Here is a 72,089-nt window from a genome sequence, read left to right as displayed (position 1 = left end):
CTCTACTTAAAGCGGGAAAACAAAAGAATTTGATGGATGAATTATATAAACAGAAAATTTTAGTAGCATGATTCCAGGAAATGAGAAACACTACAGAAGAAGCATTCGAATCACAAGGATACAGAATTTACCATTGGAAACTAGGAATAAGGGTTATGAAAGAATGTCCCCAATTTGTAACGGGGTTTACAGACAATGTGAAAATAATATATACGATTAATGAATTTCAAGCCATCTCCCCTAGAATTGCAACTCTGAGTTTAACAGCATCCAACAAGCATTAACGTCAATGCTTATACTAACGAAAAGAATTTTCTAACAAAGACTAGGAAAGAAGTGAAGAGGTTTTGGGATCTCCTTCACCAAACAATAAACCTAGTAAATATTGACAATGTTAAGATCCTGTTAGAGGACTTCAATGCACAACTTGGAAGAGAAAAGGAATACTGGGATATGGGCTCCTTAAAACAAACAAATAACAATGGTCAAAGACTTGTTCAACTCTGTGGGGAACACAAACTGATCTCAAAGTCCACATACTTCGAAAGAAGGCCAAACGAACTCAAAACTTGGAAACATCCTGATTGGAGAAAAGGAGAATGGCAGCTGGATCATGAATTTATGGACAAATTCTTCCACAGATAAATATAGAATGTTAAAGTATTAAGAGGGGTAGATACAGGTTCAGATAATTAGATTGTCAAAATCAAAATTAAGTTCTTGCCATTAAAAAAAACCAAACTGAAATAAACGAAAGAGGAAATTCGATCCCCGCCAATTAATTAGAAATGATAAATACAGAGAAGGCACACAAAACATAAAACTGGCAGATAATTTAGAAGAACTGGTTACAATTCACAGGGAATTAGCAGAAAATTTAGGCCCATTGATCCCGCTTAAAACACATGTCTGGTGGAACTAAGAATGTGACAAAATTCATAAGGAAAGACATCATGCTTGGTTAAAATTTCAAACACACAAGACAGAAGAAAATTCAACCAACCTCAAAAATATCAAAGAAAAGTTGGCACAAATTGTTATGTCAAGCAACAGACAACCACAGAAATATCTAATCGACTCAGTGGAATAAAATTACCATAAAACCAATCCCAGAGACTTTTACAAAATGTTTGGAAGACAATTACAAAACTTTGGCCCTCCTACGTTAGTGATGAGAAGGGAAGATGGAAAAATTGCACACAATGACAAGGAAAATGCCGAAATCATGGCAAAAGCATTTGGTAAAATTTTGAATTGTGGGAACCCCACGAAGTTTTAGTCATTAACACAGACACACCCATCAAGACTCCACCTGATCTCATAAATCCTCCAACAATCCAATCGGTGAAAATGGCACTGAGAGAGAGGAAAAATTATAAGGAATGCGAAGAAGAATAAGTTTTTGCAGAAACGTAGAAATATGTCAGTTACGATGTTCGAGCAACCTTACGCATAGCCATAATAAAAATCTGGATAACAGAAAAGTTTCCCAAACATTGGACCACAGCCATAATCCACCCACTCCACAAAAAGAAGATAAAAGTAACCCAGATAATTACAGAGTTACCTGTCTCTTAGACTGCACATACAAGATTTTCTCCAGAATCCTACACAAGAGGCTCAAAGAGCAACTAGATGAAGAATTAGGTGAACACCAAGGAGGTTTCAGATCTTGGAGAAGCTGTGCAGAACCGATCATCATTTTAAAATTAGTCATATTACAAGAAACGAAATAATCCTCTTGTAATAACCTTCGTGGACTTTAAAAAACCATATGACTGTATCCGTAGCCATTCAATGTTATAAATTTCGTGCTCCATACAAAATTAATCAAATTGATAGACCTTACCTAAACCATCAATGCATCAAAAGTCAAGTTTATGGCCGTACTCTCTGAGACTTTCATCATATAACAGGTTTAAGACAAGGAGACTGCTTGGCACCCCTGCTGTTCAACTGTGCTTTAGAATACATGATGAGGGATGGTACATGATTGATCCAAAGAACATCCAGCTTGGAGGACCCAGAGACAAAATAAGTTTAAATTGTCTAGGATTTTCTGATGACCTTGCTCTCTTGTCCAACAGTATTCATGAAACCAAACAATAAGTTATCACACTGCAGGAAATAGCACAGAAAATTGGTCCTGGTATATCCTTTGGGAAAACAGTCATCATATTAACACACCCACCATTCATAAACAAAATTGCCATAGGAAACCAAGCAATCAGAATTGTAGATAAATTTAAATATCTGGAAGAAATCATAACATATAACGTCAATGAAAAGCCAACATGGCATAACAGAATAAACAATTTGACTAGAGCACAATATATCACCCAGAACACCTACAACAAAAAGAGCCTGTCAGTAGCAACAAAATTGGAACACTACAAAACAGTCACTCAACCATAAATAACATATGCAAGTGAAACCATCTTCAAAACAACCAACACTGCACAAATAGACAATATACTCAAAATATAGAGAAGAATCACCAGAACGTGTATCAACAAATCGTACCAGAAAGATGGACACTGGAGAGTAGCTGCAAATGAAACTGTCTACAAGGAAATAGAACCGGTAGTGAGACAATCAGGAAGAAACGCATTTCATTTTTCGGACACTTAATCAGGACACAAGAGAACAGTATCATAAGAAGAAACATAGAAAAATTGTGGAATAGTAAGTACAACTTTAAATGGATGACAGAAATCAAGGAAGATATGGATGAGCTACAGATTACATTGGAAGACCTAAGAAACAAAACTGACAAAACCAGGAAACTGACAGACAAACAAACCAGACTGAACGAGAATCAACAAACAGACAACAGCAAAGGTGATTTCCGATGAAATAAGAAGGATAAGATCCGAAAGAATGAAGAAGTACTGGGTTGACAGAAAACTGGAAAATTCTTTGTATAAAGTTGATTAGAGTGGTCCAATCAAGGCCACAAAATGTAGATAATAATAATAATTGACGTGTGACTGATATAGTGGAGAGTCTAATGTTGTGCAGTATGGCTTAAATTTTAGTATCGCATAGCTTATTGCATTATAATCAGGAGCTAAGGCATCGATGTTCACATGAAGATCGTTTTCTCATCTCTCATTGGGTGGTCTCATGTGGTACGGCTTCAAGCACATACCTCAACTTTCTGCAACTAGCCAGCGCAGCATTTAAAAAGAAGAAAGATGGTGGTGGACGGTATACTGAAGGTGGCGGTCTTGCCCAGATGTGCTTTGTACACCAGTCTCAAGCCAATTTCAGCATGATATTCAAACTTAGTAGTCATGTAGCTGAACTGCACGAAAATTGCACCGAAAAAATGTATAGTTTTGGAAAAAAAATTACGTAAACTTCACTCGAAATGACGTAATGCCCAAACATTTTTGCTTCTGAGTGGCATAAGATAACGCTATGTTCAGTGTCATTTATCTATGAATTGCGTAAATTGGCACGCACACACACACACACACACACACATACACACACACACACTTACACATACACACCCGTGCGCGCCCGCACCCTCTCTCTCTCTCTCTCTCTCTGTCACCGTATGATTTTTTTCAGTTAGATATTTGGATGGAGAGTTCCTTTTTTTTGTAATTCGGTGCCGTCCTAACCTCCTACTACAGACTGTGACCTGTAATCTTCCAGCAGATATATACTTCGGTTGGTCTTGGTTCAAATGGCTCTGAGCACTATGGGACTTAACATCTGAGGTCATCAGTACCCTAGAACTTAGAACTACTTAAACCTAACTAATCTAAGGACATCACAATCCCGAGGCAGGATTCGAACCTGCGACAGTAGCCGTCGCGCAGTTCCAGACTGTAGCGCCTAGAACTGCTCTGCCACTCCGGCCGGTTCGGTTGGTCTCCTGAACTTCTAGAGGTTTGAATATCTCTGTAGACTAGTTGGGGATGTAGCCTTTCCCGACTGCTGCCATATATTTAATAATTATAATAAAATTATCATCATTGGATTTAATTTTTCATGGAGCTTTGAATTTATTTTGTCATGAAGCTCTCTCTCAGTGTCTCTTCACCTGGTCGTCAACTATCTATGATGTTTGAGGCGATTCTGGAACTCTATGTGAGTCATGAGGGGATTTCTCTAGTCCTCTCTCTCCATCATACACCAACTGAAACTGCAGTACATTTAATACGCTTACACGGTATTCTTTCTGCTAAAGTTAACAGAATTGTTTCCTACGGTGTATTTGGATGAATTCAGATGTTCCTATTTTACCTATTGAAACGAATATGCAGCAGTCTCTGGCGATCAGATTTCTATTGTCCGAAAAACTAAAATAACGTCTATAGCTGTTTCGAACGATGTACTGAATTCAGCTTGCTACGTCCATTTACCATCTACATCTACATCTACATTCATACTCCGCAAGCCACCCAACGGTGTGTGGCGGAGGGCACTTTACGTGCCACTGTCATTACCTCCCTTTCCTGTTCCAGTCGCGTATGGTTCGCGGGAAGAACGACTGTCTGAAAGCCTCCGTGCGCGCTCTAATCTCTCTAATTTTACATTCGTGATCTCCTCGGGAGGTATAAGTAGGGGGAAGCAATATACTCGATACCTCATCCAGAAACGCACCCTCTCGAAACCTGGCGAGCAAGCTACACCGCGATGCAGAGCGCCTCTCTTCCAGAGTCTGCCACTTGAGTTTGCTAAACATCTCCGTAACGCTATCACGGTTACCAAATAACCCTGTGACGAAACGCGCCGCTCTTCTTTGGATCTTCTCTATCTCCTCCGTCAACCCGATCTGGTACGGATCCCACACTGATGAGCAATACTCAAGTATAGGTCGAACGAGTGTTTTGTAAGCCACCTCCTTTGTTGATGGACTACATTTTCTAAGCACTCTCCCAATGAATCTCAACCTGGCACCCGCCTTACCAACAATTAATTTTATATGATCATTCCACTTCAAATCGTTCCGCACGCATACTCCCAGATATTTTACAGAAGTAACTGCTACCAGTGTTTGTTCCGCTATCATATAATCATACAATAAAGGATCCTTCTTTCTATGTATTCGCAATACATTACATTTGTCTATGTTAAGGGACAGTTGCCACTCCCTGCACCAAGTGCCTATCCGCTGCAGATCTTCCTGCATTTCGCTACAACTTTCTAATGCTGCAACTTCTCTGTATACTACAGCATCATCCGCGAAAAGCCGCATGGAACTTCCGACACTATCTACTAGGTCATTTATATATATTGTGAAAAGCAATGGTCCCATAACACTCCCCTGTGGCACGCCAGAGGTTATTTTAACGTCTGTAGATGTCTCTCCATTGATAACAACATGCTGTGTTCTGTTTGCTAAAAACTCTTCAATCCAGCCACATAGCTGGTCTGATATTCCGTAGGCTCTTACTTTGTTTATCAGGCGACAGTGCGGAACTGTATCGAACGCCTTCCGGAAGTCAAGAAAAATAACATCTACCTGGGAGCCTGTATCTAATATTTTCTGGGTCTCATGAACAAATAACGCGAGTTGGGTCTCACACGATCGCTGTTTCCGGAATCCATGTTGATTCCTACATAGTAGATTCTGGGTTTCCAAAAACGACATGATACTCGAGCAAAAAACATGTTCTAAAATTCTACAACAGATCGACGTCAGAGATATAGGTCTATAGTTTTGCGCATCTGCTAGACGACCCTTCTTGAAGACTGGGACTACCTGTGCTCTTTTCCAATCATTTGGAACCCTCCGTTCCTCTAGAGACTTGCGGTACACGGCTGTTAGAAGGGGGGCAAGTTCTTTCGCGTACTCTGTGTAGAATCGAATTGGTATCCCGTCAGGTCCAGTGGACTTTCCTCTGTTGAGTGATTTCAGTTGCTTTTCTATTCCTTGGACACTTATTTCGATGTCAGCCATTTTTTCGTTCGTGCGAGGATTTAGAGAAGGAACTGCATTGCGGTCTTCCTCTGTGAAACAGCTTTGGAAAAAGGTGTTTAGTATTTCAGCTTTACGCGTGTCGTCCTCTGTTTCAATGCCATCATCATCCCGGAGTGTCTGGATATGCTGTTTCGAGCCACTTACTGATTTAACGTAAGACCAGAACTTCCTAGGATTTTCTGTCAAGTCGGTACATAGAATTTTACTTTCGAATTCACTGAACGCTTCTCGCATAGCCCTCCTTACGCTAACTTTGACATCGCTTAGCTTCTGTTTGTCTGAGAGGTTTTGGCTGCGTTTAAACTTGGAGTGAAGCTCTCTTTGCTTTCGCAGTAGTTTCATAACTTTGTTGTTGTACCACGGTGGGTTTTTCCCGTCCCTCACAGTTTTACTCGGCACGTACCTGTCTAAAACGCATTTTACGACTGCCTTGAACTTTTTCCATAAACACTCAACATTGTCAGTGTCGGAACAGAAATTTTCGTTTTGATCTGTTAGGTAGTCTGAAATCTGCCTTCTATTACTCTTGCTAAACAGATAAACCTTCCTCCCTTTTTTTATATTCCTATTAACTTCCATATTCAGGGATGCTACAACGGCCTTATGATCACTGATTCCCTGTTCTGCACTTACGGAGTCGAAAAGTTCGGGTCTATTTGTTATCAGTAGGTCCAAGATGTTATCTCCACGAGTCGGTTCTCTGTTTAATTGCTCGAGGTAATTTTCGGATAGTGCACTCAGTATAATGTCACTCGATGCTCTGTCCCTACCACCTGTCCTAAACATCTGAGTGTCCCAGTCTATATCTGGTAAATTGAAATCTCCACCTAAGACTATAAGATGCTGAGGAAATTTATGTGAAATGTATTCCAAGTTTTCTCTCAGTTGTTCTGCCACTAACGCTGCTGAGTCGGGAAGTCGGTAAAAGGAGCCAATTATTAACCCAGCTCGGTTGTTGAGTGTAACCTCCACCCATAATAATTCACAGGAACTATCCACTTCTACTTCACTACAGGATAAACTACTACTAACAGCGACGAACACTCCACCACCGGTTGCATGCAATCTATCCTTCCTAAACACCGTCTGTACCTTTGTAAAAATTTCGGCAGAATTTATCTCTGGCTTAAGCCAGCTCTCTGTACCTATAACGATTTCAGCTTCGGTGCTTTCTATCAGCGCTTGAAGTTCCGGCACTTTACCAACGCAGCTTCGACAGTTTACAATTAGAATACCGATTGCTGCTTGGTCCCCGCATGTCCTGACTTTGCTCCGCACCCTTTGAGGCTGTTGCCCTTTCTGTACTTGCCCGAGGCCATCTAACCTAAAAAACCGCCCAGTCCACGCCACACAACCCCTGCTACCCGTGTAGCCGCTTGCTGCGTGTAGTGGACTCCTGACCTATCCAGCGGAACCCGAAACCCCACCACCCTATGGCGCAAGTCGAGGAATCTGCAGCCCACATGGTCGCAGAACCGTCTCAGCCTCTGATTCAGACCCTCCACTCGGCTCTGTACCAAAGGTCCGCAGTCAGTCCTGTCGACGATGCTGCAGATGGTGAGCTCTGCTTTCATCCCGCTAGCGAGACTGGCAGTCTTCACCAAATCAGATAGCCGCCGGAAGCCAGAGAGGATTTCCTCCGATCCATAGCGACACACATCATTGGTGCCGACATGAGCGACCACCTGCAGATGGGTGCACCCTGTACCCTTCATGGCATCCGGAAGGACCCTTTCCACATCTGGAATGACTCCCCCCGGTATGCACACGGAGTGCACATTGGTTTTCTTCCCCTCTCTTGCTGCCATTTCCCTAAGGGGCCCCATTACGCGCCTGACGTTGGAGCTCCCAACTACCAGTAAGCCCACCCTCTGCGACCGCCCGGATCTTGCAGACTGAGGGGCAACCTCTGGAACAGGACAAGCAGCCATGTCAGGCCGAAGATCAGTATCAGCCTGAGACAGAGCCTGAAACCGGTTCGTCAGACAAACTGGAGAGGCCTTCCGTTCAGCCCTCCGGAATGTCTTTCGCCCCCTGCCACACCTTGAGACGACCTCCCACTCTACCACAGGTGAGGGATCAGCCTCAATGCGGGCAGTATCCCGGGCAACCACAGTCTTAGTCCGATCGGGGGATGCGAGGGACGAGCTGGCCGTCCCCGACAAACCCCCATCCGGACCCCCACAGTGATGCCCATTGGCAACAGCCTCAAGCTGTGTGACCGAAGCCAACACTGCCTGAAGCTGGGAGCGAAGGGATGCCAACTCAGCCTGCATCCGAACACAGCAGTTGCAGTCCCTATCCATGCTAAAAACTGTTTTGCAAAGAACGTCTGAACTAATCTACAGAGACCGCAAACAAATCGACAAAATTTAAACGGTTATTAAAATAGAAGATTGCCTAGTAAATGCAGTAATGCTGCTACTTGCGCACTGCTGACACACTGCTCGGCAGCGGAAGGAGACTACGCGATTTTACACTATTCAGGTACTAAAACGCGATGCTACAACTCTCAAATACTATAATACGCCCGAAATTTATGTATCAAACAATGCAAGTACCAAAAACACGCAAAGAAATTTAGAATTAAACTATGTAAGAAATGAGTGAGCTAGGAGTATACGACTTGCTGCTGCAGCTGCTTATCCAACGGCGGCAGGGAGCACACTGACTGTGACCAACCGACACTGGCCGTTCAAAACAAAAACAAAAGACAAACGACTACGCGAATTTACACTATTCAGGTACTAAAACGCGATGCTACAACTCTCAAATACTATAATACGCCCGAAATTTATGTATCAAACAATGCAAGTACCAAAAACACGCAAAGAAATTTAGAATTAAACTATGTAAGAAATGAGTGAGCTAGGAGTATACGACTTGCTGCTGCAGCTGCTTATCCAACGGCGGCAGGGAGCAATTTCTGGTGCGACACGCTGGTTTAGAATCAGTAAAACTTCTTGACGACATCAATCTTACCGTAATCTTCTGCAGGCCAAGCTATCGTTCTGCATATCTAATACAGTTCATTCGTAAGGTGGGAGTACGGATTCTAGTTAAATCTACCAGTACGAACGCTAGTTAAATCTACGTAACACTTACTTGATAGGGTAGTACTAGAACAGAAATGTGGCAACACAATAATAAATATCCAAAAGTATTTAACAATAGTTATGATAAATAACTGTACTTAACTTTGGTAACAGTTTGAAACATGACACCTGATGTTCTATACCTAAGAAAGGAAACTCCACGATCAGGCACTGAAGACAAAGCTATGTGGAATAACCCCCGTGTCATCTTCTTCCATGTGGCGTCATAGAGATGCAGTATGGAGGGGCATGGTGTCAGCGCACCTATCTTCCAGCCGTTGTCGACGTTCACACGTTGAAATCGCTGCCTCTCAATCTGGTGTCTTCTCAGTTGGCATATCGAGGTTGAGAACACGCTGGTCCAATCCTCCCACCAAGGAAAAATCCTTGGCAGTACTGTCTAACATGTGTCCTGCACAAAGTAGCTATCTACACTAACTACTCAGCAACACAGGTGGATTGTCCTGTGTCCGATACAACGAAATGAAAAACAAGTTGATATCTCCAAGCAATCAACGATAATGTCACTACTACTGAATGTATTATGGAGACACTAATCCTTGGCTCTTAGTTTTATTCTGGAAATAGTGAATACAAAGTCGGATCTGTCACCTTCTGACTGCAACTGACGTAACTATGTGCTATAGAGTAATTGTAGGAAATTATGACGCTTAGGAACTATGTACACTGGAGGAAATTAGTTTTTGGCAGGCGCCTCCTTTCGTGCCTTTTTGGGGATGGATCATCGCCTGTGTCAGAACAAGGGGAAACTGAAGTGTCCACGGTTCACAACGCTCTCTCTGATCACTGGCGACATTATAGGCAGAAAAATATGACGCGCTAATGGACGTGGCGGTGGAGGTAGAAGGTAATCTCCAAATTGGGGAGCATCATCTGAACTTGGCTATTCGGAACGGCGAAGGCACCTAGCGATCGATGTGCCTATGTGGTGGTAGCGTCTCATGGTATTGCTAGGTACAGCTTGATTCCTGGTCACGAAGGTTGTTTCAAAACCATCCTGACCACTGATATGGCACATTCCACTAAAACTTTACGGAAGATGGATGGAGCGACTGGCTTTCAGTGTCTATTACAACATCACGAGTGAGACGCGCAGAGTTTAAGCTCGTATACACCATTGTCCAACACTGCGTATAACATTTTAGAAGAGATTACTATCATTAAACGGCGTGTGTGTAGTAAGATATATCTGCGATTGCATCAACCACTGCAACACATAAAAATGTCTAGTACTCCTTAAAAACTACGTACTCCTGAAAACTAGACGCACACATCCCTCGTGACAGATTTTCGGAACCAAATCATCACGAGAACCACGACTATGAAAGATCTTCTGCGAGAGATACGCAATTCTAGAAGGTGCAACGTGAGGAAACGGAACTCGAGCGACGTGCGACTGATGTATACATGTCTAGCCCTAAGTTACTCCCGCGAAGTACATATGTACTTAATTGTCGTTCTAAACCTTATTTTATTATTGTTGGCAAGAGTGGAGGAGCTAAGTTTCTCAAGGTCTGGCGTTCTTTTTCTAACCTGTGCCTTCAGTAAGTGGCGTGCGCCGTCCTGCACGGATCTTCTCATAGGAGAGACTTGAGTATTCCCTGTCGTGTTTGGCGGACACGTGTACTCCATGCGAGTATCGAAGTACCAGCATATATTTTACATGGTAAGTAAAAATTTTAATTTCCATTATATTTCAAATATGGTTGGATTGCTATTGTAGTATTGATTTATTGTTATTATTTAGGTATAATGGCAGATCGCACTTCTGGTGAAAGGAATTGGATGCAATGGCTAGAGGAAGAACTGCAAACCGATGAGCCTTCCGATTGTGATTCTCATCTGTGCGATGGATATACAAGCGAGGATGATGATCGACCAGACGAGCAAACTGGAAACAATGTCGTGGAAGAATCGGAAGAAGACAATGTGGACTTGGAAGTGAGTTTCAACAAGGCAAGTGAAGAAAAATCGGAAGTAGGTAATGTCGACAAGGAAGAGAACTTCAAGAAAGCAAGTGAAGTATCTGATTTTTATTTTGGAGAATATAAAATAAAATGGAATAAACTACCGCCTCGTCCTAATGTTAAAACAAATTCCAGTAATATCGTTCTTCGTGTTCCTGGTCCTAACAGAGAGAAAAAAAATGCAAAATCTGAAAACGGTTGCATTAACTTGATTATTGATGACAGAAAAATACAGTTGATCATGAAAAGTTCCAATATTTATATAGAAACAATCAGGCGCAAATTTTCTAGAGAACGAGATGCAAAATGTACAGATCAATGTGAAATGCGTGCCCATCTTGGTATACTTTTTTTCACTGGTATGCTAAGGTCTTCCAAGTTGAATACTTGCAAAATATGGGTCAATGAGAAAGGCAGTGGTTTTGAAAGAGTCTATTTGACTATGTCGCGAATAGATTTCATTTCTTGCTTCGTTGCCTCAGATTTGAGACGTAAGCACCAGAAATGAGAGAAAAAAACTCGACAAATTGGCACCAATACGAAAATTTATGGATTTTGTGTTGGAGAGTACTATACTGCTGGGGAGTACCTCACAATTGATGCGCAGCTGGTTAGTTTTTGTGGAAGATGTCCATTCAGACAGTTTAAACGTAGTAAAACTGCTCGTTATGGCCTGAAGGTGTTTGAATTAGTCGATTGTAGAATAATGTATACTGTGAATATGGAAATTTATTGCGAAAAACAGCCGGCGGGGCCTTTTGATGTAAGCAGTGCAGGAAAGGATGTCGCCATGAGAATTGTGAAACCAATTTTAGGCACAGGACGTAACATCACGGGCGATAATTGGTTTACCAGCTAGCCTGTGCTTCAAGAACTGCTTGAGAAAAAGTAGACTTACGTTGCAACAATCAGACACAACAAAAAACAAAAATTTCAGGAATTCTTATCCAGCAAATATAGAAGAATAAACACTTCTGTTTTCGGCTTTAGACATAATGCAACCCTTGTACCCTACTGCGAAATGAAAAAGAAAGCAGTAATTTTACTCTCAAGTATGCACAATGATGCAGCGATTGATCAGTCCACCAGTTCAAAAAAACAAACGAGAGATTGTTACATTCTACAACAGCACAAAAGTTGGAGTTGACGTACTCGACTAACTTTGTTCAAATTATGATACAGGAAGAACTACTAAAAGATTTACAACAGCAATTTTTTACACTATTTTAAATATCGCCTCTATCAATGCTTTATGCATTTATTCTGCAAACTAAAACTATGTCAAAGTGAAACGAGCGGATTTACGTGACGAAATTAGTTGTGAAGTGGTGAAACCGCTGATTCATGAAAACATGATACACTCATTGCTACCCAGACACGTAAAAATCGAGCACTGATGTTGTTAGGAGAGGAATCAGAAGAAGAAGTGGAAATAGCTAAACTAAAAAACGAGGGCAAAGGACTCGTAAAATATGTGGGAAATCAAGAAACAAATCAACACTAACACTGTGTGCAAAGTGTAAGGAATGTGTGTGTATTGAACATTCGACAACTAGCGTTGTTTGCAAGAATTGCACGTGATTTCTTGTTGTACATATCTAATGTGATTACTTTGTTGTGTATTTATGAGATTCTTCATTAAAGGTATTGTGAATAGTTTAAATACTTCTTGTGCAATGTAACACTTAGTGAGTAATAAATGGGTGGAGAGAGAAAAACTTATTTTGCGTTTAAAAAATTAAATCTTTAATTCCTTCCCTCATTTGAAAAGTATTAGTAACGAATGTACTCATGCATTGCAAAGGATGTACAAAAAATAATTAAATAGAGAAGAAAAGTATTTTTAACAAAAAAATGGCGCAGTACATTTGTACTCCACACGAGTATCTGTGTCCTCAATACCCACGCGAGTAGCGGAGGGCTAGCTAACTACAACTCTCAACTGAACGGTTAGGTTATTACAACCAACCACTCCCTCACGTTGTTGAGAAGTTACGTCCTACCTCCCGAAATTGCAACCTACATCCTGAAACCTACGAAGAACTTGGCGAATTCCTATCATGCAGAATCGCTACTGCATTGCTTTCTAAGGTTGTAACCAACACACTATTAAGCAAGTGGTCAAAGTATTTTCGTTTATCACTGGGGTGCAGCAGAGATACATGTAGGATGTATACTGAGGTAAACATATCAGCACATTACTGGAAACTGAGATAATCAGCATTTAGCCAGTTAGGAAACAGATAACGCAATGAACAGAGAGACATCATGCAAGTGTATTCACCGTTACTCTTCAAATTCGGGTTGAAAAATCTCAGTAATAGGAGTACGGTGGGAGAAGGACTATCCACACTGGTCCCAAGCTGTTAGTGACCTCCCGTTATAGTCGACATCCCAGTAGTAACGCCGCACCTCTTGAATGCGTTATGTGGACGTGTTCGGTGCGTGAGATCTTAAGCAGATAAAGTGGGGAGAGGTTTAAGCTGGGACGTTTAGCTGTATCATCTCTGGAGAATTAGTTAGGTGTTTCGATTGTACTACTGTCATATTTACTTGTATTGTACACAGTAATACGTGCTGAAATAGGTCTCGAGGAGATGAAGTGGACTGCTGAATCAACGTACAAAATTAATTTAAGAAAGGTGTACAGCTGTTCATGTCTTCGTAACGAAAAATGTTACGAGGAAGTTAACCATGCCGAAAGACTTCCTCTGACAGCTAAACGACGGTTACTTCATAATTAAAAAGTTTTTATTTTTCTTAAGACCATCACAAATATGTTTTCAGATTACCAGTTTCAACTGTCTCAAGTGGTCATCTTCAGACCAAAAACTAAGAATTCGAAGCTCAGTTTAATCCAAAACGTCATATTTGAAGTACATTTAGCATTATAAAATAATGAAGTAAGATGCTCCTCATGAACGTTTCTGTATAGTAGGTCATGTGCAGACACTAACGTCAAACTATTGCGCTACTTTAATATTTTTTTTTTAATAGAAGAATCGAAAATGAAATCCATCCATTGTCGACATGTAGTGGTGGTTACAAAAGTTGTAAAAACTTATTACGTGTGTTAAACTGTTCCCTTAATTTAGGAATATGAATATTCTGTTTACAGCATGATTGATCTGTTATTTCACATACGACTCATTTCCTTTCATAATGTAAATTTTATGGAATTCGTAATCCATAATATTATAGTTTTACCTAATTCCCACTGGAGGTCGCTTCCACTCTGATTGTTGATTCATTTACATCATAATCAATCGTTTTTGCAGGCGTCAGCAGCAAGACAGGCATGTCGGAGAAACAGGTATGGACAGCTTGTAAAGTAGCATGTGATACGAGGAAACTTGCAAAATACGGCGAATTTAGCGTTACTGTGAATGCAAAAAAAATAATAATTCTTGAGGGTTGACATAAGCTAAGGACAACACACACACCCATGCCCGAGGGAGGACTCGAACCTCGACGGGGGAAGCCGCTCGAACCGTGGCAAGGCGCCCTATACCATGTGACTACCCTGCGCGGCCCAAACGATACAAAAGTTAAATAAAAAGCTTCAAGACAAGAATGTATTACAAAAATACACGAAAGAAGGAAAACGAAGATCGAACTAGATAATTTCAAGGCAGTTTCAAGAAAAAAGATTACAGACCAAAACTTTTATTTTAAAAACGGATAAAACATTCTTGAAACTGGTGAATCCAAGCCCCCCAAATATACGTTCACAACTTAATGTACACAAAGTGTTGAAACAATCAGGCCAGTAGTTAGTAACTTAAACTGTCATATAAATATAATTGATCGTGAATTGAGCAAAAAGTGGAATGACAATTTCATTTGAAAACTTCTTACAATATTATAAGTAGTGCCGCTTCCTCCCATAAAATAAGGGAATATAAAAATTGCAAATAACATTGTTTATAACTCCTCTTATAAAGAAAGTATATAAAACATAGGTATCAACACCCTATGAAATAATTTGCAGGAATTATTAAGGACGATCTACTAAAACATATAAGCATGTTCATAGGTGAAGTTCTGTAATTAGTGGAAATAATTGAATTTAGGCCTTTAATATTTTCAGCAACAAGTATTACTATCAGATCTACGATTTATCTATGAGCCTGGCAGCCACAATAGCAGACATACAAAGTAATAATTTAGAATCGAAATTTTTGAAGGCACCATTAACAACCATGTTTTACTTTAGATGTGTCAATTCGTTTGTCCTTTGTCAACACAACAAAGATGCTACTGGTTCTGTCGTGCGAACCACTTGTTTCTGTATTGGGTTAAATGGCCGAGTGCGTAGCCTCAAACAGTGGACGGTTGAATTAATTTGTGTATTAGAGTGGGATGTTTCGTTGTTGCGACAGCGTCGGATTTAGAGTATTGTACGTTCGATGTCTGGTGTTGTTTCGTAAACATTAGTCTGTGACGCAGAAACAACGTGACTTTCGCATCCATTGTAACACTTCAGTGCTGCGAACTTTTCCATACCACAACACCATTTTGAGATTAGTTGAAAATATCAACATAAGTAGCTATATAATGAAGAAGAAACCATCTGCCCGAAAACATCGAGCAAGTTAGGTCATCTGCAATACAGACCTCTAAGCGGTTGGTTCACTTGAGTGTTGTGAATTTACGAATGAACGAGTCAGTAATGAGAAGGATTGTGTAGTAATATCCTCGTTATCACCAGGTCAGAATATCGGCGTGTCAACAACTTAGTAAGGGGATTTTCAACAGCATCGTATCTTTTGTGAAACTATGCTCAGTGAGGAGAACGTGATTTTCCTCTTACATGATGAAGCTCATTTTCATTTAAATGAAAAAATGTAAGAGATTAGATTACATTAGATTAGATTCAGTTTTCGTTCTGTAGATCCAAAAAATGAGATTATTCTCGTGGATATGGAACATGTCAGAAAGTATAACATAAACTGAAATCTGACACACATTTTTACTTCAGGTGGCTTAACAGTCTCTGTTAAGATATTCATCTATAGAGTAGAAGGAGTTGCCTATCATAAAGTTTTTCAAACTCGGTTTAAGAAGTGTTTTATCTGAAACCAAATATCTAATGGTTGCTGGCAACCCCTCTTTCGACCAAGATAAGTTATTTTAGGTCTTTATGTAGATTGTTCTTATTCCTAGTATTGAGATGGTTCTTAATCCTAGTATTGATACTATGTATTGAGAGCTATTGGTTGGAAACAGAGATGAATTACTTGCAACAAATTTCATTAAGAGATAAATATACTGAGAAGCAGTGGTTAGAATACAAAGCTTCTTGAACAGGTTTCTACATGATTTTCTTGAATTTACAACACAAACGATTCTTATTACATGCTTTGGCACCCTAAAATCATTGCTCAGTTTGATGGGTCGCCCCAGGATATGACCCCATACGACATAATAGAATGAAAGTAACAAAAGTATGCAAGTGTTTTTGTATTTATATCTCCTACACCTGACATCTTTCTCACTACAAATACAGACTTGTTTAGGCACTTAAGCAATTCTATGGGATACCCTTCCCAATTTAATTTATTATTGAGCTTTAATCCCAGAAATTTAACACTGTCATCCTCTTCGATCTTCATGTCTTCATGTATTATAGACATGCTGGAATAAATCTCTTACAAGTTCTGATCTGCATATAGCGGGTCTTCTCAAAGTTTACTGACTGTGAATTACCTTTAAATCAGTTATTAATGTCAGCAAAAATTTCATTAGCTGCTGTTTCTAAATCTGTACTTGACTTGCTACTTATTGCAATGTTTGTATCACTTGCAAGCAAACAAACTTAACATCTGGCAATGTAGCAGATGAGAAGTCATTAATATACACAAAATTAAGCAATGGACCCAAGATGGAACCTTGAGGAACACCACATGTAATTAATTCCCAGTCAGATGAAGACTGACAGCTTACCGCACAGGTATTTCTCGACGACCCACTTTGTTTCCTGTTAGATGGATAAGACTCAAACCATTTCACAGCAATGCCGGTGTACCATAATATTCTAATTTACTTAAGAGAATGTTGTGGTTCACACAGTCAAAGGCTTCTGACAGGTCACAGTGAATGCCAGTAGCTTCTAGTTTATTATCTAATGTATTAAGTACATTCTAACTGTAGGTGTAAATAGCTTTCTCGAGATGACTGGGTGTTTGTGTTGCACCCATCACTTCATCATCATTCCTGAAAGTGGCGAGTTTGGACTGAGCAAAAGGTTGGAAATTTGTATGGGCATTGATAACAGTGCAGTTGAGCGCCCCACAAACAAAACATTATCATCATCATCATCATCAAATATCTTTCTCGATAACAGAACCTTTAAGAAAACCAAATTTTGAGTTGGACAATATATAATTTGTCATCATATGCTTAAGGAGGCACTTGAACATAACCTTTTAAAATATTTTTTAGGAAGCTGGCAAAAGTGAAATTGGTCGATAGTTTGATGGTACCTCTTTATCCCCCTTCTTGTAGAGAGGCTTAACTTCAGCATATTTTAGCCAGTCTGGAAAGGCTCTGCTGATAAGAGATTGATTAAACAAATAACTTAAGATAGAACTCCACTGTCATAAGCGCACTTTGATTAACTTCGTTAATATTTTATCGTACCCACTGGAATACTTAGATTTTCATGTCTGTATGATGGATGCTACTTCTTTGGGCGACGTGAGTGTCATTTACATGTTACTGAAGTTTCTTTTAAAGACTGGTCTCAGATACTCCATTGTACTGTCCGTCAAACCTGATAACCCCAAGCTGACTGTTACAGAAAAGAAGTTCTTGTTTAAGAGGTTTGCAACACTTTCTTCACTGTGTCCCATCCAGTTATCATTTTGTTGTCTGATGTAATTATCTATTTCTCATAATAAAGCTGCTTTGATTTCTGGGTTATTAGCTTCAATATTTTGTTGTATTCTTAGTAATGCATTACAATTCTAACATCTGAGCTGTTCGTAGATAGTAGATAAAGTCTCATTTTTATCCCACATGTTATCTTTATTCCTTGTGTAATCCACAGTTTATTTTTTTACTTCTTTGTGATTTGAGTTACCTTTATGGGAGAATAATTTCCAAAGTAAAGGTAACTTTATTAAGGAATGCCCTGTATTTTCCATTCCAGTCATAAGTATTGTAAACATCTATCTAGTTCATGTCTTTGAGCAATTTCCTAAATTTCTCAATTTTTGACTTATTTATTATCCTCCTGTACTCAGATTGTTAGATTTTTTATCATGACAAGTTTCAACATTTAAGACAAGATGATGCATGTCATGATCTGATATCCCATTTACTATTGGTTTTGTGATATGACTTTTTCCATAGATTTGTCTACAAAAATATTATCAATGGCAGTGCGAGAGCATTTACATATCCTAGTAGCAATGTTCACAGTAGGAGCTAAACTGAATGATTGTGTTACTGACTTCAATAATTGTTCACTGACAGAGCATTTCAATAAATACATATTAAAATCACCAGCAACCACTATTTCCTTGTTTTTTACTATGGGATGGGACAGCAGAGCTTCCAGATTTTTACGAAGAGATTAAAATTTCCTGAAGGTGACCTGTATATACCTACTATTATAAAGGACTTATTATGAAATACTACTTTTGTGGCACAGGCTTCTAAGTGCTGCACAGACCAAAATTTATTAATATCAGTATTATTGAAATGAAAACAGTTTGTGACAAATGTGGCAACTCCTCCTTTCTCCATACTTTCTCTGAATCCTGTAACATTTATATTTTGAAGTCATTTTGACTATTTTTTCGGCCGTCACTGTATCAAGAAATATGTAAAGATTTTTAACTACCACTATCAGTCACCACATTTCTTAACTAATGTGTTATTTATTTATTGTGCGACATGTTTCGAGGGAATATCTTATCATCAGGCTATATGACATTACAAAAATAATTTCACAATAAGATCATACAGATGTTAAACAGTCTTTTCATAAATGCTGTGGTTATGCTGTGGAAGAAGAGAAAACCTAGTAAGAGGCGATTTCTCTTTGTAAGCTGGAAAGATGTCTGCATGAAAATATTTTGTAACAGTCACTCACTTTGTTCTTATGGCGTGGCAGTCTCGTTGTGATGAGCTGAGGTGTTTGCATTTTTGTTGCTCTCAATGACTTTCTTAATCACTGTTCACATATTTTCACAAACGTACTAGTAACTTGGAAATACGATCACAAAAACAATTTTGTGATGCCATACAGCCTGATGATGAGGTAATCCCTCGAACCATGTCACCCAATAAATGAGTAATGCGGTACTTTACAAATTTTGTGACTGGTAGCGGTAGTTAAAAACCTTTACATAAACATTTAACATATCTGTACTAGTGGTCACATGATGTTCAGAGAGGCAGGTTTTTTCAGCTGGTTGTCTCAAGCCTAATTCTTCAACACAAATAAGCAACTCATTAATCTTACCCCTTAGTACTCGAATATTCTGATGCAATAACGATAACTGATATGTGCACTGGCTAAATTACAACTCGTTGAACCTAATTTTCCTGCCAATTTTTGAGTATCTCTAGTTTCAATCAGAGGCTGTCTGCATTTACATTAAAATTTGCTTTCTGGAAGCCTGTTTCATCAATGTGAATCTCATTTTCGGTCTCCCTCTGAACATCTTTTGTTTCTGCCCTCCCTACCTTAAAAAAACTACTGATCTGTCACTTGTAGCGACTGGTACTTTACCACTTGTGACAATGCCCCCCCCCCCCTTCTCCTGATGTTATTTGCTATTAGCCAGGCAGTTTTCTCTTCCTTTTCCTGTTGAGGTGAACGCTATGCCTAGTGTAGTCCCAACTGCAGATAGAGTCAACAGGAACCACACTGACTGATATGAGACTCCATATCTGATCCATCAGCCGTTCCACCCCTAAATTAAATCTCATAACAGAAGAGTTAAATGAGGCCAGTCAAGACGCCTCAAAACAGACGCAAGCCCAACACCAGCAGGTCGCGTTGCTGAAGCTATCTTTACCAGGTAACTACGCTGTTGCCCGCCTAACACACTATTGCGAAGGTGTCTTCCTTTGTGAAGTCTTTGCAAAGTGAACCTACATCCTCTATCACCTGACCCAGACTTGCAGTAAGTTTAAAAAAACTTGTGACTTGGTAACCTGACCCTAGTTCATCTTGTAACACTGGGCCAACACCTCTACCATGTGAATTACTTAACAACAAAAGTTTCTTCTTCACAGATTTTCTGACTTCCTGCTTTTCAAACACTTTTTGAAAGTCAGTTATGTCCTGTCTACTCCTACCTCTATCTGTGGCTAATCAGTTTCCAACTGTGACAACAGATCAAATCTGTTTTCCATATTTACAACTACATTATCTGAGAGTGTCCTATTCCTGTTTCTTCTAGAACCTGTTGTCACTTCCCACCTTTCTTTTCCCTTCTCCCCCCTTAACGTATCCAAATCTTTTTTCGCTTTACCTAGTTCCGCCTGAAGGACAGCAGCCTTCTCCTCCTGTTACACTATCTTCCTATCTCTACAGCAAATCCTACACAATCAATGAGCCTTGTTTATTTCCCCAGTTCCCACGCCGCTACAGTCACCCACGTGAAAGAAACTGCAACAGCCCTCGCAGTACACCCCAGAACTAACAATCCCAGGACAAGTTATACTTTTCTCACTCATGGCAAACAAGTTTTAGCTTTAGTCTTAAGTTAAAATAAGAATAACTTTGTAGACTACTCAGTTAATATATTAAATTTCTTAGAAAGTTTAGGCCTCAAGTTCGGATACTAATTCAGAACTTCTGGATAAACAAAAACGATGTAACCTGTACTGTTCACCAGACGAAACAAAACGTAAACAAAGAACTGAGCCTACACTATAGAAACTTTTCACTTATTTCGTAAATTTCACTTCGTCTACTTACTTAAGAATGAAATGGATGGCCTATAAGAATATACTAACAGCACAAACTTTACTTTATTGAAATAATCACGTAAGTTACAGTATATCACAACGTAAACAAATCCTAGTCGAAAATTCGCGCCTATGAAATGTTCTCCTTTTTTCTGAAAATATGCAAAAAATGTGAAACCCTCAACTGATAACTTACAATAGGTATTAATCTACTTAATTATGATGCACTATTGCTTTAGTTAATAATTATTCAATTCAACATATACCTTTACGAGAGCTGTGAATGTTCACGACTCCTCAACCAAAGATACTGATCTAATGGTGTAACGAAAATCCAGGACACGAGTTCCTTCGACGTCAACTAAACGTAAGAGTACGATGGGAAATTGGACAGACGGGTAGTACTGGCAAGTATATTTTTGAGGAAACCAGTATTCTTGCCTCTGTTAATTCACATTACTACATTATGGAGCTACAATCCTTCCAAGGACTTTGACTTGCAGGTGGCCTAAGAGGAAAGTATGTTTACAACAGTAAGGCGCAACTGCAGACACGGCTCCCAATTCTAAAAGGAAATAATAATCATAATCGTAAATTACAAAACAGAGCGACACAAGTGATATATTTGTATGGCTTCTGCAGCCAACACTAGATGTGGACGATGGAGGAACGCTCAATGCATTTACATTTTTAGGTTCTATTATATCAAATGTAGCAGGATACTTTTACGTTAGTGAGATCTTAATAAACATTCAATTTGTGTTATTAACAGTCATAATCATTCGATTTAGACTCAAATTTTGTTAATAATTTATGATCTTGTGTCCTATGTTTGACACAAAAACTCCTCGTTTGCTCCAGCATTTAGCGGTAACTGTTGTGAAGCAATTATGTGATTTGAAGGAAACAGCATTAGATCTCAGTTTTTCCTCTAATTAGCGGTATGAGCTTACATTTGTTCTATTATGAGGATGTTTAAGTCGACATGACATTAAACTTTATACAAACTGTTAACCGTCTGATGGTGACATATTACTCTAAATGTAATTCTTTCAGAATCGTGGACACCACTGCACATTACATATAGTTACCAGAGTGAAAAATTCACGTCTACATCAAATCATTTAGATATATCACATAATACAGCCGCTTGAGAACTGACTATGCACAAATGTTGGTGCTTACCCTATCTTGAACTTAGCCAGGGAACTTCCCAATTGCAGTAGTTCGGGACTGCTATTCTGTGACAGATTAATTTTCTGTTGCGTTAACAAAAATTGTGATTCAACTTGTAAACTGTTAAAGCAAGTTAAACGATAAAATTTAAAGTTGCTCTAAGGCCCCTAACCTAGCGGAGCTTAAGCAGTGAGAGAAGGGAGACCCGAACTATACAGGCATTGCACTCCACCTAACCTGAAATGAGCATCACCAGCAGACAGAGAAACCAGCAAGAACGATGAACCAACTGAAAAGTAAATTTTGAGCTCAGAAAGATCCTTCTTTGTAATTTGCGGTAATTACACTGGTGCCAAAAATTAAAGCAACAAACCGAAATTTTGCAAGGTTGTATTTATCTTACCACGAATCAGAATAATCCAAAGATTGTAAAGTAGAAACTACATAAAGAATATAGAACTTAAACAACTGCTACATGCACACTGGTAGAAAAATGTAATATTTGTTTTTTCCAACTTAGCGTATTTGCACACACATTCCTACAAGTGGTTAATGCTCTCAGTATGGGATGTGACCACCCCTATCAGTAGAACATGTCTGATAAATGACGGGGAATGCTGTGAATGATGCCATTAGTCTCATATTGAGGAAATAACGCCCATTGTTCCTGCAGCGCTGCTCGCAAATCTTGGAGAGTGGTTGGCTGATGCAACGGGTGTCCCTAGTGCAAACCGGACGTGCTCTATCACACTGAAATCGAGAGAGCGAGCAGGTCATGCCATACATGCAATATCGCAATATCTTCCGTTTCCAGGAGAACTTCAATACTGCGTGCTCTATGAGGTCGAGCGTTATCGTCCAGCAGTACGAAGTCCGAGGCCACAGCACGTTCCAACAAACGCACATGAGGTCCCAAGATCTCGAAATGATACCTGATAGCAATTAAACCTTGCCGACTTAACAGCGCAATCGCATGAAAAAGTGTTCCAGTTGTCAACATAAACCCTTCCTACACCATTAGAAATCATCCTAGACATCGGTCTCTTTCCACTATGTTTGGGTCCCGGAGTGGTTTTTCACGTTCTTCAAAAATGGCTCCAAGCATTATGGGACTTAACATCGAAGGTCATCAGCGCCCTAGACTCAGAACTACTTAAACCTAAGGGCATTACACACATCCATGCCCGAGGCAGGATTCGAACCTGCGACCGTAGCATCAGCGCGGTTCCAGACTCAAGTGCCTAGAAACGCTCGGCCACAACGGCGAGCTTTTCACGTTCTCTCCAGATGCAAATCCGTCCAGAATCACTGTCCAGAAGAAATCGGGACTCACCTGCGAAAATAACAATGGCCCACTGTTCGCACACCCAGATGGCAAGTTGACAGTCCCTCTCTAGATGTTCCCTTCAGTGGAAACGCATAAGCAGTACACATACAGCAGGTCTGTGAGAGTAAAGGCCTCTCTACCGAAGCCTTATGTACACCGTTTGCCTCACTACAACACATCCAGTGGATGTTGCGACGTAGTTGCTGTCCAGTACTAAGACGGTCCGTTCAGCCAAGCAATGGATCTTTCTTTCTGATGTTACACCTGGTCGGCCCCGCCCTGGTCTTCGGAAAACAGTTTCGATCTCTGTAAACTGTCGCCACCTCCGAGGAACCACAGAACGATTCACATTAAGCCGTAGGGCCACATCAGTTAGCGACTGTACTGCTTCCATTCTTCCATGACCCTCCACCGCAGAGATGCTTATAGGCGTCTTTCCTGTGTCATACTGCACCGTCTGCGACTGTGTATACAGCGACTGTGGATGAAGGACTACCCGGCAAACACTCTCTCGTTTTATAGATGCCCTGACATCATCGTTGGCGTGCTTGACCGTTGACCGGGATGCCACCTTCCGTGCAGGACACGATCGTATGAATATATTTGGACAGTTTGTACGATTTTATCGTGAATCGGTCGCAGGACAGGGAAATAGTGGTTTGTTGCTTTAATTTTGGACACGAGTGCATTTTATAAGAAATCTCAGAATAAATACAATATATAAATTTATACTGTTAATTTCACTACGTACTATATTAGTATATTTATCAAAACTGTGTAAGTAGGTTGTTTAGGTTTTTATGTTGGTAACGCCACGTAGCGCTCTGTATGAAAATCACTGACTGTGCTCTGTGCAGTCTGTGGCTGGTTAGCATTGTTGGAATATTTGCTATTGTAGTGTTGGGCAGCGGAATGTGAACAGTGCGTAGCGTTGCGCAGTTGGAGGTGAGCCGCCAGCAGTGGTGGATGTGGGGAGAGAGATGGCAGAATTTTGAGAGCGGACGATCTGGACGTGTGTCCATCAGAAAGAGTAAATTTACTTTTGAACAATATTAAGGTAAATACATTGTTTGTTCTCCATCAAAATCTTTCATTTGCTGACTACGCCTGTCAGTAGTTAGTGCCTTCAGTAGTTAGTGCCTTCAGTAGTTAGAATCTTTTATTTAGCTGGCAGTAGTGGCGCTCTCTGTATTGCAGTAGTTCGAGTAACGAAGATTTTTGTGAGGTGAGTGATTCATCAAAGGTATAGATTATTGTTAGTCAGGGACATTTTTTGTAGCGATTTTTGAAAGTTAGTTTGCGTTGCGTTGTGTGTCAGTTTAGTGTTGATCAGAATTAGTAAAGAGAGTAATGACTGAGTACGTTCAGTTTTGCTCAGCTGTTTGGAAACCAAATAACGTAGAGGTTTATCAGCACAGTATTTCATTAATTTTTCAAAGGGGATGTTTCAACTGCTTTGTGCACTGCAATTAAAACATGCAGTATACTAAATATTCCGGCACAGAAGGCATAAGAAATTCCACACTTCATAATCAGAAAAAAAGTACCTTAAATAATTTTATCAGTTGATATTTTCACTTACGTGTATATTTGACATCTTGCTCGATAGCTACATTCTGTGACTTGCATAACTTCTTAAAGGCTGCCTAAAATAATGTTGTGCCTCTCTCGGGAATGCAAAATTTGAAACACAATAAATGATGAATACGAGCAAGCATTTAGATAATAACATCACTTACGTTTTCAAAAGGTTTTCCGTAAATCGTACGCAACCAGACTTCCGAAGTCCTAGGAAGAACGTCATGACCGTAAGCGGGATGACATCCACAATAGTGGAAACAGCCATGGTAGCTAGCTACTGCATTCACCTTTTGACGCCGTGTGAGCCAGAGTGGCCTGTCGAGTGTTTCTGTCAGTTCCTGATGACGGCGCACAGCTCTTTAAAAGCGAAATCCGTGGCCCCCTTGAATTTCCCTAACTTCTTATCAATGCTCATTTAATGAAAGTAAGACAGCGACTTTGTTAATTGTTGTCGGGAGCTATGCAGCGTAGGCGGGTACGACCAGTGGCTGACCTGTACTAAATGCAGTGATGATGAAGCTTTGGAAGACCACAGAACAAAGACGGTGAATGCATTTCTGGTGATTCTTGAATTCTATTCTAGAAGTCTGGATCGTGGAGCAATGTTCTGTCTGTCCAAAGGAAACACATAAAGGTAGTGAAGGTAAACATCTGTCAAACATTCTGCATTGAGCAAGAATTGCCCCATAATGTGATAGGAGGTAAGACACAAAACAAAGTCCGAACTAAGGATCCACTAGTTCCAGCCGAACAACTTGTTCCAGCGCTAGACGAAGCATTCGTAACCATTCATGGCCATGTTTCACTTCATAACGAACCAAGGTCCATATCCAGTAGTGGGAATGCTTTAGATTCACACGTCTCTTGCATATTAACTTTGGTTGCTAATGTAAACTTTTCCTCTCACTTGGTCTCATGGCTATTTACTTACGATTTACTGCTATCCATATCAGTCTGCTATGTAAAATCTACAGTGGACTGTAACTATTCATTGCTTATAATTCTTTTTATCCTGTATCATCCCGTAACTTTATTTAATAATGATCTTCAGGGAACTAATGTATCACATCTATACACCTAATAACTATTACAACTCTACCTATTAACCAAATTAACTGCATACTACGTTAACTACTAACTTTCTTAGCTCCATTTATTTTGCTTTAAACCTAGATTGAACATGACTGCAAATGTTAAATATATTATTAATTGTTATAAATTGGTTTCTGTATAACACGTTTAAAATGTTTAATTGGATGGTACTTGGAAAACAGCTTCCACCATGTTTGCGATCCCAGACCGTAGACCGTTGCTGGTATCCAGCAGATTTCATTTGCGCTAAACAGTCTGAATCTCGTGATATCGGCACCAACTCAAGAGTTTCCTCTGACTGGCAATAGTTTTGCACTTGTTTTTCAGCCACAATGTGTGACACCATAAGCGCTGTACCTCTTTTGGCGCTCTCCAAAAACTGCCACCACACCATACGCAATTGAACAAAAGTCTCCAAGGCGACATTTTGTCACAACGACTTATATGCCTAGTTCCTTATGATTACTCAGATACTCTCCTTTCGTTTTCTTGAAAGTAGGACTCCAGCTATCTTCTCGATACATACTCTGCTATTTCGTTTAAGTTCCCCCACCATTATTCCATACTGCCACATGAGGTTGCCTATCCTTTTATTGCCTCTTTCCACAATTTCATCTTCGATTATATCTCTGAACTGAATGCACTGCCAATCATCACGAATCATCGTTCCAGATCCTCTGCAGGCACAGTTACTTCTCAGCTGTCGCCCAATTTTGTTCAGATATTTAGCGAAGCCATATGTGCTGCAGTTAAACGGAGTAAAGCACGCGAGGAACGAATGTATTTCATATGACACCATTCCCCGGCACTGAAAAAGGAGTCGCAGGCCAGATACCCTGTTGTACCTGCTTCTGAGCCCTCTTGACAGTCTTTCATTATACACGAAGTTACTCCCATCCTCAAATTTCTTCTTTAGTCAATAACTTTATAATATATTTTTGTGACTCACCTTCGCAACCACCCACTGGAGTTCCTTCATCCTCATTACCACGGGAGTATTTTTAGAATTGTAAAGAAAGCTTCCACTGTAGTGATTTGGTGTGCACCTATAGTGTGCGTCTGTGCACTGTGCATAGAGCTTGCTTACACTTAAGGTCTCTCTCCCTATACGCCCGCATAGTGAAGTTCTTTGGCAGGAGGAACAAGACTTCTGGTCAGGTGAATACAGGATTATAAATACAAAATGAAATAGGGGCAATGCAGGAGTAGGTTTAATAATGAATTGGAAAATACGAGTGCGGATAAGCTACTACAAACAGCATAGTGAACGCATTATTGTGGCCAAGATAGATGAAAAGCCAACGCCTACCACGATAGTACAAATTTATATGCCAACTAGCTCCGCGGTCGACGAAGAGTGTGATCAAATGTATGATGAGATAAAAGAAATTTTTCAGATAGTGAAGGGAGACGAAAATTTAATAGTCATGAGTGACTGGAACTCGATAGCAGGAAAAGGAAGTGAAGGAAACGTGGTAGGTGAATATGCAATGGGAATAAGGAATGAAAGAGGAAGCAGCCTGGTAGAATTTTGCACAAAGCATAACTTAATCATAGCTAACATTTGGTTCAAGAATAAAAGAAGGTTATATACATGGAAGAAGCCGGAAGATACTGGAATGTCTCAGATAGATTATATAATGGTAATACAGAGATTCAGGGACCAAGTTTTAAACTGTAAGACATTTCTACGGCCAGATGTGGACTCTGACCACATTCTATTGGTTATGAACTGTAGATTAAAACTGAAGAAACTGCAGAAAGGTGGGAATTTGAGGCGATGGGACCTGGATAAATTAAAAGAACCAGAAGTTGTAGAGAGCTTCAGGGAGAGCATTAGGGAACGGTGCCAAGAATGGGGGAAAGAAGTATAGTAGAAGAAGAATGGGTAGCTTTGAGAGACGAAATAGTGAAGGTAGCAGAGGATCAAGTAGGTAAAAAGACGAGGGCTAATAGAAATACTTGGTTAACAGAAGAGATATTGAATTAAATTAATCAAAGGAGAAAATATAAAAATGCAGTAAATGAAGCAGGCAAAAATGAATACAAACGTCTCAAAAATGAGATAGACAGGAAGTGAAAAATGGCTAGGCAGGGATGGCTAGAGTACAAATGTAAGGATGTAGACGCACGTATCACTAGGGGAAAGATAGATACTGCCTACAGGAAAATTAAAGAGACCTTTGGAGAAAACAGAACAACTTGCATGAATATCAAGAGCTCAGATGGAAACCCAGTTCTAAGCAAAGAAGCGAAAGCAGAAAGGTGGAAGGAGTATATAGAGCGTCAATACAAGGGCGATGCTCTTGAGAACAATGTTATTGAAATGGAAGAGAATGTAGATGAAGATAAAATTGGAGATATGACACTGCATGAAGAGTTTGACAGAGCACTGAAAGACCTAAGTCGAAACAAGGCCCCGGGAGTAGACAACATTCCATTAGACCTACTGACAGCCTTGGGAGAGCCAGGCCTAACAAAACTCTCCCATCTAGTGAGCATGATAAATTAGTCAGGCGAAATACCATCAGGCTCCAAGAAGAATATAATTATTCCAATCCCAAACAAAGCAGGTGTTGACAAATGTGAAAATTACCGAACTATCAGTTTAATAAGCCACGGCTGCAAGATACTAACTCGAATTCTTTACAGACGAATGGAAAAACTGGTAGAAGCTGACCTCGGGGAAAATCAGTTTGGATTCCGTAGAAATGTTGCAACACGTGAGGTAATACTGACCCTACGACTTATCTTAGAAAACAGATTATGGGAAAGCAAACAGACATTTCTAGCATTTGTAGACTTGGAGAAAGCTTTTGACAATGTTGACTGGAATACTCTCTATCAAATTCTGAAAGTGGCAAGGGTAAAATACAGGGAGCGAAAGGCTATTTACAAATTGTACAGAAACCAGATGGTAGTTACAAGAGTCGAGGGACATGAAAGGGAAGCAGTGGTTGGGAAGGGAGTGAGCCACGGTTGTAGCCTATCCCCGATGTTATTCAATCTGTATATTGAGAAAGCACTAAAGGAAACAAAAGAAAAATTCGCAGTAGGAATTAAAATCCATGGAGAAGAAATAAAAACTTTGAGGTTCGCCGATGACATTGTAATTCTGTCAGAGACAGCAAAGGACCTGGAAGAGCAGCTGAACGGAATGGACTGTGTCTTGAAAGGAGGATATAAGATGAACATCAACAAAAGCAAAACGAGGATAATGGAATGTATTCGAATTAAATCGGGTGACGCTGCGGTAATTAGATTAGGAAATGAGACGCTTAAAGTAGTTAATGAGTTTTGCTATTTGGGGAGCAAAATAACTGATGAGGTTCGAAGTAGAGAGGATATAAAATATAGACTGGCAATGGCAAGGAAATCGTTTCTGAAGAAGAGAAATTTGTTAACATCGAGTATAGATTTACGTATCAGGAAGTCGTTTCTGAAAGTGTTTGTATGGAGTGTAGCCATGTATGGAAGTGAAACGTGGACGATAAATAGTTTAGACAAGAAGAGAATATAAGCTTTCGAAAAGTGGTGCTACAGAAGAATTCTGAAGATTAGATGGGTAGATCACATAACTAATGAGGAGGCATTGAATAGAATTGGAGAGAAGAGAAATTTGTGGCACAACTTGACTAGAAGAAGGGATCTGTTGGTAGGGCATATTCTAAGGCATCAATGGATCACCAGTTTAGTATCGGAGGGCAGCGTGGAGGGTAAAAATTGTCTACGGAGACGGAGAGATGAATAGACTAAACAGATTCGGAAGGATATAGGTTGCAGTAGGTACTGGGAGGTGAAGAAGTTTGCACAGAGTAGAGTGGCATGGAGAGCTGCATCAAACCGGTCTGTAGACTGAACATCAGTTTTGCCCATCAAACTAACCCAGTAAAGAAACGGGGAAAGGGGCACTGATGACCGTCACAGAAGCTAAACAGAAAGATCGCCTTCCAACCTAGTAGAGTGGCTACTTAATCGCTCTCTTACACGGAAGATATATCTTCAGACAATAGATGTCTACACCCAGACAGTTCGCCCACGGTAGCTGAGTGGTCAGCGCGACTGAATGTCAATCCTAAGGCCCCAGTTTCGATTACCGGCTAGGTGGGAGATTTTTCTCCGCTCAGGGACTGGGTGTTGTGTTGTCCAAATCATCATAATTTCATCCCCATCGACGCGCAAGTAGCCGAAGTGGCGTCAAATCAAAAGACTTGCACCCGGCGAACGGTCTACCCGACGTGAGGCCCTAGCCACACGACTCCTCCTCCTCATACACCCAGACAGAAAGCCTGACATGCCTGAAGGCTCTGAGAGAGACGTTTGACCTAATGGAAATAAAGCCTCGCATAACAATAACACGAACTACAATTGCGAACGGAAACGAAAGAAAGACAGGAGTTTTAACGTTTATAGAATGTTTCATCGGTACTTGGAGGAAAATAAAAATGTCAAAAACATAAATAAAGAACATTTGTGTTCCACAATAATATAAACCGGCTTTTTGTTTTCTAGACCATCCTCAGCCAACGTTAGACTAAATAGAGAGTCCACACAACATGAAGAGAAGTTTGTAGTTGTACAAAGATTGTTTATCCAAAGATACGTGACTTTCTAAACTTACATATGTATAGGTGTCTATAGATTCTGTAGATATATAGATATGTATAGATACATAACTGTAAAAAGTAACACATCATCGGGAAAAAAGTCTTTGCATAGCTATAAACTCCCTCTAACACAATGTGGACTCTGTGTATAGAGTTAAGTTGTCCGAGAATGGCTCAGAAACACGGAAGCCGGTTCGTAACGACCAATAAAGTAAATTTTATTGTAGAACATCAATACTCTGCACTGAAGGTCACAACAAGAGTCTTAGTATAATATAGTACCTGAAAGGAGTGTAACAACATGCTATTGATGTACTAAGGGTGCTGAAAAAAAGCAAGACAGATACTTCTTTAATAACAAATCCAGAAAAGAAACGGGAGGCATCTGAAAACGTAAGAACATTTTTCGACTTATGCAGTGGCGTCCAAAGAAGTTAGGACCTCAGCAGTTACAGTAAACTGAATAAATGAAAATTGGAAAATTAATACCCTCGCACACAGGGTTAATACTGTGTACATAAAATTTACAGTGGGAAGAAGATATTTAAATGTAGTACTCCCACGAAATAGGAAGAAACAAAATCTTTAAGAAGCGCTCCAAGAAACAGTAGATGCTATAAAAAAAAAAAAAACTATCAAAAATGGCTCTGCGCACTGTGGGACTTAACAGCTATGGTCATCAGTCCCCTAGAACTTAGAACTACTTAAACCTAACTAACCTAAGGACAGCACACAACACCCAGCCATCACGAGGCAGAGAAAATCCCTGACCCCGCCGGGAATCGAACCCGGGAACCCGGGCGTGGGAAGCGAGAACGCTACCGACCACGAGATGCGGGCAAAAAAAAAAAAAAAAAAAAACTATCAATAGTGTTGGTTATATAACTGGAAGAATGGAAAATATCCTAGCTGATAACATGAAGGGAAATAGAGAAAATTCCTGTATGTTTCAACAACTTTCGTAATCTGAATAAGTATTTCAAGCGTACTGAAATATAGAATATAACCTGGACAGAGAGTTAAACTCAATACTTGACTGACTACTTTCTTGCCGATCAAAACGCTGCCTTGCCATTTGGAAATGTAAAAGTATACGGAGCTATAGAACAACACTCAGATTAACCCACAGAGTGAAATTTAAGTCTGATAAAAGTAGCGACAAAAAGTATTTTAAAACCTACGTACTCAAAGAAACGTCCGCTAGACAACTAATTCAGGATAGACTGAATTAATAAAATGACGAAATAAAAGAGAGTAAGGATCTGCAAAATAATTGGAGAGTATGAAGTCTATAATAGGAAGAATCGTTTCAAAATGAGTTATATGTTAAAATTATAGGTTCACAACAAGCAAATTAAAGCAATTGAAATGATGATATTGAAAACTACACACCTCAAACAGCTAAAAAACAATACAAAGTAAAGCAATTACGAATACAACAGACTAAGCAACTCTGCAAGTCACTTAAGAAAGACTGAGATAATGGGATTTACTTCTACATATGACCTTCCTGGTTATGTTGGGATGGTCGGAAATGAGCGACGGTGCACTCAATATCTCTGTCGATACCTCGCCATGTAAACTTTCACGGGCCATTCGTTTCGTTAAGACCACGCCACAGTGGCGTTCATGAAGTGAGTCCAGAATGTATTTTTACACAGCTTTTGGAATACTCATTCTTGTTTTCTGTTGCCACCTACAGGAGGAGAACCCCCTTGAAAAAAGAGATTTTATGGTGGCGGTGCCAGAATGCTGCCACATCCTGACTGCTGTTTAACTTACTGTCCGTAGGACATCCGTTTTGGATGTAAGGTGCCACATCATGCAGGACTGAGTCGCCCGGAGGTAACTTGGTGTGGATCCAAAACTATGTGACACTTCCGCAGAAATTTAGTCGGTATAGAAACATACATCTGGAAGAGTGTCGAAAGTTGCACCCTGAGCTGCTGGAAAATGGGAGAGGATATCTGCGTTCTCGTGTTTCTTGGTGTAGTGGTACTGAACGACATTAAGTGTGCTTGGACAAAAAATGGCCCAACGTTGGAGCGCCAGTCGTTTTCTGGGGGACACCCACACTCACAAAGAAAAGGGAGAACAGCAACTTGTGATCAGTCAGGTGTGTGAACTTCGAATCTGCGGTCATACAATAATTCATGAAATTTGTTGCGAGAAAAACTGATTCCCAGGACCTCTTCCTCAGTGTGGCTGTAATTATGTTGGGGCTGCACAATAGATTTGTGCGCGAAGGTGATAGGGCATTCCGCTCCACATAATTTGTGGAACAGAACTGCTACCAACCTGTACTGCAGTCCATCAGGCACAACTAAGATCAGTTATAGCTATAAGACCTGCAGGCTGGAGGAGATCCCGCTTACGGACTTGGCAGGCTGTTTGGCAAGTGGATGACAAAGCCCACTTCTCTTCTTTCCACAAACGGTTAAGTAGGTAAGTTAGGACTCATTTGTTCTGGTGCTCCAACCTAATCCCTTAAGTTGAATGAAACAGTTCTTCCTTTGGGAAAACTAGGAACCGCATATGGTTGCAATGTGATCTGACGTCTGACCATTACAAATGGAAGCACATTTTATAAGGAGGTCTTGAAGACGCATGCTAAACAGAAGACCCTTATCTGATTGGTGTAGTCGCGCATATCGAGACTTACTTTGGCAAAAAGGTCCAGCAGTGAAATGATGGTGGTTCTTTTCGTCTCGACGACTAATAATCTGACTGTTAGCTCTGTCGTTTCACACCGGATTGTAGGACTAGACTGGCCCATCACTGCAACGTCATTATTGCAGTAAGCTCTTCAGCTGGGTTTGAAACAGCCAAAGTGTTGGTGACCCAAGCTGCTGGTAAGTAGGTATCATCACTATTGCGGAGGAGTCTGTAGTTTCCTGGAGTACGACTGTTACATCATTTGTGCCCGAGTCCACTGCCAACGTGTGGGTAAAAGGAGAAAATACCAGATGAACAAGGAGGTCGTTTGGAACTGCTCCGAAATGTCCATCCCGCTGACTGAGTTTGTGCTCATATGTCGTGTGCTGTCTACATTCATTTTGTTAGCAGAGTTACATAACATAGCCTTGAGGATTGACTTTCCATTCAGGGTGCATGTCGCCTACCTCAAGCAGCATTGCTGTCTTTGATGAGTGATGAACCAAAAGCACAGCAACGTAACCTGCTGGAGGAATGTCTACCTGAAGCTTCAGGAGAGTGGGTGACAGAGTCCTGAGGAATCATATTCACAGAGCGATGGAACCGAGCCTCGTTCCTGCGAAGTGGTACTACGTTTCACACAAGTAATTTCGCTACTTCTCTGCAAGTCTCTCTCCATTTCACTGGACGAGCTGAATATTAGTAATATCGGTCTACACACACACACACACACACACACACACACACACACACACACACATATATATATATATATATATATATATATATATATATATATATATATATATATATATATACTTCCTAGTTTCAGTAATATTACACTGAATTAAAATACTGTTATGCAAGTAGCCTCACGTGCGGTCTTCAGTACCTAATCATTATTTAACCTTGCTTTTGTTTCCTGCCGTAGCCAAACGTACATCTTTGGGTCAGGCCACTTACATACTCGGTCCAGCAAATAATTTTCTAGTATGTATGTACAGTATAGCAGCTCGTGTAACGGACAGGAAAAATGAAATGCATAGAACATATTTTTCTACAGGCCCAAACCACTCCAGATAAAGTCTATCGTCCATAAGACGCACAGGACAGTAAGACACTTTAATTAAACGATCTCGAAAGTATAATGTAGTTCCGTGAATCAGCAATATTATGAGAGCAAACAAAGCCCATTGCTATTTATTTACACCAGTTTCTGTGGAATCTTATCCTTCTTGTTTAAATAATGTTGTATAAAAGTCTGAGGACACTATATTCCAACACATTGCAATTTTTCCGAGTTTTCTCCACGAGGAAACTTTCCTTACAGTTAAAAAAACTTGCGATCTTAGCAAAGTGTCCTTTGTTCTAATTCTAAACGGATGAAAATCTTTAATGTAGCGTTACTTGTTCCTGAAGCAGTACTCTCCGTTTATAAGACAATCCGCAGGTACAGTTAGTGCCATAAGAATGTGTACGCTATAATTTTAAATGTAACGGCCGCAGCAACATCTCTGATAGTGATCTCGAAAGTCTACTCAATGAGGTTTTGCACAATGTATAGATAAACAGTGTGAAAGTTGAATGTTTTGTTTTGTCGGTTGCTGTTTAAAATGAGAGCAAAACATGTGATGCGTCACGACGCAGTGAAAAATGTGCAATATTTATCAAAACGCCTTTAGTGGTCCGTTAAGAAACTATTTGGTTCGGCAGAAGCAAACTGGGTGTTTCAAGAGGATAATGATCCGAAGGGTTGCAGCCGTCTCTGTACAGCATGGAAAGAAGACAATGGGGTATCCACGATGGATTGACCTGAAATGTTTCCGGAAGCACATCCGATCGCGAATGTTTGGCCGTATATTAAGAGGAAGCTTAAAGGGAAGTGGGAATATACTTTGAAGCAGCTGTCATATAAAATCCTAACGATATGGAGATCGTTACCAAGAGAATATGCAGAAAATCGCATGAAAAACATGGTAAAAGGTGCCTAGCTATAATCAATAATAGCGGCGATTGGGCGAAGTATTAATGATGTAAACATATATGTATAATATTGTCTTTTATTTCATACAGATAACAGCGTACACCTTCTTGTGGAACTGACTCTAAGTATATATTCAATAGCATACCATATTACTCCCGGAAACAGGACATATTGAAGCTTTTATGAGATTTGTGGTTGCAGAAGTGATTTCATCGCGTGCAGCTGCTGTGGTGTCATTACTCTGACTGTCGCTTGCTTTCGGGATAATAAATTTGGAGCCAAGTGCTAGCCTTAGACACTTTTGTAGCTAAGAAGTACTTTGTAGCATCAAAATGGAGAAAAATAGCTCTTATTGTCTCGAATTTTCAGTTCTTACTATAGTGGAACCAGCGGGCGGAAGCGCTAGGAAGAAGTGGGCGTGACATTCTTTTGAACAACTTCTGTTTATTATAGTTTTGAACACAGCAAACATTTTAAAATTCCAACGTCGCAACTAAGAGAAATACTTGATATAATTTTTGATATAATAAATGAGAATGATACAAATAATCACACGCACTTTCAAACAGTTGATGCCAATGACTTAGGTCCGTTGAACGTATAAGTAGCTCATTTGGTACACAGATAAATGGTTTGGAGAATGCACCATTTTAAATTTCGATGTATTTAGAACTGCCATCATGAACAGGACTGCCACAAAAATTCTGTGCCCCAGGCAGCCCACAGGACGTGTCCATTTACCTAAAGAACGAATCAGCTCCGGTACAATCCCCGTTCACGCTAAAAAATGTTAGCACAGCGACACGGCGAGCGGCGTGCTGCAGGAGGGCGAGCTGACTCATCGACTCTTGTAGACGGATGGCTGGATCAGCTGGGAGCTGTCGCAATGTGTCCGGCAAGAACCGGCTGGCCACATTCGCACCGCTCCCGGAGCCGCGCCGCAACAGGTCCCGAGGAGTCGCCGCGGTAATTCAAGTCGCCGCAAGTGGTGACGACTTAATGTCGCCACATTTACCCTTGTCTAGGGTATTGTCAATGATGACATCAACTCGTTAGTGGGGCATGTCCGGTACCTCAATTATATTTTGATGTATATTCGCCGACCCTGAAGAAACACTTTAATGACAGCATCGCTTGTTGCCCTGTCCGACGATGTTATAGAGCATATTATGCAGACTTAACGTTCAATGGAGAAATGCTAGGGCCTGCAACGAGTTACTACGTTTTAAACAGAGTTGCATCTCTGGAGAAACTATGTCTTCAATACGCTTCGTAACTCCATAGACGGAAAAACGCGGTTCCCCACTGCCATCTTACCTACAACAAATTAAAAAGAATTATAATAAAATGAAACATCTGACACTTGTAAGAATATTCTGAGAAGGATTGTTGCTACTCACCATATAGCGGAGATGTTGAGTCACAGATAGGCACAACCAAAAGACCGTAACAAAATATGCTTTCGGCCACAAAGGCCATAGACACACACACACGCACACGATCACGCAGAGGCAACTCACACACACCTGATCATGGTCTCTGGCAGCTGAAACCAGACTGGGATTATTTTGTGACAGACTTTTTGTTGTGTCTATCTGCCACTCAGCATCACCGCTATATGGTAAGTAGCAGTTATTCTTTCATAATAGTATTGCATTCCATCCTGGATTTTCCATTGTTTGACATGTGATACATGGGTAGTTATGTAACAAAGAACAAATTTTCATAAGGTATTTAATTTGTTATTCGTTTGCAACTTGCGTAGGCCGAAGGCCGGAAACTTTCTGTCACTCTTCGTGGTATGATGCTGTTCTGTAAACGGATACAATGGGTTGGCTACCAGGGTATCAATGCTGTGTTTGCGTGAGCGCGTGTCTAGTCTCATATCACTTATTTTAAATCACAGATAGCAGAACTTGTTAACTACTTTTAGTGTCGCATTTTCTAATCTGATTCCTCCAGCACCACCTGTTGTCTCTGGGCTATATGCTACTACGTGTTCATAAAAGAAAGACCAACAGTCACCTTCACTTGATAAAGAAACGTTTCATACATAAGACAGGAGACCATTCAGAATTGCACGCCGTGAATTGTGGAAAACACACCTGGATATCGCTGCCGACAGTGAAGCTATACCGTTCTTGTACATATGGCCGTTCAATAGCAACTGTCGTGTTTATTGGGCGGAAAACTACTTAAATACGGTACAGTTCTGTAGTAATAGTCCTTAGCAATCAGATGTTTGATGTTTTCTGTCTCGACAGGCATGGGACGAGGAGTTACCTACAATAATAAACAAAATTACTGATAATTTCGTAAGCGAAGATATTCTAAGAGAGTGAACTTCGCAGCCTCTCTTAGCCAGTTGATGGGTCGTGAAATATTAATATAACTTCAATTAGGTACTCCGAAACCTAGGTATCTGTACTCGGAAGACATCTACTGTCCGTGTCAACTATAGATTTTGCCACCTGATTCCACGTACATGACATCTGTATTTTCAGTACCTTAAGTGCCCACTTTCATGTGTTCTTTTCCTTTTTAACTTCCTCGTGTGTCTCATGATGACGCATCGAAAATCATCAATAAGTTAATTTGCGACGAAGAGCTTCCGCAATTCATGGTGTGCAGTTCTAAATGGTGGCGTGTGTTGTGTATGGAAACGTTTCTTTATCAAGTGAAGATGACTATTGGTCTTTCTTTTATGAACACGTAGTGGAATGTAGTCCAGAAAACAAGTGGTGCTGAAGGCATCAGATTAGAAAATGAGACACTAAAAGTGGTAGATAAGTTCTGCTCTCTGTGCTTTAAAATAACTAATATGGCTGAAATACAGATCATTAAATATTTACACTGGCTGCAGCAAGAAAAGCGGTAATTCAGATCAGATCACATTTTAACTATATAATTTAATTTTATAATAGAACGCAATACACTGTGAGCAACGTTGTAGGTCAAAGTAATTTGTTTTGGAGGAACACAATTAATGCAAATGTCTCTCAACCCACGTATGGATCGCACACGACGTTTAAATTCACCAGGACGAGTACGAAATTTATCTGGGAGCAAAGAACTGGAGGGTTGCCGAATAATAACCATTCAACCACAGCCGCCCACGAAATGCACGCGTTGAAGTAAACATGGCGACTGAGATAACGTTTTCGGTACTGCACGCCATTAATGACTTGACGCACCATTAGTAAGAAATACGGTTCAAAGAAAGTCGACAGGTACCGAGTCGGGTGTTTGGTAGGAATATGCCGGTAACGAAATGGTACTTCGATGTTTCGTGGTGTGCTCGTTACACAGTAGCAAACACACAAGAAAACAAACAGCTCAAACCGTGGGTCTTAGTCAAAGGGTCACATAAACGTTTTCGTGGAAACAGTCCGGAAAGCTTAAAAGGGTTTTGCAGTGCAGGTTGTGCTGAGAAAGAGGTGTTAGGAAAGAATTCCAGTTCCTCGCACCGTGTCCGAGCTATTTGGCGCTGAATTTTTGCGCGTTTCTGACTACCCTGTATGTGTACAGTGCCCAGCGACTAATACTCTACTGGGCATTAAAATTGCTACACCAAGAAGAAATACAGATGATAAACGGGTATTCATTGGACAAATATATTATACTACAACTGACATGTGATTACGTTTTCACGCAATTTGGGTGCATAGATCCTGAGAAATCAGTACCCAGAACAACCACCTCTGGCCGTAATAACGGCCTTGTTACAGCTGGGCATTGAGTCAAACAGAGCTTGGATGGCGGGTACAGCTGCCCATGCCACGATTCCACAGTTCACCAAGAGTAGTGACTGGTGTATCGTGACGAGCCAGTTGCTCGGCCACCATTAACCAGACGTTTTCAATTGGTGAGAGATCTGGAGAATGTGCTGGCCACGGCAGCAGTCGAATATTTTCTGAATCCAGAAAGGCCCGTACAGGACCTGCAACATGTGGTCGTGCATTATCCTGCTGAAATTTAGGGTTTCGCAGGGATCGAATGAAGGGTAGAGCCACGGATCGTAACACATCTGACATGTAACGTCCACTGTTCAAAGTGCCGTCAATGCGAACAAGAGGTGAACGAGACGTGTAACCAGTGGCACCCCGTAGCATCACGTAGGGTGATACGCGAGTATGGCGATGACGAATACACGCTTCCAACGTGCGTTCACCAGGATGTCGCCAGACACGGATGCAACCATCATGAAGCTGTAAACAGAACCTGGATTCATCCCAAAAAATGACGTTTTGCCGTTCGTCGTTGAGTAAGCCATTGCACGCGCTCAGGGATCGATACGTGGCTGCACGATCCGTTACAGCCATGCGGATAAGATGCCTGTCATCTCGACTGCTAGTGATACGAGGCCGTTGGGATCCAGCACGGCGTTCCGTATGACCCTCCTGAACCCACCGATTCCATATTCTATCAACAGTCATTGGATCTCGACCAACGATATCAGTTATCTCGTGATACGGTAAACCGCAATCGCGATAGGTTAGAATCCGACCTTTATCAAAGTCGGAAACGTGATGGTACGCATTTCTCCTCCTTACACGATGCATCACAACAACGTTTCACCATGCTACGCCAGTGAACTGCTCTTTGTGAATGATAAATCGGTTGGAAACTTTCCTCATGTCAGCACATTGTAGGTGTCGCCACCGGCGCCAGCCTTGTGTGAATGCTCTGAAAAGCTAATCATTTGCATATCATAGCATCTTCTTCCTGTCGGTTAAATGTCGCGTCTGTAGCACGTAATATTCGTGGTGTAGCAATTTTAATGACCAGTAGTGTATAACCAGCTGTAGAAGCAAGAATAACCAACTTTTGCAACGCGAATCTTAGCGAGGCGTGCAGGAAGGCAGTCAGTGTGGTTCTGGAAGGTACCGACAGAGATGTGGACTAGGTTTCGCCATTGACGATCCATGCTGCGTATAGCCGGATCGAGATGGTCTCACAGATTCTCGACTGATTTTATATTAGGGGGGTGTCCTGTCGGTTAAATGTCGCGTCTGTAGCACGTAATATTTGTGGTGTAGCAATTTTAATGACCAGTAGTGTATAACCAGCTGTCAGAAGCAAGAATAACCAACTTTTGCAACGCGAATCTTAGCGAGGCGTGCAGGACGGGAGTCAGTATGGTTCTGGAAGGTACCGACAGAGATGTGGACTAGGTTTCGCCATTGACGATCCATGCTGCGTACAGCCGGATCGAGATGGTCTCACAGATTCTCGACTGATTTTATATTAGGGGGGTTTGTTGTGCAACGCAGTACGGTTAACTCGTCTCGAACCACGCACTTACAGCTGTGAGCTTCAAAATGGCTCTGAGCACTATGGGACTCAACTGCTAAGGTTATTAGTCCCCTAGAACTTAGAACTAGTTAAACCTAACTAACCTAAGGACAACACAAACATCCATGCCCGAGGCAGGATTCGAACCTGCGACCGTAGCGGTCTTGCGGTTCCAGACTGCAGCGCCTTTAACCGCACGGCCACTTCGGCCGGCACAGCTGTGAGCTGTTTGACGCGTTACACTGCCTTACTTATAGATGCTTCGTGGCGAGGAATCACAAAGCGCATGTAGCGTTAGACTTGGTAGCCGAGCATAGATGCATACTTGTGTTGATCCACCGTGCTTTCCAGAAAGACGAGATTATCCAGGTAACGCCAGATGGTTCCTCAGAACATAACGCACCCTCCTCCTCCACGGACCTCTGCGACGATTATTGCAGGCTGTTTGCTTTAAGACGTTTCACGCCGTACTTGCCAGTGGTCATCTGTCTGACAGAGAATAAAATGTGATTCATCTTGAAAGACCACCAATCGCCATTCAGTGAACGTCTAGTTCGTCACCGATGTACTGCAGTAGAAGACGGTGCTGCGGTTCCCATAAGCAGCACCAAAAATGTTCAAAGGTGTGTCAAATCTTATGCGACTTAACTGATAAGGTCATCAAAAAATGGTTCAAATGGCTCTGAGCACTATGGGACTTAACATCTTAGGTCATAAGTCCCCTAGAACTTAGAACTACTTAAACCTAACTAACCTAAGGACATCACACACACCCATGCCCGAGGCAGGATTCGAACCTGCGACCGTAGCAGTCCCGCGGTTCCGGACTGCAGCGCCAAAACCGCTAGACCACCGCGGCCGGCTAAGGTCATCAGTCCCTAAGCTTACACACTACTTAACCTAACTTACCCTAAGGACAAACACACACACCCATGCCCAAGGGAGAACTCGAACCTCCGCCGAGACCAGCAGCACAGTCCATGACTGTTGCGCCACAGACCGCTCGGCTTATCCCGCGCGGCTACGCAGCACAGTCCGCTGAACATTGAATAAGGAGATTCTGTCGGTAGCCCTTGATTCACCTTAGTACTCAGTTGCTCAACAGTTTCGCCTGTGTTCACTCGTACACATTTCCACAGCTGTCGTTCACCGCCGTCATCTATGGCCCGTGGTGCATCACGCCTGCCTCGGCGCCGATTTTGGATAACGCCGTTTCGAAAACTCTTGGATCGAAAGCCAGTGACATTTCCCTATTGGTCGTCAGATAAATCGCCACGTTTCCGTATTACGGCAACGACTGCAGTGTTTTTTCTTGCGCTCCCACACGCTTTAAATTTATACCCTCCTCTGCTATTGCTGCCACCTGCCGACAGTGATAAGTTATTAAATGTTGATATCGAATATAGGGGCGGTGGTCGCTGTAATGTCACTCGGTTGGGTAAAAGGGTAGCCACTTTCACCTGAGTTCTTTTACATATTAATACACTCCTGGAAATTGAAATAAGAACACCGTGAATTCATTGTCCCAGGAAGGGGAAACTTTATTGACACATTCCTGGGGTCAGATACATCACATGATCACACTGACAGAACCACAGGCACATAGACACAGGCAACAGAGCATGCACAATGTCGGTACTAGTACAGTGTATATCCACCTTTCGCAGCAATGCAGGCTGCTATTCTCCCATGGAGATGATCGTAGAGATGCTGGATGTAGTCCTGTGGAACGGCTTGCCATGCCATTTCCACCTGGCGCCTCAGTTGGACCAGCGTTCGTGCTGGACGTGCAGACCGCGTGAGACGACGCTTCATCCAGTCCCAAACATGCTCAATGGGGGACAGATCCGGAGATCTTGCTGGCCAGGGTAGTTGACTTACACCTTCTAGAGCACGTTGGGTGGCACGGGATACATGCGGACGTGCATTGTCCTGTTGGAACAGCAAGTTCCCTTGCCGGTCTAGGAATGGTAGAACGATGGGTTCGATGACGGTTTGGATGTACCGTGCACTATTCAGTGTCCCCTCGACGATCACCAGTGGTGTACGGCCAGTGTAGGAGATCGCTCCCCACACCATGATGCCGGGTGTTGGCCCTGTGTGCCTCGGTCGTATGCAGTCCTGATTGTGGCGCTCACCTGCACGGCGCCAAACACGCATACGACCATCATTGGCACCAAGGCAGAAGCGACTCTCATCGCTGAAGACGACACGTCTCCATTCGTCCCTCCATTCACGCCTGTCGCGACACCACTGGAGGCGGGCTGCACGATGTTGGGGCATGAGCGGAAGACGGCCTAACGGTGTGCGGGACCGTAGCCCAGCTTCATGGAGACGGTTGCGAATGGTCCTCGCCGATACCCCAGGAGTAACAGTGTCCCTAATTTGCTGGGAAGTGGCGGTGCGGTCCCCTACGGCACTGCGTAGGATCGTACGGTCTTGGCGTGCATCCGTGCGTCGCTGCGGTCCGGTCCCAGGTCGACGGGCACGTGCACCTTCCGCCGACCACTGGCGACAACATCGATGTACTGTGGAGACCTCACGCCCCACGTGTTGAGCAATTCGGCGGTACGTCCACCCGGCCTCCCGCATGCCCACTATACGCCCTCGCTCAAAGTCCGTCAACTGCACATACGGTTCACGTCCACGCTGTCGCGGCATGCTACCAGTGTTAAAGACTGCGATGGAGCTCCGTATGCCACGGCAAACTGGCTGACACTGACGGCGGCGGTGCACAAATGCTGCGCAGCTAGCGCCATTCGACGGCCAACACCGCGGTTCCTGGTGTGTCCGCTGTGCCGTGCGTGTGATCATTGCTTGTACAGCCCTCTCGCAGTGTCCGGAGCAAGTATGGTGGGTCTGACACACCGGTGTCAATGTGTTCTTTTTTCCATTTCCAGGAGTGTATGATCCCACCTGTCCGCAATATCTCGTTCAGTCATTGTGTCGAATAGGGCACCGTAAGTGCACTTATCGTATTACCAGCTCAGATTAAAGCACTCCGTCTTCGGGCCACATGTGGCCCATCGGGAACATCCGACCGCCGTGTCATCATCAGATGAGTATGCACATAGGAGGAGCGTGTGGTTAGCACACCGCCCTCCCGGTCGTTAAGATGGGTTTCTTTGACCGGAGCCGCTACTATTCGGTCGACTAGTTCTTCAATTGGCATCACGAGGCTGAGTGCACCCCGAAAAATGGCAACAGCGCATGGCGGCCTGGGTGGTCACAAATCTAAGTGTCGGCCACGCCCGACAGCGCTTAACTTCGGTGATTTCACGGGAACCGGTGTATCCACTGCTGCAAGGCCGTTGCAGCTCAGGTTAGACGCTGGACAAATCTGAGAATAGAAATATTGACTCCATATTCTTCCTGTGTAACTGGTTGCTTTATACTTTGGCCAGAGCATTTTGAAACTGTATACGAATTTTATCATGAGTGTCCGTATTATCATCAGGAAAGAGGAAAGTTCTGTCATAGTGCTGTCACTCAGGGTGCTCTGCGAATTTTAGACGTGCCTGCAGGTTCATTAACGTTCTCACAGACCTGTATACATGGTCGTTCATAACTATTACATTCTGTTTGCTTCGACCAGTGCCGTTTTCATGGCAGACATTCAGCGACCTGGAAAAATGTTTTGCTTGACAGACCGGTGTTCTTGGACCGAAGAAGTGTGTTGTGCTTGACCATTATCACAGTCACAAACTCTTGTTCTTGACCTTAGCTTGTCCCTCAGTATGGAATTTTTACTGCTCCAAGTGACTGGGTTCTGATGTTTAATCTTGTTCCCAGGGAGGAACACATTCTGCGACCCTTGCAAGAGGGCAATTAACATCTGCGCAATTAGGGATTTGAATTCGTTGTAAGTTTTAGGCTATCAAATAAGTTTACTCCTCGGTCCTGAAAGCTAGGACAACCGTGCTGTCCTCTACGTAATTTCTTCCTTTTGTAAGTGTTACTACACTATTTTAAGTTTAGCAGGCTTTTTGAGGATTTTACTCTTTTTTAGGCTTTTACAGCTTTTAAACTTTCCTGTCGCCATCCGGTTTTGCTAACACAAAATTTATGGTAACACGAACACTTTTCATCCTTCACGGAACCCAGAGGACCGTCTGCATTAAAATAAATTCTGATGCAGCTCGTGTATTACGTATTCAGTACCTTATTCAGTCCGTCAGTGTGTACCCCCTGTACTTGGGAAATTATCTGACAGCTATTGTCACAGATAAATAAAACTATACATTACCAAAGAGCCAGCATGTTACAAAAAGGCTTTGTTAAATGGTCTCGGCTCTGCATCATAAGACCGCTCCTGGTCTCCAGCTCTGGTTCACTTCTGAACCTGACAAAAATGTATGAGTCTCATTTATACGAACATCATGCCTTTTAAAGTTGCCTGGCAGCCCGACAATTATCCCCAACCGCATCACATCTCTTGAGCAGCTCTCAGGAAGGCACTGGTTGTGATGAAAGTTCTCCACCTCTTACTGCTCTCCCTAGTGTCCTGGCCAACAGTGGAAGCGGTTGGCAAGCCCCACGTCTGTCTCAATTACAAAACCCCGCCGTTGAGGTGCTGTCTTCTCGGTGGTCGTATACTTAAAAAGGCTGCGGCCTTGCCAACCCGGAGACAGCGTTTCTCCCTCGAGGGGACAGACGAACACCTCTGCAGCGGACGAAAAGTCAGATGCCGTGCCTGTGCCTCGTGAAGCCAAACGTCACTTCCTTTTCACATTCCAAACTTCATTGTACAGGACGCTTCGCAGAACTGGCGATAAAAACAGTTCCTCTAAATATACGACAAGGGCACACCAGGAAACTTTTTCTCCATCAGGTATTACAAGACAAAGCATCCATTATTTGATGCGAATATAAAGTAAAATTTGCCGGCCGGTGTGGCCGAGTGGTCCTAGGCGCTTCAGCCTGGAAACGCGCGACCACTACGGTCGCAGGTTCGAATCCTGCCTCGCTTGTGGATGCGTGTGATGTCCTTTGGTTAGTTAGGTTTAAGTAGTCCTAAGTTCTAAGGGACTGATGACCTCAGATGTTAAGTCCCATAGTGCTCAGAGCCATTAGAACCATTTTTGAAAGCAAAATTTGGAGTGTATGTGCCCACAAATACGTCCCTGGAAATTTAATTTCCACATGGATCTACATACTTTTGAGAAATTCGTTATCAACGCGCACTTAATTGGCTTTTTCTTCCCCATTTACCAGGTCAAGCTATTGTTATTTTCAGAACGAATATAGAGAAATTGACGCCTTACTCGTTTGCTTTAGATTCTCCAACAAATCCAAATACAGAAAACATTAAAAAATTTGCTGTACATTTTATTTTTCATTTTGCTTGTTACTAATAGTTTGCTGTTTACTAACAGTATGCTTAAGCGTCTCAACATCTTTTTATTTTCCTCGTACATCACCAAACTCTTACAATATGCCACCTGAAAGATACGAGCTCATTTCAACTGTAATTTATTATATACTTCAATTTATTTTCATGTTATATAATTTTACTCCTGGTTGAATTCTTACGCGAAACGTAATCGATCTTAATTAATTTCGCTTCATGAAGGAACAAGATCTAACCAACATCCATAAGAGAAAAAAGTAAAAAAGTAGTTACGAATTGTATTGTGTAGGTTCGTACTCGATAGTCACAACTTTGAAATGCACAAAAATTTTTTTCCTACTTGGTGTCATTGCATATGTTAATTAGATTACACTTACTGAATTTTATAGAGACATTTCATCACTGTATCGAATGAAATACGTGCAGATACCTTTATAAAACTTACAGTGAATTTTCCTGGCACTTTATCCAATTAAAATACTCCTCTGTTCGTAATAGCATTGCTAAAAGAAATTCAGTGAGTAGTGCGCTCTAATGAATCCCAGATAACTGAAATGTACTTCTGAAATTCTATTTTAAAAATGACTTAATAACTATTTTGTATATATTTATAGGTCATGTACAAAAAAATATTGGTAGTTCAGTGTGCAAGACTTCTCAGATGAATAAAGTTGCTACAACAATAGTTGTGTGATATAATGCACGCAATTTACGATATATGTCAACAAAATCCTGGAATAAAGTCTTTTCTCCAGCAGACAAATAACCAACGTGATAGACGTAACAGTGAAAAATCGGAGTATGTAATTGACGTGGGCTGGCCGTTGTGGCCGAGCGGTTCTAGCCGCTTTAGTCTGGAACCACGTGACCGCTACGGTCGCAGGTTCGAATCCTACCTCGGGCATGGATGTGTGTGATGTCCTTAGGTTAGTTGGGTTTAAGAACTTCTAAGTTCCAGGGGACTGATGACAGATGTTAAGTCCCATAGTGCTCAGAGCCATTTGAACCATTAATTGACGTGATCACCGTTCCTGAATTGAATGTGTAGAGCATGTCATCGACTTCCCACCCCTACATATGCAAACACACCTAACTTTGAGTTATGTAATCCAAGTCCAGTTCGGGTACATTCAATTAAATTTATAAATACAGCTTCTCTGTCACTATTCCAGTACGTAGATAACTATTAATTTTCATTGCTAGTATATTCTATTTTCAGTCTTTAAAAATGATTGCCGTAATCATAACAGAACATATGCTCCCTTACGAGTATCTTTCTAATAACACAGTTGTTTAGAGGCCATCAGTAATATGTCTGTAACATAACTGACCCCAGAAACAGTTTCGAAATACTTAAGAAAACAGTAACATAACTTACTATATGAAAAAATTCAAAAGTCGTGTAACATGGCGGATGCTACGCTGCATAAGAGCATCAGAGAATCTAAACGTACGAAACGGGTTTGTACTCATTGCAACTACTTAAAGGAAACTACACTACCCATTCACAATAATGTGACCACCTTTCACAAGCCTGAATAACTATCTTTTGCAGTGCGAGCCGTACAAGATAGAGAGTCAATAAGGTTCTGGAAGGTACCGACAGGGATGTGGACCCACGCCGGATCCAGATCCGTGGTCTCCTGCGCTAAGTGTCTCGGTTGAGTATCCATGGAGCTAACAGCCCGTTCGAGTTGGTCCCACAGATTGTCGATTGGGTTTAAATCCGGGTTGTTTGATGGCCTGAGGAGTACGACCAACTTATTCAAGTGCTCCTCAAAGCAAGCACGTACGCTGCGAGCAGTGTGACACGATCTTATTGTCTTGCTGGTAGGTGCACTGGTGCCGAAGAAAAGCAAACTACATGAAGGGCTGGACGTGGTCCAAATGGTTCAAATGGCTCTAAGCACTATGGGACTTAACATCTGAGATGATGGTCAACTGTCCGCAGCTCGTGGTCGTGCGGTAGCGTTCTCGCTTCCCGCGCCAAGGTTCCCGGGTTCGATTCCCAGCGGGGTCAGGGATTTTCTCTGCCTCGTGATGACTGGGTGTTGTGTGATGTCCTTACGTTAGTTAGGTTTAAGTAGTTCTAAGTTATAGGGCACTGATGATCGTAGATTTTGAGTCCCACAGTGCTCAGAGCCTTTTGAACCACTTTTGATGGTCAACTGAGGTCCTGAAAAGGACCAAGATGATGCTTCTGGTGTGAAAGGATCTGCCGCCAGAGAGACCTATCGCCAAGGGTACGCCCGATTGCAAGTCTAATCGTGTGCTACATATTGCATGGTCAGGCATCCAACTCCAGCATCATCACGCACGTAAATACTTGGGAGTCACTCTCGATGGAACTCTGACGTTCAAAACTCACTGCAAGAACACCAGAATGAAAATCTCCGCTCACAACAACCTAATTCGCAAACTAGCGGGGACACAGTGGGGATCACATCCACAAACTATTCGCTGTTCTGCAATGGCACTGTGCTTTTCTACTGCTGAATACGCTTCTCCAGTCTGATACAGGTCACCTCATGCCAGACAAGTAGACATTGCTCTCAACGAAACCTGCAGGTTGATCACAGGTTGCTTAAGACCTACCCCAACTGATAAGCTCTACTGCCTGGCTGGAATAGCGCCACCATGGGTACGCAGAAAAGTGGCTGCCAACAAGGAGAGACTGAAAGTGGAACAGGAGAGTACCCATCCACTGCACGGACATAAACCACCACAGCAACGGCTGAGATCGTGAATGAGCTTCCTAAACATCCGAGAAGCTCACCATTTCACCAGAGAAGGTAAGGCTGGAGTTATGGAAGAAGTCGACGCCTCACCTGCAGACGCCAGAAGCTGAAGAACTACCACCTGGACACAACGAGAGCTGGCTGGTGTGGAAATCTTTAAACAGATTACGATCAGGAGTTGGACGATTCAGAGACAACCTGAAGAGATGTGGCTTCATAACAGAAGATACGTCCTTTGATTGTGGACAAGAACAAACCACAAGCCACATGCTCCAGTGCCTTTTGAGCACTACATCCTGCACGGAGATTGATCTCCTGCAACCCACTCCAAGCGTCTTGGAGGTTGCAAAGTACTGGGCACATGCAATATACACTCCTGGAAATGGAAAAAAGAACACATTGACACCGGTGTGTCAGACCCACCATACTTGCTCCCGACACGGCGAGAGGGCTGTACAAGCAATGATCACACGCACGGCACAGCGGACACACCAGGAACCGCGGTGTTGGCCGTCGAATGGCGCTAGCTGCGCAGCATTTGTGCACCGCCGCCGTCAGTGTCAGCCAGTTTGCCGTGGCATACGGAGCTCCATCGCAGTCTTTAACACTGGTAGCATGCCGCGACAGCGTGGACGTGAACCGTATGTGCAGTTGACGGACTTTGAGCGAGGGCGTATAGTGGGCATGCGGGAGGCCGGGTGGACGTACCGCCGAATTGCTCAACACGTGGGGCGTGAGGTCTCCACAGTACATCGATGTTGTCGCCAGTGGTCGGCGGAAGGTGCACGTGCCCGTCGACCTGGGACCGGACCGCAGCGACGCACGGATGCACGCCAAGACCGTAGGATCCTGCGCAGTGCCGTAGGGGACCGCACCGCCACTTCCCAGCAAATTAGGGACACTGTTGCTCCTGGGGTATCGGCGAGGACCATTCGCAACCGTGTCCATGAAGCTGGGCTACGGTCCCGCACACCGTTAGGCCGTCTTCCGCTCACGCCCCAACATCGTGCAGCCCGCCTCCAGTGGTGTCGCGACAGGCGTGAGTGGAGGGACGAATGGAGACGTGTCGTCTTCAGCGATGAGAGTCGCTTCTGCCTTGGTGCCAATGATGGTCGTATGCGTGTTTGGCGCCGTGCAGGTGAGCGCCACAATTAGGACTGCATACGACCGAGGCACACAGGGCCAACACCCGGCATCATGGTGTGGGGAGCGATCTCCTACACTGGCCGTACACCACTGGTGATCGTCGAGGGGACACTGAATAGTGCACGGTACATCCAAACCGTCATCGAACCTATCGTTCTACCATTCCTAGACCGGCAAGGGAACTTGCTGTTCCAACAGGACAATGCACGTCCGCATGTATCCCGTGCCACCCAACGTGCTCTAGAAGGTGTAAGTCAACTACCCTGGCCAGCAAGATCTCCGGATCTGTCCCCCATTGAGCATGTTTGGGACTGGATGAAGCGTCGTCTCACGCGGTCTGCACGTCCAGCACGAACGCTGGTCCAACTGAGGCGCCAGGTGGAAATGGCATGGCAAGCCGTTCCACAGGACTACATCCAGCATCTCTACGATCGTCTCCATGGGAGAATAGCAGCCTGCATTGCTGCGAAAGGTGGATATACACTGTACTAATGCCGACATTGTGCATGCTCTGTTGCCTGTGTCTATGTGCCTGTGGTTCTGTCAGTGTGATCATGTGATGTATCTGACCCCAGGAATGTGTCAATAAAGTTTCCCCTTCCTGGGACAATGAATTCACGGTGTTCTTATTTCAATTTCCAGGAGTGTAAATACAATTTGTATATATAGATGTACATATTTATTGATGTGTATGGCTACTGTAAATTTGTATGTTTCTGACTCGAGAATAAAAATAAAAATATCTGAATCATCAATCCCCTAGACTTAGAACTACTTAAACTTAAGTAACCTAAGGACATCACACACATTCATGCCCGAGGCAGGATTCGAACCTGCGAGCGTAGCAGCAAGCGCGTTACCGGACTGAAGCGCGTAGAACCGCTCGGCCACAGCGGACGGCGGATGTGGTCCGCAAGGATAGATGCATACCTGTTATGTTCCATTGTGTCTTTCAGAAAGACGATATTACCCAGTTATGTCAAGAAAACATTCTCCAGACCATAATGTTCACTCCAAATTGCAGGACGTTTGGTTTCAGGCGTTTGTCTGATGGAGCATAACAAGTTTTAATTTGGAAAGGCCACCTGTCGATACTTAGTGAATGTCCACCTGCGATACTGGCGTGCAAATTCCTACCTTCGTCACCGAAGAACAGCATTCAGTGTGGGTAATTCAGCCGGGTGCCTGCTGGCGAGATTCATTCGCAGCACAGTTCGCTGAACGTTGTTGAGTAGACAATGTTGCTCGGTCCCTTCGCCCATCTTGGTGATCAGTTGCTCAACATTTGCGAGTCTATTCGTCCGTACGTATCTCGGCAGCCATCCTTCAGCTCTGTCATGTGTAGACCGCACCACAGCTGCCTCGGCGCTGGTTTTGGATAGCAGTATTTTGCCTTAAACGGTTTGCTTTAGCGACGTGAACAACTCGCAAACTTAGCCGTTTCGGAAATGCATCCACCCTTGCCCTGGTAACCAATGATGATGCCCATTTGGTTGTCAGATAAATGGTTCCGTTTTCGCCTTACGACGATGACTGCACCATTTTGCGCACCGTCTCGACACGCTGAGTATATGCTCCACTGCTAGTGATGCCATCTGCCACCTATGAATGTTATGCACGTCAACGTAGTAGTCACACTAATGTGACTGCATCGTGTATAGCTCGAGGATGTATTAGATTGTTTAATGTTTCCAATAACCATCGCAGTAGCCGTAAATACGCTACGAGATATTCCCATCTCATAAAGCCGTCTGATTATTGATTAATACCTTGAAACGACATAAGATATGGACATGATACGTCGGTAGTGGGGTTGCAAGCAATGGAAGATGACAGTTAGAATGAATTCGGCCGCAAACTACGCACCTTTACGGGACAAAAATAATCGCTTTTATCATATGTTCCTATGGAAAATTTCAGTAAGTACGCTTGGGAAAAAATGACGTCTGCTGGGCAATGTACAAGCAGTCACGCCGGCCGGAGTGGTCGAGCGATTTTAGGTGATACAGTCTGGATCCGCGCGACCGCTACGGTCGCAGGTTCGAATCCTGCCTCGGGCATGGATGTGTGTAATGTCCTTAGGTTAGTTTGGTTTAACTAGTTCTAAGTTCTAGGGGACTGATGACCTCAGCAGTTAAGTCTCATAGTGCTCAGAGCCATTTAAGCAGGCACGAATGTGCCATCCTTACATGAGTTAAAGAAATGCACACAGTTGAGTTATCGGAATTAAGCTAAGTGGGACGCACTCTTCCGTAAGTTCTGCGAAGCTTCACAAATTCGGATCGGGTCTACCGTTATACTGTATTTAGCGACGCCGCGCTTAACGTACTTAATGCCCGCCGTCGTCGAGTGGTGACAGCGTCAACACCCGTCGGACTCTGCCCTCAGAGGGCCCAAAGTCGCGCCACCTATTCCACGTGGATCTTTGCATTAGAGTGTTTTCCCTATCCCTCCTCTCAGTTTCACGTAACCGCTCCTAAGAAAACCGCGTAGCTTGCTTTCTCCAATCAAAATCATATAACTGCCAGTCCGTTAACTAGTTGAGAGAAGAGCGAAGTTGGTATCCTCTTCCTCGCGAGCTTTAGTGAGTATCCAGTTAGATTCTTCCACTCATGAATGGAAATATTTATTAAACTGTGTGGCGCTAGTTCGTTCGACAACAATAGTTTTGCTGCGACTATCGGCTTCTTACCACATGCCTGATGCTTGCGTAACTACTATTGTAGTCTGTTCGGCCACCAGGCTGCCATTCTGAGGTATAGTTCTGGAAGAATAGCTCCGGCCACTTTCTGATCAGATCGTGACCATGCAAGCACTTGGCGCCGGTTTTATTACGAAAACAATTCCCCTAACAGACAAAACGGAAAGACATGTCGCTCCCGGTAGCAGCTCACGCCATCGGGGCGTCGACTCACAACATAAACCACGAAAATCGCCAAATTTCTGAAAGATCAACACTTCCCGCCTTGCAGATATGATCACCGTTTAGTGGAAAGGTGAGAAAAGGGGCTCCGGACCAGGTGCGCTGATAAGAAGGGGAATGCCTCCGCGCGTTAGTGATGTGCCCATACGAAACTGTAAGAGAGTGGCGAGAAACTATTTATTGCATGAATGATTACACTATTGCTCAGCTACTGATCCACAGACATGTATCCGAACAATGCGGAAAGGGAACGTGGTAAGGGGTGTTATTTAACACTCCGTGCCACTGTTTATGTCATTTATGAAGATATTCTCCCCCTTTGTCTACCAGTGGGGCGTGAGAAGAAGAATATGAAACCAGTCACGCTGTCAATTAACAGACCCTAGTAGATTGACTTGTTTCAAGTGCTTGTGCTCTACGTTATAGTTGTTGCACAAAGACAGAGTTCATGCATTTCTCCTTGCTAGTTTATCCTGTGTAGTTCTTTCTGTGGCCTACTGGGATTCCACACAAGAAGCGCTTGAGACGGCTCGTATCAGAAGTACCGTGGATATCCGTCTGCAGGAGGAACATCGCTGCCCGGGAACCTGTCGCGCTGCCCGCGAGGATCACGGCCGTTGGAGCGGCAGCTCCACCAGAAAGTGAGACGCGCGCTCAAGTAACCGTGCACGAACAGAGATTGTCAGGTGCACGTTTCAAGTCAGTCAGGGTTCCTGAAGAACGTTCAACGGGCGAGATAGGAACAATGGTTAATCTTCAGTAGATGCTGAACCATGAATAGAATTAATGTGCTCGGACAGAGAATACCTGCCTAGAGATTTAACTGAATAGAGTTAGTTTCGAACTGTTCTTCGAATAATACATTAAGAGACAAGAATAGTTTCCTTCCGACTTTAATTCCGAGAACATTATTTGGTTTGTGTTCATGTGTCTGTTGACTCCGCACGGCAAACTGACCCCGCATTGTACAACTGCTGTAACCAGAGTTACCAAAGTTGAGTAATATACGAGTATTCTACTATTTACTATTCCACATTACTTTAATTGTAAATGCGCTACCCTAGAACCCTTGCTTCGACCTGCCACGACACTTTCATTAATCTTTTTCAGCGACAGCCAGATTTTCAACAAGTGGACACGCTCACTCCACAACACTTTACAGAAAAGCAGTTCTTCTGGGAATTACCAATAATGGCATGCATTCCCTGACCACAGACTGCTCACCAAAACAATCTCTGTTGTCCCTGCACATCCAAGAGATGTAGACTGCATTGTGACTATGATCAACCGGCGTCGAAGTAGCTTTCCTTCAAAATATTGTTTGGTCCGACTGTCAGCTATGCTCTTTTGCAAGTCGGTGCGTGGCACTTCGGGAATACCCCTCATCCAGAAGCAACTGCAACCCGCTTTCACAATGGCTTTTTGTTTAGGTGTACATGCAATTAAACACAGAAAATTATAATCTACGTAGTTAAGTAATGGCCGCCCGCTGTGGCAAGCGGTTCTAGGCGCTTCAGTCCGGAAACTCGCTGCTGCTACGGTCGCAGGTTCGAATGCTGCCTCGGGCATGGCTGTGTGTGATGTCCTTAGGTTAGTTAGGTTTAAATAGTTCGAAGTCTAGGGGACTGATGACCTCAGATGTTAAGTCCCATAGTGCTTAGAGCCACTTTGAGTTAAGTAATGGGAATCATTGGTACCGATGCATATTTCATGTTCCCGTGGAGAATAATTTATACTGATTTGATATGACTTCCTTTTTGCATTTACAAATTCCTCGAGTGGGGGCGTCTATGTACTAACTGCACCAACCACAAAACACAAAGTCTTGTACCATTTCATAGTAGTTTTACAGTCGCGAACCCATACCTATTTCTTCATTATTGCTTCAGCTAACAGTGTGGTAAGTCGTGTCGTCATATTGCAAGTTAGCAGCAGTAACATAAAATAAACAGCGATCCAGGTGAGAAGAAATTTACTATCCCTGCAAGAAAATTACTCAGTTTACGAGCTGTCTGCACAATCCCACGCTGAGCAGGTATTCACGAGATAACTAGTAATCGAGTAAACTCGTAGCTAGGATTTGATGAAACTGCGCTGTTTAATGCTTCAGTGGGTCTCTATTGTATCAATAACGCTTTAGCTCGTATCATGTAAGTTTAATTTATCGTTATTTTAATAATGCTATGATTTTGATCATACATGTTTATCTTTGTAACATAAAGACGACTATTCTTCAAGTGTGTAAACTACAGCGTGCGCCCGCTCGTGTTACGGAAAACGACACGCGCCCGGCAGAGAATTGTGAGTTATATAACAGTTTAAGGAACAGTTTGGAAGAAACGGTTGCGTAACATTACCCCTTGCTGTTCTTTTTAAATGTATGCAGATGCAGGAGTGCTCAGAACTTATTACAGCCTAAGCGCATCCAAACAAATTGACCTAAAGTGGCACTAGGTGTATATGTACATCTCTGACACAGTTTGTTAGAAGAAGGATTGGATGTTGCCTTTCATTCAAATCATTTTTAAAATTAAACTTTTTCATACTTTTTGCAAATATATATACTTGCTACGGTAAACACAGGTAAATAAACCTGAAAGTATATAGTCACACAATAACATTCGTAGCATGAGAGACACACGAAAGACAAGATACAAAAACGTTGTTGAGACAGAATACAGGCAAATCTCCAGGCAAATTTAGTTTTTCATTCACAACTGACATTTGTGACAGTGTACATCAAAATAGTGTACAAATCAGTTAATAGTGATAGAGATAGTATTGTCAAACATTAAATAAAATGTAAAGATAATGATGTCAAATATTTCGTCAGACATTTGCCCTCCATATAAGTTCATAGTTAAAACAGCAGTTTAAAAGAACAGAAATGTTACAGTCATCATAATAGTATCTGTATTCTTTAAAATCAAGACCTACATGTCAGACTCCGTTACAACAGTAATTTAATACTCACAAAAAATATTAAATTCTACTAGGAAGAAAAAAAATGGAATTATCATCGGTTTGAGGCAGTAAAAATGTTCTTCGTATAAGACCGGCACAGTTAATGTTTTCTACAAGTGTGTCAGAGTTCTAAATTCACTGTTGCAAGTGCAGTTTGTCATGGCACACTAACGCTGTCTTCACAAGAAGATGAGCTGTTTAAAATACAAGACTGTTCTCAACGTCCAGTTTGTCTCTACAGTCTGTGTTGTACACACGTATGAAATCAGTAGTTCAAGGGTTCACAGTACTGGTGACCATATTCCATCTTAAATGAGCTTACGTCCTTGATACGATCACCACTGTTCGTGTTTAGTAATAATGTCTTTTTCTCAATTGACAGTGTCCCAAGATACAATGAAATTATCACTCGCTCAACACAGTGCATCGTGGTCAGTGCTTTCAATTGATCAAACGTTCCAACCCAGCGACAAGGTTCTACATTAAAGTCAAAAGTATGTGTCGTTCTCGCTCAATACCTCATGAGTCTTGAGTGTGGTTGTGAACATCTCAGTGTTCATTATGTACGAAAGAAAGTACTTGTATTGTTCGGGCAAGACTACCAATTTATTGACAGTAGCTACAAGTATTCTCGACTTGAAATCATTGTTTTGCTTAGGTAAACGTGGGTACTGGAACACTCCTGTCTTGTGGTACTTAAATTTCGCCACCACCGCAGTGCATTCGCTAGCGGCTAGTCGGTGACAGGTTTCCGGAAGTTCCCTTGAGATCGCAGCTTTCACAACGGCCTCATTCAGCGGCAAGCAGGTTGGTGGTGAGAGTATTATCCTGACGACAGCTTGTCCGGAATGGCAGACAGCGACCGTGGCACAGCCCGTGCCGCAGCTGGCCAGCCTGCAGTACACATTCATTGTGCAACTAGGAGTGCGTCAGACCAAATTGCAGGGCCACCAAACTTTTGCTATGTGTTCCACCTCTACGGAGCCTTCCTGCATCTGCAGGTCTCTTGTGCCTTCCTCCAGTGTGTGACTGGTGTGACCTCAAAAATTTTACAATACATATATTAATGTATTAATTTTAGAGGTAATTACAAACGTATTCCTCCCTCTACTACCCTTCTTTCAAGAATGAAACATTCATACTACAAATGAGTATCTTATTCTTTTGCAAATTTGTATGATTCGTTGCTGTTAAATCTTAAATGGATATTCAGTTTTTCAAAGATCCATATTTACAGGGTGTTACAAAAAGTTACGGCCAAACTTTCAGGAAACATTCCTCACACACAAAGAAACAAAATGTGTTATGTGGACATGTACCCGGAAACGCTTATTTTCCATGTTAGAGCTCATTTTATTACTTCTCTTCAAATCACATTAATCAGGGCATGAAAACACACAGCAACAGAACGTACCAGCGTGACGTCAAACACTTTGTTACAGGAAATGTTCAAAATGTCCTCCGTTAGCGAGGATACATGAATCTACCCTCCGTCGCATGGAATCCCTGATGCGCTGATGCAGCCCTGGAGAATGGCGTATTGTATCACAGCCGTCCACAATACGAGCGCGAATCGTCTCTACATTTAGTACCGGGGTTGCGTAGACAAGAGCTTTCAAATGCCCCCATGAATGAAAGTCAAGAGGGTTGAGTTCAGGAAAGTATGGAGGCCATGGAATTGGTCCCCCTCTACCAAATCATCGGTCACCGAATCTGTTGTTGAGAAGCGTACGAACACTTCGACTGAAATGTGCAGGAGCTCCATCGTGCATGACCCACATGTTGTGTCGTACTTGTAAAGGCACATGTTCTAGCAGCACAGGTAGATTATCCCGTATGAAATCATGATAACGTGCTCCATTGAGCGTAGGTGGAAGAACATGGGGCCCAATCAAGACATCACCAACAATGCCTGTCCAAACGTTCACAGAAAATCTGTGTTGATGACGTGATTGCACAATTGCGTGCGGATTCTCGTCAGCCCACGCATGTTGATTGTGAAAATTTACAATTTGATCACGTTGGAATGAAGCCTCATCCGTAAAGAGAACATTTGCACTGACATGAGGATTGACACATTGTTGGATGAACCATTCGCAGAAGTGTACCCCTGGGGGCCAATCAGCTGCTGATAGTGCCTGCACACGCTGTACATGGTACGGAAACAACTGGTTCTCCCGTAGCACTCTCCATACAGTGACGTGGTCAACGTTACCTCGTACAGTATCAACTTATCTGACGCTGACATTAGGGTTATCGTCAACTGCACGAAGAATTGCCTCGTCCATTGCAGGTGTCCTCGTCGTTCCAGGTCTTCCCCAGTCGCGAGTCATAGGCTGGAATGCTCCGTGCTCCCTAAGACGCCGATCAATTGCTTCGAAGGTCTTCCTGTCGGGACACCTTCAAGAGTATCTGGAAATACAAAAAAATTATCACATAACAGTCTCATAAAACCAGCAAAAGCTCCTCATCGGCATGCCTTCATAGCTCAGCGTTCCTTCAAATCTGCTAAATCTTCACGTCTGCTATCCTCAAATCGTCATCACCTCATTGCTGCCTAACGTCACTCAAATAAACTCAAGTCATTCATTTCCATAGCTTCTTGCTCACTGCTCTTTCACATCTGTTGAAAATATATAAAAAATAAAAGCTTCACCAGTATGCATATCTTCATCAATGGCCATCAACAACGAATGACCCGTTTAATGCTTCTGTTCTCAGTACCTCCTGCGCCATCATCCTAACTACTCCTGTTGACACTTGGACTTGTCTCATACGAAAACTTTCTCTAATGACTTCATGATTCTGTTTCCTTTTTATGTGAGATTAATTAGTGTTGTTACGAGAGCCTCTTACAACAGACCTGAGACGACGTGCTGTCATTCTTTATATCTGTATAACTTCTCATTCCTTAAATATCTCGAACTAGGGAAATGTAGTGATTTCCAATTGATTCGCGGCTACGTGGAGTTTCTAATTCTATGATACTGCTATGAACAATTTTCACACATGGCAACGTCCACGAAATACAAATAAAGAATTACGGCTTAGATATTTGCTCTTCTTTAACTGCTCCCATGATCGTAACAAAACTTTATCGGCCACGGATTCATACCTCTTCTTGGTCCTCTATGATTTTCCTTTCTTCTCTGTACTTTTGCACTTATCTTACCCTGTGCTAATTTTACTATTTGCCGGCCGGAGTAACCGAGCGGTTCTAGGCGCTACAGTCTGGAACCGCGCGACCGCTACGGTCGCAGTTTCGAATCGTGCCTCGGGCATGGATGTTTGTGATGGCCTTAGGTTAGTTAGGTTTAAGTAGTTCTAAGTCCAGGGCACTGATGACCTCAGAAGTTAAGTCCCATAGTGCTGAGAGCCATTTTTTTACTATCTCTGGGTGGCGTTTCCCTCCTCATCATACGATTTCCACATTTTTAGAGCCCTGAAGAAAGATATTCGTGTTCCTCAACTTGCTCCAGACGAACAGGCGCATATCTTGGTACAATCGTGGTTCCGTAGCCAACCGCTAATACTTTGCCATTAACGCACTGGTCGTTTTGTTTCACAGTGGGGTAAGTGTACTAACAGCTTTGAGTATTACTTTTTATATAGTAACCAGTTTACTTACTTTCTTTCCATTTACGTCGTTTTCATTTGACTGCCGGTATACGTGCAAATGTGGAAACGTAAGCCTCAAAATACAGAATGTAATTAACTGTAGCTCAGTATGACAAGTAGAGGAGCGTAGTACGTAAACATATTGTTATTTTTCTTTGAGCAGCTGCTGCATTCAAACTGTTAAGGATGAAACAAGCGTTATTTTGACGAAAATACAGAGATCAGCCAGAACATTATGACTACCGACCTACTATTGGTATAAGCACATCCAACTGACAGCAGAGTCACATGGCGAGGAATGACTGCTACTCAGGCACAAGCACGGTGCCTGTAGTATCAGTCAGCTGTCTGGCCGTGTGTAGAATGAGGAAGGTGCGCGATCTGTCTGTGCTTGTCCAAGAGCAAATTGCTATGGCCCGGAGGTTCGGCACGAGCACATTGGTAACTGCACGATTTGACATGGTGTTCGAGGATGCACGGTGGTGAGTGTCTTGAACACGTGGAGAAATCAAAGTGAAACCACGTCCCGATGTCGGCGGTTTGGGCTGCCATCCGTCTTTACGGATGTCGGACGTCGTATGGTGGGCTGACTGGTAAAAGAGGACAGGCGGCGAACTGTGGAGGAACTAACATCAGACTTTAATGCTGGGCAGAGCACAAGTGTGTCTGAACACACAGTACACCGAATACTCTTAACGATGGGCCTCTGCACCCAACGACCCACGTATGTGCCAACGTTAACACCACAACATCAGCAACTACTACAGAAATGGGCACCTGACTGCCAATACTGAACGCTGGCGCAGTGGCAGAGCATTGCGTGGTCTGATGAATTCCGTTACTTTCTTCACGATGCCGATGGGAGGGCGTGAGTCCGTCTCTTCCAGGAGAAGAGCTCCTTGACACCTGTACTGCAAGACGGAGATATTCTGGCTGTGGCTGTGGCTCTGGGAACATTGACGTAAGTATTCGTAGGAAGAGTTGAGTTCGTGCAAGCCACCATACGGCCAAGGAGTATCGTACACTAGGTGCAGACCAAAGTACACCCCTTCATGACGATCATGTTGCTCGACGGCAGTGGCAATTTTCAACAATATAATGTGCCATGTCATGATTACCCCCTCCCCCTCACCATTCCAACTCGTCAGTTCTCGAACACATCTGTGATGAGATTGACTGTGGCATCAAAGCTCATGGCCCCCTCCCCGGAATTCACGGGAATTAGGTGACTTGGGTGTGCAAATATGGTGCCAGCTCCCTCCCTGTTATCTCATGCCAAAGGTGGACGTGCCGGGCATAATGTTTTGGCTGCTCATTGTATAAACATGTTAAGCAAAATGAAATGAGTCGATGACCCGAACACGCCCTGGCATGAAACAAAACTATACAGAAAGCGGCTGGCTGCTGTATTTCTTCTGATAATATGACGTGTCGTTACCGTCTCATCGTCACTGTCGCAGCTCGTCCAATCAGCGAGAGGAAGGCGAGCTGCGGTCGGGTAGCGATAACGCCTGGCTGCTCACGCCGTTCCCCAGTGCTCTTCTGAGAAGCAGCGCGCGGCAGCATCTGGCCATGACACGGCTGTGATCCGCCTCGAGGAAATCGGCCGCTGCGGCGTGCGGCGCAGCCGAGAAGTAACGCGAGGCGCGCCGAGATAACACAGCCAGCCGGCAGACTGCGCCGCGATCGCCCGTCTCCCCGTCTCTCCCCTCTCCTCATTCCTTCCTTCCTTCCTTCCTTGCTTCTGTCCTACCTACCCACCCACCTCACTTCTTCGCAGCTCTTCCCTTTTACCTTCGCCAGAGACCTGTGACATCACGGGCTTTCCTCGCAGTGGCGGTGCTGCAAACGGAGTTCTCGGCGCCAGAGATGGGGGAGAGCGGTGGCAATGTGTTACGGCGCTCCTATGTACACAGTGTGAGCCGAGCCTGATCTCCGCTTTACACACGCAAACCGATACCCGACTCGTCATTTTACACCTGTAGAGTGCCAGCACCGTGGTTTTTGCAACAGCGTCGAAAGGAATTCACATATATTTCCTTTTTCCAGCAGACTACCAAATGATGTATGAGTAACTTTTTTGATGCGATATCTACACTCCTGGAAATGGAAAAAAGAACACATTGACACCGGTGTGTCAGACCCACCATACTTGCTCCGGACACTGCGAGAGGGCTGTACAAGCAATGATCACACGCACGGCACAGCGGACACACCAGGAACCGCGGTGTTGGCCGTCGAATGGCGCTAGCTGCGCAGCATTTGTGCACCGCCGCCGTCAGTGTCAACCAGTTTGCCGTGGCATACGGAGCTCCATCGCAGTCTTTAACACTGGTAGCATGCCGCGACAGCGTGGACGTGAACCGTATGTGCAGTTGACGGACTTTGAGCGAGGGCGTATAGTGGGCATGCGGGAGGCCGGGTGGACGTACCGCCGAATTGCTCAACACGTGGGGCGTGAGGTCTCCACAGTACATCGATGTTGTCGCCAGTGGTCGGCGGAAGGTGCACGTGCCCGTCGACCTGGGACCAGACCGCAGCGACGCACGGATGCACGCCAAGACCGTAGGATCCTACGCAGTGCCGTAGGAGACCGCACCGCCACTTCCCAGCAAATTAGGGACACTGTTGCTCCTGGGGTATCGGCGAGGACCATTCGCAACCGTCTCCATGAAGCTGGGCTACGGTCCCGCACACCGTTAGGCCGTCTTCCGCTCACGCCCCAACATCGTGCAGCCCGCCTCCAGTGGTGTCGCGACAGGCGTGAATGGAGGGACGAATGGAGACGTGTCGTCTTCAACGATGAGAGTCGCTTCTGCCTTGGTGCCAATGATGGTCGTATGCGTGTTTGGCGCCGTGCAGGTGAGCGCCACAATCAGGACTGCATACGACCGAGGCACACAGGGCCAACACCCGGCATCATAGTGTGGGGAGCGATCTCCTACACTGGCCGTACACCACTGGTGATCGTCGAGGGGACACTGAATAGTGCACGGTACATCCAAACCGTCATCGAACCCATCGTTCTACCATTCCTAGACCGGCAAGGGAACTTGCTGTTCCAACAGGACAATGCACGTCCGCATGTATCCCGTGCCACCCAACGTGCTCTAGAAGGTGTAAGTCAACTACCCTGGCCAGCAAGATCTCCGGATCTGTCCCCCATTGAGCATGTTTGGGACTGGATGAAGCGTCGTCTCACGCGGTCTGCACGTCCAGCACGAACGCTGGTCCAACTGAGGCGCCAGGTGGAAACGGCATGGCAAGCCGTTCCACAGGACTACATCCAGCATCTCTACGATCGTCTCCATGGGAGAATAGCAGCCTGCATTGCTGCGAAAGGTGGATATACACTGTACTAGTGCCGACATTGTGCATGCTCTGTTGCCTGTGTCTATGTGCCTGTGGTTCTGTCAGTGTGATCATGTGATGTATCTGACCCCAGGAATGTGTCAATAAAGTTTCCCCTTCCTGGGACAATGAATTCACGGTGTTCTTATTTCAATTTCCAGGAGTGTAGTAGCAAACGTCGGAAGCTCCTTCAGATTTGTCTATAATATACCAGCTACGCTAGAAGACAGTATCGATTTGTAAAATGGCGTACAGATGATTGATGAATGACGCAAGTTCTGGCAGTTGACCTGAGTGTAAATAAATGCAACATATTACGCATACATCAAAAAGAAACGCGTTTCTGTACGAGTACACTACTGATGAGATATTGCTGAGATCAGTTTCTACCGTAAAATATCTAGGAATAACTATCCAGACCGTCCTAAGTGGACTGACAGATGAAACAAATAGTAATAAAAGCAACTGCCAGACCGAGATTGACAGGAAGGATCTTAAGCAAATGTAACTCGTGGATGGAAGAAGTGCCTTACAACGCGCGTGTTCGACCAATTTTTGGGTATTATTCGTCAATTTGGGACCTATACCACGTAGGACCGATGAAAGAAATACTGAAGATCCAGTGAAGGCCGACATGTTTGGTCATGTGACCATTTAATTGGTCCGAGAGTGTTACAAATATGTTCAATAAACTTCAGTCGCTGGCGCTACAAAACAGGCGTTGTGGGTCATGAAGAGGTTAGCTATTGAAATTTCTGGAGATTACTTTATTGGAAGAGTCAGAAAACATATTACTTCCTCCCACATAAATCTCGCGAACTGACGACAATGAGAAAATTTGAGAAATTACTGCTGATACAGAGGCTTATCACCAACAGTTTCCAAGCGCCATTCACGAGTGGAACAGGGAAGCGGGCATTAGTTTGTGGTACCAGAAATACCCTCTGCCACAGACCGTTAGGTGGCTTTTGGAGTATTGATGCAGATATAGATATAAAGGATTTCACGGCATGTCGGTGCAATAAAATCTTGCTGCATAAAGTGGCAGTGTAGGTCCTAATGCCTGAAAACTTTCCGTTTTTAATGAGTTTAGACTTTACTTCCAGTCGATAAAGGATGGAGGGTTAAACATTGCGAATGGTTGCTTAAAAAGACTACGGATGGTGAACTGGCAACGACGCTATTTCATTCCTGACTTGGGTTGGTCTCACATTACTGGCCATGGGAACAGCATGACTAATTACCACCGTATACTGCATATTCTCTCATTTTACGGCAGATTCATCTTCACTATAGTAAAAGTGGTCTGATCCGTGGTTTTTGGTCGTCGAACTGTCGGGCTAATATTCCTTGAAACCATTGCCATTGAAGATGTTAATCTTTATCTACAAATTACTTTCTCATTTAAGGAATACGACTGATGATACTATAATTACCAACAAGATGGACCTACGTGACACACATCTCTTCAAGCGCTTACTCGTTTTCTTAAAGACTTGGTACTTTGACTGAAAAAGATCACAATACCCAAAAATAATTAGTATAGAGCAACGTAATTTCGGGAATACGTTTGTCTAGGTAAAATATGTAAGTAATCTACATCGCAAGATCACAAGTAAGCGCGACGCACGAAATTGAGAACGGGTTCAAAATGGTTCAAATGGCTCTGAGCACTATGGGACACAACATCTGTGGTCATCAGTCCCCTAGAACTTAGAACTACTGAACCCTAACTAACCTAAGGACATCACACACATCCATTCCCGAGGCAGGATTCGAACCTGCGACCGTAGAAGTCACGCGGTTCCGGACTGAGCGCCTAGAACCGCTCGGCCACCGCGGCCGGCCTGAGAACGGGATATGCAGGTACATTAACAACGGGTGAACCGCCAGAAGGTTGAATGCAAGCATGAAAACGTGCATGCATGTGTTGCAGGGATGTCGGATGTCTGTTTTGTGGAGTTGAGTCCTATACCTGTTGCACTTGGTCGGTCAGTACAGGGACGATTAATGCTGTTTTGTGGATGACACTCGAGCTATCGTGCGATCACGTCCCATATGTGGTCAACTGGAGATAGATCTGGTGATCGAGTAGGCCAGGAAAACATATCTACACACTGTTGAGCAGGTTGAGTTACAACAGCGGAATGTGGGTGGGGGTTATCCTGCTGGAAAACAACGACTGGTATGCCGTTCGTGAATGGCAGCACAACTGGTCCAATCATCAGACTGACGTGCGAATTTGCAGTCAGGGTGCATGGGATAACAGCGAGGGTACTGCTGATGTCATACGAAATCGCACCCTAGACCGTAACTCCAGTTGTAAGCACAGTGTGTCTAACTCTAAGACAGGTTGGTAGCAGGCCCTCAACTGGCTTCCTTCTAAGAAACGCGCAGCCATCACTGGAACCCAAGTAGAACCAGCTTTTATAAGACAACACAACAAACTTTCATCCTTCCCTTCAATGAGCTCAATCTTGACCAGTCGCAAAAAGCGATGGTTTCGAGTCGGTGTAATGCACACTACAGGGCGTCTGCCGCTGAGCTGTCCTTGAAGTAACAAGTTCATTGCGGCATTGTGTTGGCAACTGCTGCCTAAACTGCTGTTGCAGATGCAGTTACGATGCGCCAGAGCCATACGCCGAACACGATGGTCTCCCTCTCGGTAGTGCGACGTCGCTCTCCGGACCACAATCTTCTTGTGACTGTAGTTTCTCGTGCCCATCGCTGCCAGCAATCACGTACAGTAACCATATTCCTGCCAAGTCTTTCTGCAGTATCACAGAAGGAATATGCAGCTTGCCTTAGCCCCATTACACGACCTCGTTCAAACTCAGTAAGGTGTTGACTATGGCGTCCTTGTCGCTTCGAGGCGTTCTTGACTTACACCAGCTCACCGTGTCCAATCTCAAAGGTAATTAACGCTTATGACCATAATATGCATTGTACTTAAAGCAAACATGATTTTCATTGTCATAGAGTCGCTACTACTGCAACTCCAAAAGGACTGGCGCGAAATTTTAATAGACATTACCTTTCACGTTAGAAACCCACCTACAAGCTTTCATTTTTGTCGAACAATTACTTCTTGGTATTGCGATTTTTATTCCCTTCAGTGTAGAAGAAGCTAAGGAAAGAAAACTTGAGTGACTACTTTCTTTGCCGTGCTTGTCTTCATACGATTTTCATTCACGGAGATACACAAAAGAAAAACTGTAGGAAAATTGCCATAAGACGGTAGATCACATGGTGGAAAATACACTCTGTATTATTGAGATAATCGATCTAGTACTTCTGCGTGAAACGGATTCCAGTGTAATTGCACGACAAAAGAGTTCACTGAGGTACAGGAAGACCATTTTGAGTAATCTGAAGTAATCATAAAATTATTGAAATTTTTTAAATCTTTTTCTGATTTTAAATAAAATCATGTTTATCGATGGTGAAATTTGCTTATTATTACCAGAGGTTGTCTTTATCTTGAAACTACGGTATTATGAGCATATAGATATTACTCAGTAATACACAGTGTTCCGCTAGAAAATATACAATGCGTACGGCGTCGGAGGGGTGACGGGACCAGGAGCAGCACGGCTGAAAAAGGAGAGGTAATTCCGTGACTGGCGGCAATGGAGGGTTTCATTACAGGCAGTTTAGGAGCTCGTTTATCGGATATTGCGAATTTTGCCGCATCGACACCACGCTGATTACGTCATTAACACGGCAGCCCGACCGCAGGCACGGGAGCGCCGGCGGCCCGCCACGGTTTCGCGACTGTTCCCACCCGCGGCCTGCGAGGTCAGAGCTGCGCGCCGCTCGGCGACCGCTGCCCGCACTTCCCGGCCGCTGCATTTTTAATGAGCCTGCGGCGACCACAGGCGAAGAGGAGGGGGAGTCGTCCGTGGATCACGTATTTCGACTAAAACAATGATACGGGTGCAATGGATCCTTTCCCAAACATGAAAGACAGACTCCTGTCTGGCGTCGATAGCCCAGTCAGTGGAGTGGTACACTTTGTTACTGTATTTGCGTCTTACCGTATCGACTTACACAGCATAGGGAGACAGGTATCTTCACGACAGTACGCAGGCTCCACTGGATGTACAGGGCTTGGACAAAAATATGATAGTCGCCGAGGGAAATACGTGGTTGAATTTAAATGCAGAAGCTAGTTGAGGCTACAGCTTGCGCTGTTGCATTTGATCACCAACGTCACCCGTGGAACGTCCTCAGTAGGTTGCAAGAGTCGGTCGTGGTCAGAACATAGTTCTGTGTAGTTATGAGTGTATTGCGCCGGATTTCGTTGCATTCGAACGTACGCAAATTGTTCCTACATGTATGGTGGGTCTTCCGTAACCAAAGTAGTTGAAGTTGTTTGGTGATTCGAGAGTCACCGCGCCGAAGATTTATACCGCATACACGGAAAGCGGATCAAAATGCAAAGTGGATGTAAGCGTGCTTTGAGTAATAGTGATGGACGGTCATTGAAGAGGATTGTGACGAAACGTAACAGAACGACAGCTACAAGAGCCACTGAAGATCTGCATATCTCTCACGCGAACCCTGTCAGCATCAAGACAATTAGAAGCCAACTCCAAAAGCAGGTATTTTCGGGGCGAGCTGGAATTACGAAACCATCAGTGATGCAAATGCGCCTAAGAGGAAAACGGGGTGCCGAAGCCATAAAATTTGGACTATGGAGATATGACAGAGTGTCATTTTGGTCGGACGAGTCCTGTTTCACAATGTTTCCAACTTCTGGCGGTGTTTACATACCAGCAGTGAAAAATAGCGGGGTTAGGTCATCAGTTTGATAGCGGTATCATGTTATTACAGCCGACCGTTGTGGCAGAGCGGTTCTAGGCACTTCAATCTGGAACCAAACAATCACTACGGTCACAGCTTCGAATCCTGCCTCGGGCATGGATGTGTGTGATGTCCTTAGGTTAGTTAGGTTTAAGTAGTTCCAAGTTCTGGGCGACTGATGACCTCAGATATTATGGCCCATAGTGCTCACATCCATTTGAACCATGTTATTACATGGACCTCATGGTTACATTGCAAGCTCGCACTACTACCAAGTAGGATAATCAGAGCTATCCCATGGTGCAATGTTTGTTGTCCAACGGTGTTTCAGTCTTCCGAGATGACAGGGCCCCAATTCACAAAGATCAAAGCATCCAGGACTGGTTTTGTGAGTACGAGGAGGAATCGTCAGACTTCTTCTGATCATCACGGTCGCCATATCTCAATATTACTGAGATTTTGGGATCTTCATTGGAGATAAGGGTGTGTGATCGCTAACCCTCTTCCTCAACATTAACTGAACCTGCCTCTATTTCGCAGGAAGAATGGTACAAAGTTTCACTGAAAACCGTACTGTACTTATATGTGCTCATTCCGAGGCGACTGAAAGCCATCCATGCCCGAGGGAGAACTCGAACTTCCGGCGGGAGGGGCCGCGCATTGATGGGAGTATTTCTACACAGGTGAAGCGGCACACGCTGGATAAGCTAGTGTAAAGAAATGCAAAGGTCTAGTCCTCAGTTAGCACTGTGTGTGCTAGTAAGGTGACAAGATGCTGTGAGCCATAATGACAACGTAAAATTCTAGGAAGTTTTCTCACGGTGGTTGGCTAGACATGGGTGCGAAGAACCACTTCCTCAGCTGTCTTGGTGACATACACCTGTGGTATCAACAGCATATTGTATTAGGCAGAATTCATACAAGCACTCTGGACGGCTTCATGCCGTCGTCATTCACCCTGCACATCTGCGTGCCACAGGAGAAAATGTGGAAGCATAATGCTGCGATAGCTGTTTTTACATTTACCAAATCACAACTTGTGGTAGCCTTGTGCTATAAGCATGTCCCACAGGCAGTGTGTGAGGACCTGACGTAGCACTGCTGGTCAGCACTTATTCGCTACCCAGTAGTGACAGGTGCTAGACTGTAGCACTAGGTGGCAGCGTAGAAGCGAGGTGCACAGTGCACCAAATCTTACATGCTGCCAAAGAGAGTAGCTCCAGTGGCCCACAGAAGTGAGTCTGTGATCTGATGATTCATATACAAAGGGCAGGCAGTGGCCCGGCAGTCGGTCGGGTGCAGGAGGGATCAAAGCACAGACTGTGAACCAAGGGCCCCTCAGATGCAACCAGGAGTGAGTTCATCTTAGCCTGCAAGAATATCCAGGAGGGTGGTGCAAATTCAGGATTCAACATTCCTAGGCACAGCCTATTAAAAAGTGGCGAGTAACAGCAGCAGCTACTGGTCCGCAGGTTCGAATCCTGCCTCGGGCATGGATGTGTGTGATGTCCTTAGGTTAGTTAGGTTTAAGTAGTTCTAAGTTCTAGGGGACTTATGACCTCAGCAGTTGAGTCCCATAGTGCTCAGAGCCATTTTTGAGCTACTGGTAGATAAGACTGGATGACCCACTGTGGAGAGATGGCTGGTGTGGAGTAGTTCACAGCATACAGCATGAGAAGGCAGGTACTGGTAGGTTGTGATGGCTAATAATTATACTTGCTTAGTTTGGTTTCAAGATGAAAGATAGCACTTAATTCATACAGAGAGGCCCAGACAGCGTGGGACTAGGTAGCCCTACAATAGGGTGTCAAGGAGAGAGTGAATCAACCTTCAGGTGACCGCTGGTATCATATTACAGCTGATACAATTATAAATCTCATATTCAGGGCCAAGTTCCCACATCCCTCCACCAGGGAACGGGAGGGTAGGGCAAGCAAAGCGGAAAAGCGTGAGTGGAAGGTTGGGCAACTGGAATCAAATACTGCCCCAGAACCTCATTCTCGTCCCATCGAATGAGGACCATTCAAAAACTGCGCTCTGCCTTGATAAGACTACAGGCAATTTTTTGTGTGAATAATGAAGTGATATTATTACCAAACTGATGCCCTACAATTGTGGCTGGGCAGCATATTATCGTTTCGACAGGGCAGAACGATGTGTAAATATGTAAACAAAAGGTATATGACATGCGTAAATACGCCATACAGTGTGTTACAAATGGTATATATACATCCACCTCACCTTGATTTATGTGGGAAGACAGCATAGGTTTTTTTTTTTTTTTTTTTTGCAAGCAAGCCAAGACGATTTAGAAGTATGGCACCTAAATTGTTTAACGAATGGAATTTGTTCAAACACCTTAACCAGATAGTATATTATAATTTTGCAAACACACTGATACAGTGTATAAATACACTGCTTAAAATTCATAACAAATTGCCTGTTTTCAAACAGCTGCATGACTGCTCCAGTATCTTGTACAATAGTAGGTGGGATGTCTCCCACTAGAGCTTGAACTAAATTTCATGTTGTTCATTAGACATGTTAAGAACAGTACCTAACTCGTTTATAATATCTGCCCCATAATTGCATTGCAATGGAAATGGCACTGTTGCCTTCACTCCCTCCTGCAAATGACATAATGAGGCCAATTTTAATTTGTTGAATTTGGTATAATGGGGTGGCCATTTTCTACCATCTCTACCACACTAAATGTTGAATTCAGACCGTGCCAGTTAGTTTCAATAGTTCACTTTCGAAATTGATTATTACCTTGGTGAGTATGATTTACATTTCACTGCCCATGGTTTCCTATATTAAGATACCACTTATTGTGATGATTATTATGCAAGTGATTTCCCTGTTTACCAAATATCCAGGATTGTACGCACTACCATGTCCTCTTCTTTTACACTGAAGCGATAAAGAAACTGGTATAGGCATGTGTAAACAAATATGGAGAAATGTAAACAGGCAGAATACGGCGCTGCGTTCGGTAACGACTATGTAGGATGACAAGTGTTTGCAGTATTTGTTAGACTGGTTACTGCTGCTACAATGGCAGGGTATCAAGATTTAAGTGAATTTTAACGTGGTGGTATAGGCTGCGCCCGAGCGATGGGACACAGCATCTCCGAGGTAATGATGAAGTGGGGAATTTTCCGTACAACCATTCCACGAGTGTACCTTGAATATCAGGAATCCTGTAAAACATAAAATCTCCGACATCACTGCGGCCAGAGAAAGATCCTGCAAGAAAGGGACCAACGACGAAGAAAGAGAATCGTTCAACGTGACAGAAGTTTAACCCTTCCACAAATCGCTGCAGATTTCAGTGCTGGGCCATCATCAAGTGTCAGTGTGAAAACCATTCATCCAAACATTGGGCTTTCAGAGCCGAAAGCCCACTTGTGTACCCTAGATGGCTGCACGACACAAGACTTTACACTTCACCTGGGCCCATCAGTACTGACATTGGACTGTTGAAGACTGGAAACATGTTGGCTGGTCGAGTGAGTTTCGTTTCCAATTGCATTGAATGGATGGACGTGTACGGGTACGGACACACCCACATGAATCCATGGACTCTACATATAAGCAGGGGACTGTTCAAGCTGGGAAGGCTCTGTAATGATGTGGGGCGTGTGCAGTTGGAGTGATATGGAATCCCTGATACGTCTCGACCCCCTTGACAGGTGACACGTACGTAAGCATCTTGTGTGATCACCTGTATCCATTCATGTCCACTGAGCATTCCGACGGACTTGGGCAATTCCAGCAATACAGTGCGACACCCCACACGTCCAGAATTGCTACAGAGTGCCTCCAGGAAAACTCGTCTGAGTTTAAACACTTCCGCTGGCCATCAATCTCCCAGACGTGAACATTATTGAGCATATCTGGGATTCCTTGCAACGTGCTGTTCAGAAGAGATCCCCACTCCCTCGTACTTTTACGGATTTGTGGGGCGGCCTGCAGGATTCATTTTGTCAATTCCCTGCAGCAGTACTTGAGGCATTAGTCGAATCCGTATTGTGGCAGTTCCACGTGCTCGCGGGGGTCCTAGACATTGTTAACCGGATGTACCAGTTTCTTTGTCCCTTCAGTGTATTTGAGATCAACAAGCTCTTATTTCCTTGTGCAGAGTTATTCGTCAGAGGCCCTACCGGTGATGCTATATATCTGTCATGCCAGTCAGTTGTTCTAGTTTCATTATTGACATAGATACCTGGTGGAGTGGGCTGGGCAGTGCTATTGACACTGTTCATTTTAGAATCAAGTCACTCGAAAATTCTCAAGAACCACCTCTTTCTGATTATATTGTAGTACTAGACTGTTTTATATCTAACTCAGATCGAATCTTCTCTTATTTATCTATGCATCTTTCTCAGATATATATATATATATATATATATATATATATATATATATATATATATATATATATATATATATATATATACAGTGAATTCTTGAGAAATATTCTGGTTCTATTCATTAAATCGTTATCTTAATCTTACAT

The sequence above is a fragment of the Schistocerca nitens genome, chromosome 1, assembly GCF_023898315.1.
Source record: "Schistocerca nitens isolate TAMUIC-IGC-003100 chromosome 1, iqSchNite1.1, whole genome shotgun sequence".
NCBI classification, from domain to species: Eukaryota; Metazoa; Arthropoda; class Insecta; order Orthoptera; family Acrididae; genus Schistocerca; species Schistocerca nitens.
This window is presented reverse-complemented; position numbering follows the sequence as displayed.